The sequence below is a fragment of the Pleurodeles waltl genome, chromosome 8 (genome assembly GCF_031143425.1).
Source record: "Pleurodeles waltl isolate 20211129_DDA chromosome 8, aPleWal1.hap1.20221129, whole genome shotgun sequence".
Taxonomy (NCBI): domain Eukaryota; kingdom Metazoa; phylum Chordata; class Amphibia; order Caudata; family Salamandridae; genus Pleurodeles; species Pleurodeles waltl.
The window spans coordinates 408,430,500-408,502,588 of NC_090447.1; the positions used below are offsets into that span (position 1 = coordinate 408,430,500).

At 49.5% G+C, this 72,089-nt stretch overlaps 1 long non-coding RNA gene across 1 annotated transcript; it reads left to right on the forward strand.

Annotated features, from left to right (window-relative positions):
- The first annotated feature begins 4,497 nt into the window (after positions 1-4,497).
- LOC138249107 (uncharacterized) lies at positions 4,498-46,960 on the forward strand. The gene is made up of 3 exons (XR_011194721.1): positions 4,498-4,592; positions 4,679-4,780; positions 46,852-46,960. It is a non-coding gene; the product is annotated as an uncharacterized lncRNA (long non-coding RNA).
- The last annotated feature ends 25,129 nt before the right edge of the window (positions 46,961-72,089 follow it).

Genomic DNA, 72,089 nt, shown 5'->3' on the forward strand with positions numbered 1-72,089 from the left:
CCTGCCACTCTCTCTTCCGTGGATCCCCCCGCATCCTTAGCAAGCCCTTACCGACTATCCGTCTGGTGCCAAAGCACGACAATACACAGAAATACACGGAAAGGGGGACAAGGTATAATCATCGGACTTCATAACTGATACTAAACACCACCAATCAAGTGAGAATTTGACAAACATTTTCCCATCCCACCCAAAAAGAGTCCCTTTTACTAATAGGCCCAGCTTTGTCCAAATTGCACAATCGATCTACCGATCTTTGCCACTCCTGCGCTGTGGGAGGTGATGAGCATACCCATTTATAGCAGATTTGATGCCGGGCAATAAGCATCAACACAAACAGAAGATATTGCTGTGATTGGGCTTTCAAATCACAAACCCCAAATAGGACCAAAAGAGGATTCAATGTTATTCCTTCACCGAATATCTTGTTTAAAACTTTCTGAATGGCTTCCCAGAAATTTCCCAACCTGGAGAGGCTCCAAAACATATGGATATCATCCGCATTTGGATCATCACATCGTGGACAGTTTTTCTGAGTTTCCACGATTCCGTCCTCTTTTAAATGAAAAGAGAGGTTTTGGTATGCCGAATGAGTGTAGGATTTTCCAATTTTTATCTATAATAGACTTAATCTTGTTATGTAAAGGATTCTTGACAATCCTTTACATTTAACATTGAAACAATTTTGAGCAATCTTTTGCACTGCGTTTTCCAGTTCATTCAAAAATCCGCTGCTAAACCCTTTTCCCAGCTGAGCAGTCTTTGATAGAATCAAGCTCAGCTCCCCAATACTCTATAATCCAACCTTTTTTCAATAGAGGGGGACATAGAGGAAGGGGTGGTTTTCCCAGAGGGAGGGCCCAATTTCAAGACCAGGGCAGGGGTCATTTTTTAGAACAAGGAAACGAACGTACAGAAGATAGAACAAATGAGCAATCAAGCTAAGGATTTTATTCCTATTCATAATTTGTCTTATTACAAACTCGTAGACACTGAATGTTCAATATTAAATAAATGTCTCTGCAAAAACACAAGACCCTGTTGATTCAAAGACAGAACTTTTACAGTTCTTATGCAAAGTTAGATTAAAAGCTTTTTTCCACGAGGAGTTGGAGGATGCAGTGTCCACAATGGTAGAACAAAATGTGAGCGGTCTGCACTTAAAATCTACATTTTGTCCAGAATCCAACTACCTTCCAGCAGAAGTACAGGTTTTTGAAGATGTGGTCTTAAGGAAATTTGACATATTGAATGAGAATTTCTTTTTTTTCAAGCAGAATTGCACAAATGAGGAAAGGTTGGCTATTGAGAAAGTATTCCAAAATTAAAATATCATGACAAAACCTGCGGATAAGGGAGGCGGTATTGTAGTATGGGTTAAACAAAAATATGTGGAAGAGGTAATCTGACAACTGAGTAACAGAGAACACTATCGACAAATTATTGAAGCTCCCACTGAACGATTACAAAGTATGATAAGAGATCTAACAGATGAGGCACTGACAGACGGTGGATCTGTAAAAAGGAACATGATTTTTTAAATCAAAGTAACACATGGACACCTTGTATATATATTCTTCCAAAGATCCATACAGATTTAGAAAATCCACCAGGTAGACCGATAATTTCTGGCTGTGGATCAATTCCAGAGCCTTTAGCACAGTATGTAGATACCTTTGTTAAACCTATGGTGTGGGAGACCCAAGCATGTGTACGAGATTCAATGCATATGATAAATGCACTAGAAGGTAGAGCATTTGAAGAACAAACACAGATTCTCGTTACATTAGATATTGAGGCACTATACACAACTATCCCACAGGACAAAGCTTTGAAAGTAATGAGAATTTGCCTGGAAAATAGGAAGGTACCACCTAAAGTTCCACCGGTCTTCATCCTATCCCTGGCCAGATTATGCCTTAAAAATATTTTTTTCACCTTTGGGAAAGATATGTATCTACAAACTAAAGGCTTAGCTATGTGCTGTAATTTTGCCCTAGAAATTGCGAATTTAGTGATGGACAGTTTTGAAAGAAAATGGATTTACCATCGAAATAACCCCTTCCATACACAAGTAAAATGATGGTTAAGATACATCAATGATATTTTTATGATATGGGAAGGTGATGTAGAGTCTTTGTCCACCTTTTATGAATGGATTGATCACTGCACCCTAGATCTAAATTTCACGATGACATCAGACCCAAGGCAGATTAACTTTTTAGACCTATGGATTGAGTCAAAAGAGGGCCTAATTAGGATTATTCTATGTAAGAAACCCACAGATAGAAATATGTTATTACATTACTCTAGCTACCACCCACATCATCTTATAGAAAATTTACTGTACAGGCAGTTTCTTAGGATTCGCAGAAACTGCACTAATAAGGAAGATTATTTTTACAATGCAGACAACTTGGTTACTAGATTGCCCGGGAGAAGATTCCCCAGAAAAATAGTAAAAGGAGCGTGTAAGAGGACTTGGTATACCCCTAGAGAATGTCTACTCACCCCAAGAGAAAAGGAAAAGGGGGTACCATTGACCTGTGTCTTGACATATCATCCGTAAGCTAACAGGATTAAGTCTATTATAGAAAAAAATTGGAAAATCCTACACCATTAGGGATACCAAAACTTCTCTTTTCATTTAAAAGAGGACGGAATATATGGGATGTTTTGGTACATTCCTCGTCCCCTGTTGAAAAAAAGAGAAAAAAATGATCTAAGGGCCAGATGTACCATCACGGCCCATTGCGATTCAGTAATAGCGATTTTTAAGAAATCGCTATTACCGACTCGCAAAGGGCCATGTATCACATTTGCGAATCGGTAATAGCGATTTCTTAAAAATCGCAAATGCTATTACTGAATTGCAAATTGCGATACCGGCCCCATTCGCAGCTATGGGCCTGTTGGCCCATAGCTGCAAATATTTTGCATTTCCAAAATTGTGATTTCTGAACCAGAAATCACAATTTTGGAAATGCAAAAGGCCAGGGTGCTGGGGGCCTAAGGCCCCCTCTCCTGCACCCCAAAAACTTTTTTTTCAACATGTAAGGTACACACATGCCAAAAGGGCATGTGTGCTTTACATGTTTAATTTAAAAATGCAGTTTAACTGCATTTTTAAATTTTGCACCAGGTTACCACCTGGTTGCAAAGTATGGTATTTTGCAAGTGCAAAATGCCATTTTTGGAAAAATCGCAATTTGCGATTTTTTCCAGCATAGCCTTGCGACCTGGAAATTGCGAATCGCAAATTGCAACTCGCAATTTCCAGGTCGCAACGCAAGAAATCGCAATTTTAGCGATTTCTTATTTGTGGTCTGCGAATGCATTTCATGCATCGCAGACCACTGTTTTGCACTCGCAAACAGCCGAATTTACCAATTCGCACCGTTTGCGAGTGCAAAACTTTTTAATACATCTGGCCCTAAGAGACATGTTCGATTTACCACCATTGATTGGTCATTTCAAATGCAATAATTGTACTGCATGTAAATATACTGAGAATACCAAGAATACACAAGTGAATGGAAAAACACATTGACAACTTCGCTTTTCTAATTGTAATACAAGAAATGCAAGTTACTGTATTAACTGTCCGTGCACACTGACATACAACCTGTAAAAGCGAGGATTCTACAACATATGTCTATAATAAGATGTGAGGTACGAGGTGCCCCTATGGTGGAACACTATGTAGAAAAGGGTCACAAAGATGAAGACATATGGTGGTCAATATTGTATGTAGCGGAAACAACACAAACTACAAATAAGTGTATGTCTATTTTAGCCAGAATGGAGGCGAGATTCATTGAAAAATATGGCACAGCAAGATCAGTTTTAAATGACCTTAATGAAATGTGGGTCCTAATTGGGAAATAACAAGTTTTAATTGATTCAAGTTTTGTCCTTTGAAGTTAAGACAAGATTGTGCCTTCGAGTGTTTCTGAAGTGAGATATGAGGATAAAATGATGTTGGCTATGGATGCATGGCAAATAGTTCATTAATAAAAGGCGTTTGTTAGAATGATAGTATTTGCTTTCCCGATTGATAGCGAGTTATGTTAAGATGGCCGCCACATAACTGTATAATAAAGGAAAATACGATCAGAGTAGAGCAGCGTGTAGCACAGCTTCTGAGCTGACGCTCTAGCGAAAAATAGATACATCTAAGGAGTGTGCTAGACCGCCAAGTTACATGTGAGTAAGGAGATAATATTAAGTATCGGAGACAATGAGTTAAAAGATTTGGCCAGATGGGGAAGGTTGTCCGGGAAAGAAATATGTATTACGAATATCAGTTCTTATTTCTCCGAGAGGAGAACATGACGCACACACTATGAGATCTAAAACGCGATGGAGGTTTCAATTGTGAGCTCTGGTGATAGAAGGCACAGGCATCCAAAGATGGCCACCAAAAATAGAGTGGGTTTAGACATACAGGAAGGGAGGAGCTTTCCCCCCATAGTTAAGATAAGGAGATCACTTTCACGGAGGGCTAAATACAGACATGCCGGTGGCGAGGAAGAGAGTCCGCAGTATGAGACGGAAGTAAGCCAGTGAGGTAGCGCTCTTAAATACAAAATGTAAGCAAATATATAGCTAGAATTGCATGTTTCAAATGTACGTAAAGATACAGGGTATTTACAAAACCATGATGATATATTTTCAGTTACTGAACGATAACAGCGCTTATAACAGGCTGATTGAACAAGATTGTACTGGAGCTGCCAGCCTCTGTGAAATAAACGACGACCATTTTGACATGGATAAGGTAAGCTAAAAAGCATGCATATGGGTAAAATAAGGGGCTGACTAAAAAGATAGAAAAAATGGAGACAACACGATATAAGATTACACAAGAGTACTTGAAGCACTAATGCATGGTTGCACTGGGTGATTAGGTTAGTTATGAAAAGAGCGCCATTACAATAAATTGCAATTAAGCATATAGGTAATTAAGTGCACTTGGTATAGAGATTTGGGGGGATGCATGAGGCAGCAAGTTGGTTTTTAAGGTGGTTTGGAGATAATGGTGAACAGGGTTTGATAATGGTGGCATTGTCAGTCATGGTTTTTAGATAAATTATTATTGGAGTGTAATACTGTGTAATATTGTATATGTAGGCACCATTTTCGATGTCCTGAGGAGGCCATAAGTTGTAAGGCTGAAACATGTTGACCATATTTTTGAGGAGCATTGCGTAAATTGTTGAACACAGGAGAAGAATGTGAAAGTACCAGATATAATCACTGGGAAACAATATTCTACCAAAGTCGGTACTTAAATGGGATTACCTCATCCAAAAGACTGCTCAACTAGGAAAAGGGTTTAGCAGCGAATATTTGTATGAACTGGAAAATCCAATGCAAAAGATTGCTCAAAATTGTTTCGATGTTAAATGTAAAGGATTGTCAAGAATTTGATGATACAAAGTAGCATATAGAGCACAGACAGAGATGTTTACAGTTACATGTATAATTGTTTTCTAGATATGGTGTTTAAATAAGTTATATGTTTGTATGATTATATTGTATGTTAAGAGAGTAATACACAGAGAGACAAATATTAAGGAATGTTAATAAAAAGTAGGAAAATAAATAAAATCTTATCAATGACCAATTGGTTATTTTCATTGTCGATACATTAGTATTTATTTATCCCCTCTGTGTAAATTTATTGGTTGTATTGTCACTTGGCCCATATACATTGGGGTTATAAGGGCTCCCCTAGATGATATGGATCACTGTCACGTCCTGGCGGGTGGTTATTGTGGCCAATAAATACCAATGGGTGTCATGAATGTTTTATAAACTCCACGGGGGTTTTTAGAACTAATAGGCCAGACTCTTGCAATGTGTCATCCGAACATGAGAGTATAGTAACATCATACAGTGTAGGGAAACTATGCCAGCAATGGTTGAAAAGTTCCTCACTTGATGCTGTTAGAGAACACATCAGTCTCCTGTCTAATAACACTGACTCACAGGACTTCTTGTTAGGCCCCAGAAAACAAAGCAGAAAGAGATTTTTTATATGAAGAATATAATGAAATTTGGAAGCTTTCCCAACAAGAAGCTGTTGCCCGGTTATGGCAAATAGACTAGGAACATTTGCAGAAGGCATTAGCTGTTGTAGATAATACCCTGTCCAACCGCATATACACATTAAACAACATTGTTTATTCTACAATAGACATACTACAAACTGATATGTCTTCTTTACACCATGGACAGAGTCAACTAAGGTCCATTATGCAGTTGGGTTGGACCCTTCAAACACTGAAGGCAGGTCGCGTTCCCTGGCAACACGTTAGTGCAAGGGACGTATTTTCTACATTTAACTTAACGCGACAACAACAATTAATGGCTTTCAAAGAAGCGACTTATGACATGTCAAACATCGATAAATTAGAAGAGTTGCCTTTTACTCTGGCTGAAATGCCATCTGCTGAATGGTTAATACATGGGGTCATTAATCTGCCTATTTCAACACTTCAATTCACATCCTGTTTAAAACACATTCCAGTAGGGAGATATGAAAGGCTGGGAGATAGTTACATCCTTGAGGTGTGGGAGCTGCCCTTCTCGTACAAATGTCTCAGTGTCATGAAAGAGGTCTTTCTTAGCAGTAGTGCATGCAAGACATCTGTCAGCCATTTGATGGTTTGTAAACAGCTGTCCTTGCACGGTGGTGTAATGCTTCGGCAGCGAACCTGGATTGTTATCTGAAGAGAGTTCCTGTCCCCTTGATTAGACCTGCGTTCCAGGTGCTTTCAAATGGCAGCTATGTTCTCCTCAATAGTGAAGACTGTTGTGGGATGCAAGCCGGAATAGTTTATGTTGTTTCGGTCTCTAAGATTGTTACATGATGCAGGAACATACTTTTTCCTCCCACTAGACAAAAAGAGGTAGCTGACAGTTGGCCCTATATTGCTACTTCAAATATGAATTTTGACAAGTTGAGCAGACTCAAGGCTTTATTGTTCCAAAAAATTGTGGCACTCACATCTGCACACGAGACCTACGCACTTCAGGTGGCAAGGTCATCAGCTGAGATACAGTCCCTTTTAAGTACCAACTTTCCGAGACACTTTAGTGAATTCGCAGGACAAATATTTAATGCGGCAGCACTACTAGAATCGCAAATTTCTTTAAGGCTGTTGGTTCTGGTTTCGTTCACACCCTCTCCTCCATATTCGGTTTAATACCATCAGCCATCACTCAATATTCTCGGGGATTTCAATAACTTTGGCTATAATAGGTGGCATTTTGCTATTGCTACTTTTTCTGCACTTGCTTTCATTGGACGCTGATCTGTTGATGTTCTTGCTGAGGATTTATTACCAGACATGTTCGTTGAGGGTGCGTCTGCTACTGAAAGACGCTTATGAGTTGCCCTTCCTGGAGGATGCGGCTCTGAACTCATTACTGGGCACACCATGGAATGCTGCTGCCTTGGCAGAGGCTCAGGGTATGGAACACAAATGCTCCTTGGTCCTTCTTCATGATGCATTTCCAACTTTAACATCTGCCAAAGTGGAAGATTTCCTGTCTTCAGTCTTCAATTGTCCCAGATTCTATTGGCAACTTTCAAAATGACTCTGACTCTTGAAATTTGGCCTTTTTATGTCACAAGTTAACATTGTTAAATTTTCCATTTATAGATGCTCAAGTGTCCTTGTCATTATTGACATTGTTTTAATATATATCTTAGGTTGAGTTTTAGTACCTTTTATACATAAATAGGCTTTGAACCACCTTCAACCGGCAAGGGGAGGGTGTTGTGTAGCCATTTTAGTTATAGCTCCATGCACGTTATTTTAGCACAATAGGCCTGCCACTGTGCACTTTAACCTAGATATATTTTATTCAGCTTCGGTTATTATTTTAACAATATCCACATTTGCGGTCTTCTTTTATTTCTCTCTATATAGCTGTTCTTTGCCTAGGCCAGCACTGTGTTCTTAGACAAAACATTTCTTTCACTTTGTGCTTCTCTCAAGGCTACAGTAGGATAGGTTGCTGGTAGACGTGGTAAACATTCTGTCTCTGGTATTAATAGAAACACACACATCCTTATGTAGGGAAATAATCTCAGAACATCAGTTGTTTTATTATAAAAACACTTCCCTGTCCCATACATGTTAGAGGGAGATTCCAGCCAGATGACCACGACTGTATGCTTCACTACAGCTGCTTATGCAGACTTCAGTCCTTTGCTCAGGTATGGGGGATGATGACTTCCCAGGGGAACATGAAGGGCAGAACTACAGCTTAACATGCTGTGCTCTACTGTAGCCAAGGTAGGAATTAGTCTACTGACTCTAGTGACAATATGGTAGCGTTATTTCTATGCTTTACTCTCCTTGTCACAATTTTAAGGCTCAGTCTCGCACACCGCAGGTGATTCTGCCACTCAAATCCAGTAGTCTCATTAGAATAATGAGAGCCTACGTGACAACTTACATCCCCACAGGTACCCCAGCCAATGTCAGCAGAGAGGAGGTGCCACAACTATCCAGTCCCCCAACAGAAGATGCCCACAGTGATGATAGTAACTCTGGACTTTGGGATCTGGATGACCTACCTGGCCCACCAGGGACCACTGGACAGCTGGTCACCCAAGCCCACTCACGGTCCACCACAGAGCCTCCCCCATCACTATCCAACACTACAGCAACCTCCCAGCGTACCCACACCTCTGTCTCCAGGACACGTCAATCAGCAGTGTGCCCACCTGTACAGGGACCCCAGTCCACACTTCATACCCAAGACAGTCAGGGACCTGAGGTCAGTGGCAGTGGGCACACCATTCAGGGGACACATGCACAGGGCAACAGGAACACTGGGAGGTCTGCTGTGCACCAGGGCGAGGACAGGACCAGGAAACCGACTCTCCAGGAGGCACTCTCTGAGATCCTGGGAGCCTATCAACATTCCCATGACATGATGGGCCAGATCCTTGACAACGTGCAGGAGAACAGGCGGCTGCAGGAGGGACAGTATAAGGGAGGACTTGCTGCCTTTAACACAACCCTGATCTCCATAGCAGGAGTGCTAGCAGACATGGCCAACATCATGAGGGAGACAACAGCACACCAGTGGGCCCCTACCACTAGCCAGTCCATTGACCAGCACTCCACTTCCACTGCAGCTAGTGGGCTGGAAGCCCTGCCACAGGACCCACAGGCCACCAGCACCCATCCCCCTGCAGAAGGTGATCCACTCCACAAATTTTCCCTGTGATGCCCACAGAAGCCAGAGACTCTTGCCAAGACCACTGCCAGGAAATGAGACTCTCCTGATTGTCACGCACAAGGTAAATTCTCTCAACATGAAAATTAGGCCCAAGAACTCGAATGCCTTCGAAAACGGGATCGGGGGCTCAGCCCGACCTCCGTCATACCGCCCTGATCAAGGATCACCAATACAAGGAAGGGCAAGGCCTGGAAGATCAAAGTATTCCTCCGGAACAGGAGCTCAGGAAGCTGCTGCTGCTCTGCACTGGGACCTCTGAATAGTGAGCACGTGGAGCTGGGCTGGCTCCCTTATATAGAGTCTGGCCCAGCCCACAAACCACACCCAGAAATGCTGCAGAGAAAGCTTATAGAAGGCCCTGGAAAGGGACCACACCCTGACACACTCTGAAAAAAAGCAGCAATACATTGCAAATGAACAGTATTTATAAGCACCTTGAATATAAGTCTTCAGGATTAAACTCTGATATGCAAAAGGTTAAACAATAGCATATCAGCATAATGCATGAATTACGGTATCTCATAAGTGCTGGGTTTTTGCATTCCAGTCACCCGTAGAGCGCGCACCGCCCTGATGTTGACATGTTCCCTGTGTGTGACGGTGCTGTGAATGCCAACTGTGGTGTTGGTGCAGTCACTGACCCAGTGTTTCCTTCGCCTCTCTCCCCCCGTTTTTGTTCTGTCATCCTGTCCTTGTGTGCATTAGCCTCATCTGGCGGAGGAGCAGGGGCACCAGCGACAAAGGGAGCTTCATCCCACAGGACCCAGGAGGCAGAGTCCAGCGATGCCGAGGGAACCATTGGGATGGGGGGCGAGGGCAGTACCACGGCGGAGACAGGAGGAGGACAAGTGCTGGGTTTTTGCATTCCAGTCACCCGTAGAGCGCGCACTGCCCTGATGTTGACAGTACTCCCAGACACACTCTAGGGCCTGGCTTGCCTGGATTGAGACGATAAAAGTGCCTCACAAGTAGTGGAGTGTGAATATCATATGCAGAAACCCATGAGTTACTTTCGGGGCCATGACCTTTCCACGGGATTAAGTGCCATAGGTTACGCCCTCTCAGTTTGGAATCCAACACCTTCTTGACTTCATATTCCACTTCCCCCTGTACTAGAACTGGAGCTGAATGAGGGCGGACCTTCTGGACTGCCTTTTTCAGGAGGGAAGTGTGGAACACTGGATGAATACGTAATGACCTTGGTAATTGCAGTTTATAGGTCACAGGATTGATTTGCTGAAGGACAGTTTTGGGACCTATGAATTTGGGATTACACATGTGCTTTTTCATAAAGTCTATGGCCCTCATTACGACATTGGCGGTAAAAGCCGCTTACTGCCGTACAGAAGACCGCCAACACACCGCCGCGGCCACGGAAATCCGCCACAGCTATTATGACCCACAGCACGGAATCCGCCAAAATTCAGACACCCACACAAGTCCGCCACACCAAAGGTCAGTGATAAACTGGTGAAAACAAAACCTCCACCGTCACGCCAACAGAAATACGCCCACACTATCACGACACACGAATTCACACGGCGGTCTTTCAACCACGGTATTCCATTGGCGGTACACACCGCCGCGCTCAAAATACACACACATATACAAAACACAGCCACATTGGACAATTCAAAATGCACACACCTGATACACATACACACACCACTCCCACACAACCAAAACACTATAAAACACACACCCACATCACCCATAAACCCTTACGGCAAAAATACCGCAAGAAGGCCAGAGAGAGACACCACAAACTAGTACCAAGCATCCACAGGCACACCAGACCATCACCCACATAACTTCCACGCACCTCACACAACACACCACTACATATCAGCACACTTATCACCACACACACCACCCCATGGAATGGCAAAGACACCCCAGGTTCTCGGAGGAGGAGCTCAGGGTCATGGTGGAGGAAATCGTCCGGGTAGAGCCACAGCTTTTCGGAGCACAGGTGCAGCACACCTCCATAGCTAGGAAGATGGAGCTATGGCGAAGAATAGTGGACAGGGTCAACGCAGTGGGACAGCACCCAAGAAATCGGGATGACATCAGGAAGACGTGGAACGACCAACGGGGGAAGGTGCGTTCCGTGGTTTCAAGACCCCACCTTGCGGTTCGGCGGACTGGCGGCGGACCCCCACCTCCTCCCCCACAACTAACAACATGGGAGGAGCAGGTCTTGGCGATCCTGCATCCTGAGGGCCTCACAGGAGTAGCTGGAGGAATGGACTCTGGTAAGCCAAATCTCAACTATTACTTCCCCCACCCTACCTGCATGCCATCACATACCCCCACCCTCACCCTCACCCTCACCCCCATCACTCCAACTCCTCACAAATGTCCCAATTTCACAAACCACCCATCCCAACACCAAGCCCTGCATGCAACACCAAAGCATGGACACCCATCACCAAAGCATGCCCACTGCACATACCCATACACCCCCCTAAACCATCATCACACAAGGTCCCACACAGGAATGCAAGAACTGGGGTACAGGGTCACCCACCTATTGCACACCATGGCACACACAGATGTAATAAACATCCTTTATACCCCTGCAGGACTCCTACCCAACGTCACCGGACAGGAGGGTCCACACATGTCCACACCACCAACAGAAGAGGCCCACAGTGATGACAGCAGCTCTGTCCAACTGGATCTAGATGACCAGCCCGGCCCATCGGGGACCTCGGGACAGTCGGTTCCCATCACACAGTCACAGGCCACTACAGAGCTTCCACCCTCTGGAAACACCAGCACAGCACCCACCCAGCGGGCCCATACCTCTGTCCCCAGGACACATCAAGCAGCAGTATGTCCACCACTACAGGGAACCTAGGCTAACTCACCACCCCAACAACAACAGGGACCTGGGGGCAGTGGTAGTGGGTACACGGTCCAGGGGACGGAGGCCCAGGAACACAGGGGAACTGGGAGGGCTGCTGTGTGACAGGGGGCGGACAGGCCAAGGGAACCCACTCTCCACAAGGCCCTCTCCTCCATCATGGGAACATACCACCACTCCCAGGAGACGATGGCAACGGTACTGGCCATGTTTCAGGAAACCCAGCGGTTGCAGGAGGAACAGTATATGGGCTTCAGGGAGGAACTCAGAACCATCAGCTCCACCCTGGGCACCATCGTAGGGGTGCTGAAGGAAGTACTCAACACCAGGAGGGACACTGTGGCACAACAAGGGGCCCCTGACACTAGCCTGGACGATGAACTGCCCACCACCTCCGCCGGCGCTAGTGGACAAGACGCCCCGCCACAGGACCACCACACCAGCACCCCACCCCCTGCAGAGGGAGAACCACCCCGCAAACGGTCCCTGAGATCCAGGACAAAGACAGAAAACGATGCCAAGACCCCCGCCAAGAAATGAGACCACCCTGAATGTCATCTTTCTGTCCCACTTTGTCACCCTGTCCAATCTCAAACTGCCCCAGCTCCACTTCCTATGCCCATTTGGGCAATGCACCTGTGAGACTAATAGACTGGACTCTGCCATGGACATTCCTCCACCATCACCCCTCACCATTTCACAACCCCCTCCAATATTTAGCACTTAAATAAACAACCTTGAAGCACAAAACAATCTGGAGTCAGTCTATGATTTCGAAATAGTGTATTAGCAATTATGGTGACAAAAGGGTCTTACAATTGTAATGTCAACATACCTATGTCACACAGCTCTAGTCCATGAGGAAACAAAGCAGATGTCACACAGTGGGACCCACATCTGTGAAATCGTAAAGGGAAAGTGACAACTCAGTGACCATTCACTGGGTGAAAACGACAGACAGTAGAGAGGTAGTAGTGTTAAAGTACATGTAGTAGGCAGGTCTGTACCCTTACCTGTGTCTCACTGGAAATGTTGCAGGATCACTGAGTCCCTGTTGTCCATGTCCTCTTCTTCTGCTTCCTAGTCTTCTCTGTCCACAGGCTCCACAGCTGCAACAACACCGCCATCTGGCCCATCCTCCTGCAGAAAAGGCACCTGACGTCGCAAAGCTAAGTTCTGAAGCATACAGCAGGCCACGATGATCTGGCACACCTTCATTGGTGAGTAGAATAGGGATCCACCTGTCATATGGAGGCACCTGAACCTGGCCTTCAGCAGGCCGAAGGTCCGTTCAATAATCTGCCGAGTTCACCCATGGGCCTCATTGTAGCGTTCCTCTGCCCTTGTACTGGGATTCCTCACTTGGGTCAGTAGCCATGACAGGTTGGGGTAACCAGAGTCACCTGCAAATGGCGAGGGACAACTGTTAGACACACACTAACCTGTAGGGATATCCCCAGACCCAGGCAACCATTTCCACTGTCTTGCTTCCAGGTGCTCACCTAATAGCCACACACGGTGCCTCTGGAGTTGCCCCATCACATAAGTGAAGCTGCTATTCCGCAGGATGTAGGCATCATGCACTGAGCCAGGGAACATGGCATTCACATGGCAGATGTACTGGTCTGCCAAACACACCATCTGCACATTTATGGAATGGTAACTCTTCCGGTTTCTGTACACCTGTTCACTCCTGCAGGGGGGGGACCAGAGCCACATGTCCCATCAATGGCACCTATGATGTTGGGGATATGTCCCAGGGCATAGAAATTACCTTTCACTGTAGGCAAATCCTCCACCTGAGGGAAAACGATGTAGCTCCGCATGTGTTTCAGCAGGGCAGACAACACTCTGGACAACACGTTGGAAAACATAGGCTGGGACATCCCTGATGCTATGGCCACTGTTGTTTGAAATGACCCACTTGCAAGGAAATGGAGCACTGACAGCACCTGCACTTGAGGGGGGATTCCTGTGGGATGGCGGATAGCTGACATCAGGTCTGGCTCCAGCTGGGTACACAGTTCATGGATTGTGGCACGGTCAAGCCTATAGGTGATGATCACATGTCTGTCCTCCATTATCGACAGGTCCACCAGCGGTCTGTACACCGGAGGATGCCGCCATCTCCTCACATGTCCCAGCGGACGGTGCCTATGAAGGACAAAAGCGAGCACAGAGTCAACCAACTCAGAGGTACGTACCCACAGCTTACACAGAACACGGATCCTAATCCAAAAAGTGGCCTGTATGTGTTTTGAGTCTAGGCCTAGGTATGTGTGACGCAGTTAAAAATTAAGCCGTGTGGGCCCTTGAAATGGAGGCTGCCTGACCTCTAAAGTGGGACTATGGGATGTGAGTTAACTGCGCTGGCGTTGTACACCGTAGCGGTAGGCAGTCGAAGACCGCGGCGCAATGCTGCATTGGTTAACATTGGACCGTATGGGTCCCAGGAGCCAATGACAATGTACGCCGGCGGTGACGGTACGCACCGCCACGGACGTGACCGCCATTTTCTATCTGTTCAATCACTCGATACCTGATCTTTGACAGGAGAGGACCTACACTGCAGGTGCTGCTGTGACTTCGGTCTGGAAGAGACAATGGCTCGAGTGTCTGGGGAAAGGGCCCCTGCCTTCACATCGGAGGAGTTGGAGAAACTCGTGGATGGGGTCCTACCCCAGTAAACGCTACTCTACGGTCCTCCAGACAAACAGGTATGTACACTGGGAGCATGCTGTATGGGCTATGCCTGAGTGGAGTGGGGTGGATGAAAGATGGGGGGGGTGAGATTGAGGCCTGCATGAAACAACAATGAATGCATGTGCCACATGGCAAGGGTAGGGATGGGGGCCAATGACTGTGACGGTGCAGTTGGTAATAAAGTTTCTCTTCCCCCTGTACAATTCATGTAGGTCAGCGCCCACCAGAAAAAAGATACTTGGCGTGCCATCGCCAAGGACGTCCGGACCCTGGGGGTCTATCACAGACGGAGCACCTACTGCCGGAAAAGATGGAAGGACATTCGCCGCTGGAGCAAGAAGATGGCGGAGGCTCAGCTGGCGATGGCCTCCCAACGTGGGAGGGTGCCTGTCACACCATGACCCCCCTGATGTTCAGGATCCGGCGGGAGAGGGGGAAGACTCCAGCCACCAAAGCCGCTCCCAGGGGTCCCGGTGGGAGTGTGGAGTCAGCTGCGACACCTTCCAAGGTGGGTAAGGACCACAAGAAACCAGGCAAGTCAGGGAAGAGCAGCACGGCGGAGAAGACCGCCATCATCCCCGCTGCCCAGGAGGCCACCGCCAGCACCTGCCCTGCTGCCCAAGCGGCCACCGCCAGCACCTGCCCTGCTGCCCAGGAGGCCACCGCCATCATCCCCACTGCCCAGGAGGCCACCGCCACCGCCAGCACCTGCCCTGCTGCACAAGAGGCCACCACCATCATCCCCGCTGCCCAGGAGGCCACCGCCATCATCCCCGCTGCCCAGGAGGCCACCGCCAGCACAAAGCACCGCTGAACAGGGCACCGCCACTAGAAGCACCTCTGAACAGGGCACCGCCGCTACAAGCATCGCTGAACAGGGCACCGCCACTACAAGCACTGCTAAACAGGGCACCGCCGCCTGAAGCACCGCTGAACAGGGCACCGCCGCCACAAGCACCGCTAAACAGGGCACCGCCGCCTCAAGCACTGCTGAACAGGGCAACGCCGCCACAAGCACCGCTGAACAGGGCACCGCCGCCTCAAGCACTGCTGAACAGGGCACCGCCGCTACAAGCACCGCTGAACAGGGCACCGCCGCCACAAGCACCGCTGGCCAATGAGCGGCAAGGGCACTGATGCTACTGAGTCCGTCACAAGCAGGATGAAGCACTCTTGGCACAGAGCCCCCTCCAGAACCAGTGGAGACTGTCATCCACTACCTCTGTCCTTAGCAGGATGAAGTACTCTGAGCACCATGCCCCCTCCAGAACCAGTGGGGACTGTCATCCACTACCTCTGTCCTTAGCAGGATGAAGCACTCTGGGCACCATGCCCCCTCCAGAACCAGTGGAGACTGTCATCCACTACCTCTGTCCTTAGCAGGATGAAGCACTCTGGGCACCATGCCCCTACAGGACCAGTGGATACTGTCATCCACTTGAGAGACTGTGGCTTTGCACTCCCAGGATGGAACAGTGGGCAACCCACCCACTGTACAGACTAGAGAGACTGTGGCTTTGCACTCCCAAGGATTGAACAGTGGGCAACCCACCCACTGTATAGACTTGAGAGACTGTGGCTTTGCACTCCCCAGGATGAAACAGTGGGCAATCCACCCACTGTATAGACTTCAGAGACTGTGACTTTGCACTCCCCAGGATTGAACAGTAGGCAACCCACTCACTGTATAGAATTGAGAGACTGTGGCTTTGCACTCCCCAGGATGGAACAGTGGGCAACCCACCCACTGTATAGACTTGAGAGACTGTGGCTTTGCACTCCCCAGGATGGAACAGTGGGCAACCCACCCACTGTATAGACTTGAGAGACTGTGGCTTTGCACTCCCCAGGATTGAACAGTGGGCCTGTGGCCCTCTCGTGGATTTGGCGTTGTGCACTCAACTGGCTGAGGTGCCCCCCCTTTCCCTCACCCTGAGGTGCCTGTTTTCTTGCTCTCTGATGCCCCTGCAGTGTTCTCTCCGTCATGGTCGGGGATCTTGTGTGGGCCTCGCCCATACCGTGTGGGCCCAGTGTTCCACGGACTTCATTGGAGCACTACCTGGACTACTAAGCTTGGTGTATATTTTGTTTATGGTGTATATATATATTTTTGCGTACTTGATTTTAATATATTACAATGGTTACACTCATTTCCTTTTGCCTTTGCATTCTTCCGGGGGGTTGGGGGATGTAACTGTAATGTATCATGCTGTATTGGTGTGTGTGTGGTCGTGGGTGAGGGTGAGAGTGGGGGTGTTGCGTGTGTGTGTCCCTGTTTTTTCCCTCCCCCTCCCCTGTGTCGTAGGTGCAGTACTCGCTGTTGTCTTCGCCGCCGGCGTTCGTGCTCCTGGTAGAGGAGCAAGAAGATAAGGTCTGGCAGGATGTGCAGCTCTGGTTCCATGGCGTCTGGATTCCTCGTGGGGTGTATAGAGGTGTGCGTTTTCCCTTTAAGATCCTGTTTCCGCTGTGTTTTTGTCCGCGGTGAATCCGCCCCGGAAAAGGTGGCGGATTGGTAGGTTGTGATACTGTGGGCGGTACTTTGACTTCCGCCTGTCTGTTGGCGGTGACCGCCAAGCTGTTTGTCTGTACCGCCGTGGCGGTCAGAGTGTTAAAGTGGCTGTCTTTGTTGGCGGTTTCCGCCACGGTCGTAATTGCAAATTGTTTACCGCCGGCCTGTTCGCGGTCTTACCGCCGCTTTAACACCGTCCACCAGGGTTGTAATGACCACCTATATGTCTTGTAGAAAGCCACACTTTATCACCTGGTTGATACTGAGGTCCCTCACAATGTTTCTTGTTGTAATGCTTTTTGTATTTTTGTTCAAGGGTTTGGTGAAGGTGTTGAATGGTTTCTGACACAGGTGGTGTAAGAGAACTTTCTTGAGGGATTGTGTTGGGCAAGGTGTCAGGATGATAGCCAAACAAGCCAAAAAAGGGTGTAACACCAGTGGAAGAGTGAAATGAGTTATTGTAGGCTAACTCAGCTAACCAGAGCATTGATGTCCAAGAATGAAGTGCTTTCTCAGCATAAGCACTCAGGTATTGCTTCAAAGTCTGATTTAGTCTCTCAGTTTGACCATCTGTTTGAGGGTGATGGCTAGTAGATAGTGTGGACGTGACTTGAAGTGTTCTGCACCATGTTTTCCAGAAATTGGATACAAATTGCGACCCTCGATCGGAGAGAATCATTTTCGGCAGCCCGTGATAACGGACCACTCTATTCAATAAAATGGTTGCCAGTTCACTGGAGGTGGGCAATTTCTTACAGGCAATGAAATGTCCATATTTCATGAGACTATCTACTACCACAAGGATTACTGAATGTTGTTGAACCACTGGTAGTCCTGTTATGAAGTCTAAAGAGATGTGTTCCCAAGGTCAACATGGAGTTGTGAGTGGATGCAACAACCCTTTCAGTTTTGAATGACTTGATGCGCGCACAGACTTCGCAGTCGTTTACCATTGTTTTGACGTCTTTACCAGGACGGAAATTTACCACAAAATCAAATTCAGCAAAAAACAACATCCAGCGTAATTGCCGAGGAGTCAAAGTCTGGTCGAACTCATGAACTGGAGATTGCGATGATCATTGTATACTGTGACAGTGTACTTGGCACCCAACAAATGATGTCTCCATTCTTTAAAGGTGTCACAAATCTCCAGAAGCTCTTTTTCAGCAATGACATAGTTCTGTTCGTCTTTGCTCAGTTTTCGAGACATGTAAGCTACAGGATGAAGTTGGCCAGTGTCTTTGCTTCGTTGTGACAAGACTGCATTAATTGCCACATCTGAGGCATCGGCTTCCACTATGAAGGGACGATCCACATCAGGGTGAGTCAACACTAGGGCAGTGGAAAAAGCTTCTTTCAAAGTTGAAAAGGCTTGGTCAGCTTCTGGGGACCATACACATTTTTCTTTCTTTTTCAATAACTCAGTGATTGGGGCCACTGTTTGAGAGAAATGGTTTATAAATCTGCGGTAAAAGTTTGCAAACCCCAGGAAACATTGTACATCTCGAACTGTCTTTGGAGTGGACCAATCGGATACGGCTTGTACTTTCTTTTCTGCCATAACCATACCTTGAGGAGTAAGGATAACCCCTAAAAACTCAACTGTGGTAACATGAAACTCACATTTGGTTAGTTTGCAATATAAATGGTGCTTTCGAAGGGCTGCGAGAATTTTCTTGACATGTTGCACATGCTTGTTTTCATTGTCAGAGTAGATCAAAATGTCATTGATGTAGACTATTGCAAATATGTTGAGATACTCTCTAAGAACGTCATTCAGGAAAAATGTAAATGCTGCTAGAGCATTATACAGACCAAAAGGCCTGATGGTGTATTCAAAGAGGCCATATCTGGTCTTGAACGCTGTTTTCCATTTCTCATTCTGACTAAATGATAAGCACCTTGTAGATCGAGCTTAGTGTAGATTTTAGCTTTCTTTACCTGTTCCAGCAAGACCGGAATCAGAGGCAAGAGGTATTTATTCAATGTAATAATGTTCAAACCCCTATAGTCAATACAAGTTCAAAGATCTCCATTCACCTTAGGGACAAAAAACAAATGAGAGGCTGCAGGAGACTTAGAAGGGCGGATGAAACCATTCTCCAAGAATTGATCTAGATACTTTCGTAAATGTTGATTTTCATGTTCTGACAGGGCTTATACACGACAGCTGGGGAGTATCGCACCCGGGATTAGATCAATTTGACAGTCATAAGGTCTATGAGGAGGCAAGTTTTCTGCTCCTTTTTCATCGAATACCTCTTCATAGGATGAATACTGCTTGGGCAACTTAACTTCTTTCTCTGCTGAAGTGGCTATGTAAGAGTTGCATACTTTGGTTACTTGAGACTTTTGAAAGCATTTTTCTTTACATAGAGCTGATGAGAACAGGACCTTTCGTTCTGCCCAATTAATCTCAGGATTGTGATGAGTTAACCATGGTAAGCCAAGGATAATTCCATACTGAGGAGCATGGATCATGACAAGGATGAGTTTCTCTTTATGATTGTTTCTTTGGGTATTCCCCTCACAGATCACCGACAAGGGAACAGTCTGAAGATTTACTGGGCCTCCAGTCAAGAGTTTTCCATCTACTGCTTGTCTTATTTCTGGAGTCTTCTTCTTGATACATGGGATCCCCCATGTGCGGACCAATTGGGCGTCAACAAAGTTCCTGGTGGCCCTAGAATCTACGAGGGCCTTCTTGAAATAGTTCTTTTTCTTTACTTGAACTTTTATGCCCAGCTTGAGATGTCTAGATTGTGAAAGGTCCACGGTAACACCCAAGAGCAACCCTTCTTTACATCTCGGGTGATTTAGTTTTCCGGCTCGACTTGTGCATTGGCTGCAATTTTATGGACAGCGCCTCGTTTGCTCTTTGGTTTGTTTGGACATTCTTTGGCGAAATGAGCCTTGTGCCCACAATAAAGACATTGTCCATTCTTTCTACGTAGGTCCTTTTCGTCTTTGGTCAAAGGCCTCCTGATTGTTCCGATTTCCATAGGTTCTGGCGTTCTTTCTTTCTGAGTTCTTGATTCTCTATTATCGTGAACACACCAGGAATATTTCTCAGTCTTTTTGCATGTTCCCCTTCGTTCTGCTTAACGATGATCCAGTCTCAAAACGAGGTTTATCAGGTCTTGAGAATCTGTAGGCTGCGGGTCTATTTGAGCTAGAATATCTTTTAGCTCCTCCTTGAGTCCCTTGTAGAACAAGGCCGCTTGCTTTTCTTCAGGCCAGGATGTCTCGGCTACCAGCTGATTCACGTTAGCTAAATATGACACTAGATCCCGGTTACCTTGTCGCAAGTCTAATAATTCACGATCTGCCAACAATGTCACAGTTCTATGATCAAATACTCATTCAAACTCACAAACAACATTTCTCCAATTGTAAAGACTGTCTTTACGCACAAGAGGAATAGCCCAGGTAGCTGCATCCCCAGTCAGGTATGATAACAAAAAAGCCACTCTGGATTGGGCATCAGGGAAAGTGTGTGGTCGGCAGGTAAAATGTAATTCCACTTGAACCACGAAAGATTGTGCTTTCAAGGGATCGCCTGAGAAACGTTCTGGAGGAGCTAGGGGAATGGCCGAAGGAACGTTGAGGGAAATGTTCGTAGGAGGATTACCTCCAGAAGCCTGAGAAGAAGGACCAGTCCAAGACACACCTAAGGAATTCTGTTCCTTCTTCTCTACCTTTTCCTGTAGCTGACTCACTCTCTCAGCTAGGCTAGCTGCTATATCTTTTGATGACACTACCTCTGCTTGGAGCTGCGTGATAGCCTTGACTAGCTCGACCAATGTGGCCATGCTGAGAACACACGCAAACCAGGAGGATAATTAATTTGTGGGCTCACTATTCTGTCAGGGAGACCAGATCCTCGGGGTATGTGCACGTTTCCAACATGCCCACCACCAGACAGCTCTTAGACTCTGATAGAATAATCACAGAGACTGAGAGAGTCCAAGTGGGGGAAAAGGGGATTAGGATGGGAACAGCTGGGAAGGAGACCTGTAGGAAACAAAAGGTTAAACACACACAATATCAAGATTATATCACATTAATCTTTACTAGACTATGATTATATGCATTGTCATGCTGTAACCATGGACAACTTAAGCGTGGACTAAATAACTAGGCCTCAAAATGTCTGGTTACCTGGGAAGGAATCAAGAATGATAATACAACTTCTCAAATGAATCTCTTAATGAAAAGTTACACAGTGACTAGGAACATAAGAACCCTCTAGAATTATGTTTTCAAAATCAAACATGGTCTTTTTGCATGAGGACAAGAAAATAATCTGAACGTTTTCTGGAACACAATAGGAGTTGTATTAAGGGATTTATTATGCACATATAATGTAACATCCAGAATTTTAACTCTTAGTTTTAAATACAGAAACATGTATTGCGCACATTGCTGATTTCAACAAGAATATGCAAATGCCATGAAATGATCGCGCACACTATAAGAGATCTGAAACATCAAGTTTTTAATTGCAGGAATGAATCACGCGTCTTGCCGATTCGAATGCCACCCTGTAAATGCCAAGAAATGGTTGCGCACAATGATTATCAAGAATTAAACACAAGGAATGAATTGCGCGTCTTGCCGATTCGAATGCCACCATGTAAATGCCATGAAATGGTTGCACACAATGAGTATCAAGAGTTAAACACAAGGAATGAATTGCGCGTCTTGCCGATTCGAATGCTACCATGTAAATGTCATGAAATGGTTGCGCACAATGAGTATCAAGAGTTAAACACAAGGAATGAATTGCGCGTCTTGCCGATTCGAATGCCACCATGTAAATGCCATGAAATGGTTGTGCACAATGAGTATCAAGAGTTAAACACAAGGAATGAATTGCGTGTCTTGCCGATTCAAATGTCACCATGTAAATGCCAAGAAATGCTTGCGCACAATGAATATCAAGTGTTAAACATGAGAAATGAATCGCGCGTCTTGCCGATTCGAATGCCACCATGTAACTGCCAAGAAATGGTAGCGCACAATGAATATCAAGAGTTAAACATGAGAAATTAATCGCGCGTCTTGTCGATTCAAATGCCACCATATAACTGCCAATAAATGGTAGCGCACAATGAAAATCAAGAGTTAAACATGAGAAATTAATCGCGCGTCTTGCCGATTCGAATACCACCATTTAACTGCCAAGAAATGGTAGCACACGATGAATATCAAGAGTAAAACACGAGAAATGAATCACGCATCTTGCCGATTTGAATGCCACCATGTAACTGCCAAGAAATGGTAGCGCACAATGAATATCAATAGTTAAACACAAGAAATGAATTGCGCGTCTCGCCAATTCGAATGCAACCATGTAACTGCCAAGAAATGGTAGCGCACATTCACACGCACAAGGTAAATTCTCTCAACATGAAAATTAGGCCCAAGAACTCGAATGCCTTCGAAAACGGGATCGGGGGCTCAGCCCGACCTCCATCATACCGCCCTGATCAAGGATCACCAATACAAGGAAGGGCAAGGCCTGGAAGATCAAAGTAGGCCTCCGGAACAGGAGCTCAGGAAGTTGCTGCTGCTCTGCACCGGGTCCTCTGAATAGTGAGCACGTGGAGCTGGGCTGGCTCCCTTATATAGAGTCTGGCCCAGCCCACAAACCACACCCAGTCATGCTGCAGAGAAAGCTTCTAGAAGTCACTGGAAAGGGACCACACCCTGCCACACTCTGAAAACCTGCAGCAATACATTGCAAATTAACAGTATTTATAAGCACCTTGAATATAAGTCTTTAGGATTAAACTCTGCAATGCAAAAGGTTAAACAACAGCATATCAGCATAATGCATCAATTACGTTATGTCATAAGTGCTGGGTTTTTGCATTCCAGTCGCCCGTAGAGCGTGCACCGCCCTGATGTTGACATGTTCCCTGTGTGTGACGGTGCTGTGTATGCCAACTGTGGTGTTAGTGCAGTCACTGACCCAGTGTTTCCTTCGCCTCTCTCCCCCGTTTTTGTTCTGTCACCCTGTCCTTGTGTGCATTAGCCTCATCTGTCGGAGGAACAGGGGCACAGGCGACAGAGGGAGCTTCATCCCACAGGACCCAGGAGGCAGAGTCCAGAGGCGCCGAGGGAACCAGTGGGATGGAGGGCGAGGGCAGTACCACGGCGGAGACAGGAGGAGATGAAACTGATGCAGAAACCTCCTCCAATGGGAGCTCCCTGGTGGCAGCGGACAACTCTCTGACCACCCCAGTTGCAGGTACAGCTGCCATCCCCGTACCAGCACCGTCCTCCCTGGAGCCCCTCACTGAGTTGCCCGTGCCCCCTCACCCAAGAGGGTGGGCATCTCCTTCGCCACAGGCACCTCAGACCCTGTCCCAGTGAGCCCTGCTGCCCTGAGTGAGGAGGCTATTGACCTCCTGAGATCCATCTCTGAAGGGCAATCAACCATTGTGAATGCCATCCAGGGGCTGGCATCCCAGATGCAGCAATGCAATACATTCCTGGAGTGCATTCACAGTGGATTGGCGGCCCAGCAGAGATCGATTCAGTCTCTGGCCTTCTCTCTGGTGGCAGCCATTGTCCCTGTTTCTACCGTCCCCCCTCCAACTACCACTTCCCAGGCCCATTCTCCTCAATCCCCAATCCCTCCTAGGCACACATACTGACGAGCATGCACACAAGACAACACCCAAGAGTGGCACAGGAAAACACAAGCACCACACTTCATCCCACAAGCACTCACGCAAACACCAGACAGTTGCAGACACAACAACATCCACGGCCTCCACTGTCTCCCCATCCTCCTCCTCATCCACCTCCCTCCCAGTCACGTCCACACTCACACCTGCAAGCACTGCATCAACATCCACCACCGGATTCACCACACCAAGCACCATGCACACCTCACTAGCAGACACCTCACAACATCCATGCACACATCCCCTCTCCTAAAGGACACAACCGCAAGCTCTCACCCACCCAACAACCATCCACCTCACATCAGCATATTGCCCATGCACCTGCATCCAAATCCAGCAGACATACACCTCCTACAACCACTCCCTCAACCTCTACTCTACTCCCATCACTCCTCCCTCCTTCCACCCCACGTCCCTTAGAAGCTTTTCCTTGGCCAACTTGAACTCTTTCTTCCCCTCCCCCCATCCTGCCCGTAAGGACAGGGTCCCAAATGACCCAGCTCAGTACCTCAGCCAAACAGTCCGCAGGGACAGTGGTGGCACCCCCTAGCTCTGATGGGAAGGATACCACACCTCCAGCCAAGAAGGGGAAGGAGCCTACACCTCCAGCCAAGAAGGGAAAGAAGCCTGCAGCTCCAGCCAAGAAGGAGAAGGAGTCTGCACCTCCTGCTTTGAATGGGAAGAAGCCTTCGACTCCTGCCCGGAAGGCTAAGGACCACGTACAACCTGCCATGAAGGTGAAGAAACAATCAACTCCTGCCGGGAAGGATAAGGATTCCACGCCCCATGTCATGGAGAGGACAGAGCCCTCTACTCCAGCGGAGGCTGTCAGGGTGACACCTCCACCACTACCAGCGGTCATGGGGCTGCCACCGCCAGCTGAGGAAGTGCAGCCATCACCACCTGCAGAGGCTGCCCAGGAGGCACCTCTATCTGCCACCACACTGTAGCCATCACCACCTGCAGAGGCTACCAAGGTGGCACCTCCATCTGCCACCACACTGTAGCCACCACCACCTATAGAGGCTGCCCAGGAGGCACCTCCATCTGCCACCATAGTGCAGCCATCACCTGCAACAGAAGCCATGTAGGCCACCCTCCAGGGGCTGATGTATGAGGGACCCCCTCCACAACCAGTGTGAAAGTCACCCACTCCAGAGACTGTGGCCTTGCTCTTCTCAGGACAGAGTAATGGGCATGGAGCCCCCTCCAGAAGCATTGGAAAAGTCACCCACCTGAGAGACTGTGGCCTTGCACTCTCCAGGACAGAGTAATGGGCATGGAGCCCCCTCCAGAATCAGTGGGAAAGACAGCCACCTGAGAGACTGTGGCCTTGCACTCCCCAGCCAAGAGTAATGGGCCTGGAGCACCCTCCAGGACCAGTGGGAAAGTCACCCACTCCAGAGTCTGTGGCCTTGCACTCCCCAGGACAGAGTAATGGGCATGGAGCTCCCTCCAGAAGCAGTGGGAAAGTCACCCACCTGAGAGACTGTGACCTTGCACTCCCCAGGAGAGAGAAATGGGCATGGAGCCCCCTCCAAAACCAGTGGAAAAGTCACCCACCTGAGAAACTGTGGCCTTGCGCTCCTGGGGACAGAGAGATGGGCATGGAGCACCCTCCAGAACCAGTGGGAAAGTCATCCACTCTAGAGACTGTGGCCTTACACTCCCCAGCAGAGAGAAATGGCCATGGAGCCCCCTCCAGAACCAGTGGGTTTGTACCCGACTTTGGCTGAGGTGCCCCCTCATCCCCCTGAGGTGCCTACCCACTTACAAACTGATGCCCCTGCAGAGTTCTATCCGGATGAAGTCAGGATTTGAGTTGGGCCTTGGACTGTGCACTGTGGCCATGTGGGCCCTTTGAACATTGGAACGGGCAGTGTCCCTTTGTGTACACTTGTACATATCTGTTTCACGGACAATTGGTTTGTTTATTAGCCGTTGATATTAATACATTCACCTTGGTGCATTCCTGTTGTCCTTGCATTATCCTGCCGTGTATGGGGTGCAAATTGTTTTTCGTGTGCAGCTGGACGTGTGTATGGTTTGTGTGTGTCAGGTGTGTGTTGTGCATGTATGTGTCACTCTCTTTTTCCTCCCTCTCTCCCTTCGTGCTCGGTGGCTGTACTCACTATTATCGTCCTTGTCGGCGTTGGTGTTCCAAGTAGAGCATAACGTAGAAGATCATCGGGAAGACTTGCAGTTCGGGTTCCATGGCGGCGTTGTTCTTCCCTGTGTCTCCGATGGTGAGTCTTTTCTCTTCAGTGATGTGTTTCCACCAGGCTTTTGATGGCGTTGGTACCGCCCCAGAAAACGTGGTGGATTGTAGGGTCTTAATATGGTGGGCGGTACTTTGTCTCCCACCTAGCTGTTGATGGCGACTGCCAGCGTGCGTGGTGTTTCCGCCCTGGTGGATGGTGTGATACATTGGCTGTCTATGGGAGCTCTCATGGCCATAGTCATAATTTGACAGTAATTACCGCCACTTTATCACTCACCGCCAGGGTCATAATGAGGGCCATAATGTGTGAAATGTTTTGAAAATTTCCTAAGAGTAGGACTTTGCACTGGAACGGTACACTTCCACTATATAACCTACGCTAGACCTGAATGAATGAATGCTTTAATGAATGCATGAATAAATTAATGAATGAATGAAGAACATGTAAAGCATAAACATTCACCTAAAGAAGGCATCTTCGAGTTTAATTAAGTTCTAAAACAAGCAAACAGCATACCTGCACAATTAAGAATGCAGCAACAAAAGAGGAAAATTAGAAGCAGTGAACTCAAGGCTGATTGTTAGCCAGGTCTGTAGCTGAGGTTTACATATGACCAAAGATCTTTCACCCTTTTTATATTTGCTCACTCTAGATACCCAAAAAGAACATGGCATCTTCAGAACAAAGATTTCTCACAGGCTGTGGAAGACTTAAATGAAATTCTTATTCTCACAGGGAGGCTAACACAAGCTGGTGTAATTTGATCAGTTCTTTTCAAACCACACATAACTTTAACTGTGAAATTTTGACATGTGGAAGCTGATGAAGCAAGGACTCCAGAAGGGCTACATGGGGTGACTGTGTTACTCTATTCGAGGTAACACACAAAAAGCAACTACTTTCTATGAAGATTTGAAAAAACAGCAGATAGAAATAGTAAGCAACCACAGATTGTACATGTGATGACATAGAAAGCAGCAAGTCCAAAAGGAAGACCAACGATTTTACAGACTGGACCAGAAGAGGTGCTGATCCTATCTGTAGGCACCATAGACATTTAGGCCGTCATACGAGTCTGATGGTCCAGACTCACGGTGGAAGTCGGACCGTCGCCACTTTTTCCCCAGCCTAGGGCCTGGCAGTCTTAAACTGCCAGGGCAGCGATGTAAGCAGCACTGCCCTGGGGATTAAGACTCCTGTTGCAGCCCCATCGCACTTTTCACTGCGCACGACAGGTGCTGTCACACCCGACGCACTGCAACATTGCCGCTGGCTTGAAAACGAGCTGGCGTCAATGTTGTGGGTAGTTTCCTGCTGGGCTAGCAGGTGGAAATTCCTAATAGGGCCAGCTAGCAGAAGACCGAAGTGGCAGTCTTCCAACCTAAGGAGTTTTGCGGGCAGCCTCCGCTGCCCACCAAACTCATAATGAGGCCTTTAGACAGTCTTCCAGGATTTTTTCCTATCACCAAGTCAGTTTTATTAACGTTCATCTGCAAAATTTGTTGGACACCTAGGTGGTCATTACAACCCTGGCGGACGGTGTTAAAGCGGCGGTAAGACCGCCAACAGGCCGGCGGTAAAAAAATTGGAATTATGACCGTGGTGGAAACCGCCAACAAAGACAGCCACTTTAACACTCCGACCGCCACGGCGGTACAGACAAACTGCGCGGCGGTCACCGCCAACAGACAGGCGGGAGACAATGTACCGCCCACAGTATCACAACCTACCAATCCGCCACCTTTTCCGGGGCGGATTCACCACGGATAAAAACACGGCGGAAACAGGAATTTCGAAGGGAAAACGCTCACCTCTACACACTCCACGAGGAAGGAGGGCACCATGGAGCCGGAACTCCATATTCTCCCTGCGATAGTCTTCCTGCTCCTATACGAGGATCATCAATGCCGGCGGCGAAGACCACGGTGAGTACTGCACCTACGACATAGGGGAGGGGGAGGCAAAAACACAGGGACACACACAACCAACATCCCAACCCCCACCCTGACCCTCACCCACTACAACACACACATCAATACATATCTATACATTACAGTAACATCCCCCAACCCCCCCCAGAAGAATGCAAAGACAAAAGGAAATGAGTGGAACCATTGTAATATATAAAAATACAGTAAGCAAATATATACAGATATATATACACAATAAACAAAATATACACCACGATTAGTAGTGCATGTATTGCACCATTCATAGTCCGTGGACCACTGGGCCCAAAATGCATGGGCGAGGCCCACACAAGATACCCGATCAAAATGGAGAGAACACTGCAGGGGCATCAGATCGAAATACAACAAGCACCTCAGGGGGAAGGGAAGGGGGGCACCTCAGCCAGATGAGTGCACAACGCCAGGTGCAGGAGGGGGCTCCATGCCCATTGATGTATCCTGGGGAGTGCAAAGCCACAGTCTCTCAAGTCTCTACAGTGGGTGGCTTGCCCACTGGACCATCCTGGGGAGTGCAAAGCCACAGTCTCTCAAGTGGATAACAGTCTCCACTGGTTCTGGAGGGGGCTTTGTGTCCAGAGTGCTTCATCCTGCCAAGGACAGACGGAGTGGATGCTGTTCTCCACTGGTTCTGGAGGGGGACTGGTGCCCAGAGTGCTTCATCCTGTGCAGGACAGACGGAGTGGATGCCTTTCTCCACTGGTTCTGGAGGGGGACTGGTGCCCAGAGTGCTTCATCCTGCCAAGGACAGATGGAGTGGATGCTGTTCTCCACTGGTTCTGGAGGGGGACTGGTGCCCAGAGTGCTTCATCCTGTGCAGGACAGACGGAATGGATGCCTTTCTCCACTGGTTCTGGAGGGGGCTTTGTGCCCAGAGTGCTTCATCCTGCCAAGGACAGACGGAGTGGATGCTGTTCTCCACTGGTTCTGGAGGGGGACTGGTGCCCAGAGTGCAGCACACACCCGTGACGGTCCCAGTTGCGTCACTGCCCCTGCCGCAAATGGGCTAGCGGTGCATTCCATGGCGGTCTTTGCCCTGTTCAGCGGTCCTTGGCCTGTTCAGCGGTGCTTGAGTTGCCAGTGTCAGACCTGTTCAGCGGTGCATTCCATGGTGGTCTCTGCCCTGTTCAGCGGTCCCTGGCCTGTTCAGCGGTGCTTGAGTTGCCAGTGTCAGACCTGTTCAGCAGTGCATTCCATGGCGGTCTTTGCCCTGTTCAGCGGTCCCTGGCCTGTTCAGCGGTGCTTGAGTTGCCAGTGTCAGACCTGTTCAGCAGTGCATTCCATGGCGGTCTTTGCCCTGTTCAGCGGTCCTTTGCCTGTTCAGCGGTGATTGGCCTGTTCAGCGGTGCTTGCCAGGGCGGTTCTTCATTGCCCAGCAGGGCTGTGGCTGGCGGTCCTTCATGGGTCAGCTGGGCTGTGGCTAGCGGTGGCCTCCTGGCCAGTGACGATGGGGCCGGCCTCCTGGGCAGTGACTCTGGCGGTGGCCTCCTGGCCAGTGACGATGGGGCTGGCCTCCTGGGCAGTGACTCTGGCGGTGGCCTCCTGGCCAGTGACGATGGGGCTGTCCTCCTGGGCAGTGGCCTCCTGGCCAGTGACGATGGGGCTGGGGGTGGCCTCCTGGGCAGCGGGGATGATGGCGGTCTTCTCCGCCGTGCTGCTCCTCCCAGACTTTGGAGATTTCTTCTGGCCCTTCCCCACCTTGGGAGGAGTCACAGCTGAGTCGACACTCCCCCCGGGACCCTTGTGAGTGGCTTTGCTGGCTGGAGTCTTCCCCCTCTCCCGCCGGGCACTGTCCAACTTCTGGTGCTTCACAGGGGGGGACTGGCTGTGCTCTGGCTCCGTGCCACACTGGCTGGCCTGGTGGCCGGTGCACTCCACATACCTGTAACAACAGGCACTACTGGTCCCGGAAATTTCTTGGCTGAGGTGCTAGTACTATGAGTTGGGGGGGGTGGGAAATAGGTTAAGGGGGGGCAGGAAAAGTTGTTTGGACACACTTGGACGGGTAGCTGGAGGGGGTTTGGGAGTGGAGGAAGAGGTGGTGGTTGTAGGAGGTGTAACTTTTGTGGATTTGGGTGCAGGTGCATGGGCTGGAGGCTGTTGTGAGGTGGATGGCTGTTGGGTGTGTGTGTGCCTGCGTTTGTGTATCTTGGGAGGGGGTGTCACAGACACACTGGGAGAGGACACAGGGGACGTGGAAATGGTAGTGGGGGTGGTGACTGCACGTGAGCGGGGTGTGGTGGTGGGTGTGCTGGTGCGGGACGTAGTGGCTGTAGTGGTAGTGCATGCAGGTGTGAGTGTAGACGAGTCTGGGAGGGAGGAGGGAGACGACGAGGAGGGGGACACAGTGGAGGCAGTGGATGTTGGTGTGTCTGTATGTGTGTGATGCTTGCGTGAGTGCCTGTGGGATGTGTGGTGCTTATGTTTGCCTGAGCTTACCTTGTGTGGTGAGGTGTGTGCAGGCTGGTCTGATGGTGTGCTTGGGATAGGCTGGGGTACAGGGAATTGGGTCTGGGTGGAGGAAGTTGGAGGGGGGAGGCTAGACACAGGGACAATAGCTGCCATCAGTGCTGAGGCCAGAGTTTGCAGGGTTCGATGAAGGGCAGCCTGACCAGAATGAATGCCCTCCAGGAATGCATTTGTGTGTTGCAATTCCCTTTCTACACCCTGGATGGCATTCAAAATGGTAGACTGCCCAACAGTGAGGGACCTGAGGAGGTCAATGGCCTCCTCACTGAGGGCAGCAGAGGTGACAGGGGCAGGGGCTGAGGTGCCTGGGGCGAAGTTGATGCCCACCCTCCTGGGTGAGCGGGCACAGAGCAAAGGCTGAGGGGCTGCTGGGAGGGCGGTGCTGGTAGGGGGGGTGGCGGCTGGATCTGTAGAAGTGGGGGACACAGATTTTGCCGCCACCACAAGGGAGCTCCCATCGGAGGATGAGTCCGTGTCGCTGGTTGCAGATCCTGTGACCGCCGTGGTGCTCCCCTCGCCCTCCCTCCCACTGGTGTATTCTGAGTCCGTGGTGTGGCCCTCCATGGCCATGTAGGATGCAGCTCCCTCGTGCTCCGGTGCCACTGTACCTCTGCCTGATGATGCTGATGCACACAAGAACAGGGAGACCACAAAAAGGGGGGGGGACGACAGAAGAAAGACAGGTTGAGTGCATGGATTACCGCTACCATTGGCGGACAATACAGACACAGCAGCCCCCTGCACTACGTCGCGCTGTTGGGCTCTACAGATGCAATTCCTGGGAAATGGCCTACAAGACTATGGACGACATCTGCACACATAGATGACACAGGGGCATGAATACCTGTACTTGGCACTCTACAGAGGTGGGGTGGGGTGCCACATGGCCTGCATTACGGAGGGGCCTAGCCTACGGAACTTGCCCTGGCCTAGGGAAACCCACAGCCCTCCTCCCCCACCCAGACACCTTCACTGCACGCAAAGTCAGCTGAATGATGTTGTACTCACCCCCTTGTGTCTGCTGTGATGCCCTCAAGCGCCCATCCAACTCAGGGTAGGCCACCGCCAGGATCCGGAACATCACGGGGGTCATGTTTCGACGGGCACCCCTCCCACATTGGGAGGCCATCCCCAGCTGAGCCTCCGCCGTCTTCTTGCTCCAGCGGCGAATGTCCTCCCATCTTTTCCGGCAGTGGGTGCTCCGTCTGTGGTGGACCCCCAGGGTTTCCAGAGATTTATACTTCTGGAAAGAATATAGATATCAATGAGTCCTTGATCCTGTACTAAGGATGGTTGCTGTTCAGGCAGTACATTGTGAGCAAATGAGCTCGCTATGGCATCTTGCTGTGTGAGAGTTCTTTTGGCTATGTGTACAGCTTGAGAGTGTATACTTTGAAGGGCTCCAATATAAACCTCATAGTTTGCCCTCCCACACTAGGAGTCACAGGAAAGATTGTATGGGAGCTTGTCTAGTCACTCCTTCACAAAGGTTGTAACCTTTATGTGGACAATTACTGTACAGGAGTAGAGCTGTTCAGTGACCTCTCAAAGGTAGCACTGTGGCATGCAGTACAGTTTGTTGTCACCCCAAAGGATTCCCACAGGAGCTTGTTTGTAAGGAGCTCCAGAAATCACAAGAGCACTGTGATGCGTTCCAGTGCTCGCTGTCAAGGTTTCGGATAGGCATGATGTGTATGTGCTCACTACACTTCACTCTGAAAGCAGTCCCCCCTTCATGCTTTGGGGTCAGATGGCCGAAGTTTGCAATCCTGCCTGTATACTTGATTGCAACAAGTACATGGGTGGAGTGGATAAGAAGAACCAGGTTCTTCAACTATACAATGCATGTTGTAAACTCGCACTTAGAACAAGAAACTATTTACCTACCTGATCCAGACTGCAACATACAATGCGTATATTGTTTATTGTCAGACAACCAAGGACGACTCATGTCTTTCCATGAATTTCAGTTGTCCGTCATTGAAAGTCTCACTGCTGCAGAAGCAGCAGTCTCCACTTCATATGTTCTGGAGGACGTGGCAAGGCTTCAGGAGCGACAATTTGTTGATTCCAATCCCGAAGCACCTAAAAAGGCTTGACCATGTCATCATTGTAAAGTCTCCTCTAAGCATGGAAAGAGGCAAGAGAGTCGTGTTTACTGTTTTTTCTGCCCTTCTCAGCCCACCCTCTGTTTTCCTACTTGCTTTATGTTGTATAATACAAAAGTGAGGCATTGGGAAATTGACTGAGGTGCAGCTGCCGTTAGGTAAACCTTTCAATGGCTGCGCATGGAGAGATTATCTTTTTTGATGCAATCACAGGCAGCATTCTGGAAACACGGATCTCACACATGATGCAGTAGCAGCAATGCTAGCCACCCCACGCTAGGTTACGAAACCGTGCAAGCTTTGTAGTCTTCTGCAGAGTCCAATAAAGCCTGTTGATGGTAAAAAAATGGTTTCTCTTCTGGTTGGGAGGCTTAACTGTGGAGTACAGTTTTCACAGTGAAGTTCACTATAACTGGGAGCTCAGATTCCTGCTGAATTCCTTCCCAGACCAGTCCTGGCACAGCTAATGCTTTATCCACTGAATCCAGAAATTTCCAGTTCCATAACAAAACGTCTTTGTTAATTGTACATGGTCTCTGCAACAGTGATTCCACATCCCAATCCCCACAGAATTTTTGCCTAGCACTAACTTACCAACAGGAGAGTTGCAGGTAGTTGAATATAGATAAAAGCCCCTCGTGTTTTTCCTTCAACTCTTCCCACGGTATCAACCCTTGCTGCATAGTCAGGACCCCCCTGCTTGATAACCAGACCCTCCTCAGGGGGAAGTTCAGGAGTGCCTGTGGAATCCCACACAGGCACATAGCTAGAATTGTAGCATATACCCATTACCTTCCTACTCTGTTCCATAGTCTAAGAGCTGTATTCAGGACCTACAGACAGACTTTTTGAAGAACTTTGGTGCCCCAAATTTACTTAGGAATACTGATTCTCCCACCCCAGCAGTATTTTCTGAGAGGATCTCTCCCCACGTTGAGTCATTTAGGGGGTCCCCAAGAGTACCCCCTGTTCTTAAACTAGAAAGCCTCACAGTAAAGGTTTAAGTCCAAGACAGCCAATCCCCTCCCGGAAGTCTGCTTCTCAGCTTTTTCCATGAGAGCCTTGCCCTATATCTGACCCACAGAAAACTCATAATCTTCTCTTGTATCTTGGCAATATCTTTCCTAGGACATTCAAGGGGAATACAATTAAAAAGATACATCAGCTTAGGGAAGATTGTCATTTTAATTAAGTTTACTCTGCCGTAAATCACCAATGGCAAATTCCTCCCCATGCATAGAAGCTGGTCTACATCATTTCCCCTATTTCTAGATTAAGTGCCGGGACTGCCCTAAGGGACAGGACAACTTTGATACCCAAAAATTTAAATTCTGGGACTACTCTTTCTCAATCATCAAGGTTCCAACACATTATTTCCGATTTTGCAGTGTTCACTGAATACCATACAGTGCACCAAACTCCCCTGCTATTTCTTCTCCCTGGGGGATACTCCGAACAGAGTCAGATGGATTAGTAATCAGATCATCGGCACAAAGTGTAACTTTAACCATCAATTGGTTTACAGTAAGGAGGATTACTTGTTGGTCCCTTCTAAGGAAATAGGTGAATGGTTCAATATTTACGTCAAACAGGAGGAGAGAAAGGGGAACCCCTGCCTCGTAACACAAGAGATTGAAAAACTCTCTGTTAATTCACCATTAAACAAGATTCTAGCTGTGGAGCTGGCATATAGATTCTGTAGAGTGGCAATAAAACATTGGTTAAAATCTAATACTGTCTACACCTCCCACAGGAAAACCCAACAGACTCTGTCAAAGGCCTTGGCAGCATCGATGGTAGGAACTGCTGCATGACCTCATGAATTTGGCACTTAAAGACAAACCCCTTCCGATCCCGAGCTGGGGTGCTATTTTGGCCAGTCTGCCAGCTAAAGTGCTAGCAATGACCTTATAATCTGCATTTAAAAGGGAGATTGGTCAGCAGGAGTGTGTCTTTCTAGGACCCTTAGCCAGTTTCAATAACAAAACTAACGTAGCTTCCTTCCACAACCGCAGGATTCAGTCATTGTCAAGATATATACTATTAAACAGTTTGGCCCACGTGGGTACATTCACCTCTTCTAGCCTCTTATAAAGCTTTGAGGGAACAGTATTTGGGCCCATAGCCTTTCCATTATCATCATAGATCAGATGTTCCCAAATTTCAGTATTTTTGATCTGCACCCCAATTGCCTCTCTTCCAGACTCAGTAAGACCAGGGAGATCCCTGTTCCTTAATCAGTTACTGATATCTTCCGTGGCCCGAAGGGCCTCCTCAGTATATATTGCTGTGAACATGGCTACTAGGTGCTCCTGCATTTCCTCTGATTTCTTAGAGTTATCCCCCTGCAGGTTAATAATTAGCTCCTTGATAATATTGCTATATCTCTCTGATTTCACTTTCCAGGCCAGGAGTGCCCCTGCTCTCTCCCCATATTTAAATAGATTAGAGCTCTTGGCCAGCCGTCTCTCCCTGCACTTTTTTCCAGCATGAGTTTGAAATTCAGCTGAGCCTCATCTAGGACCAGATGTATAATTTTTTTACAATAGCGATTACCTAATTGCGCTTTTTTGCGTATCGCAATGAGGTAATCGCTATTGGAATGTATGAAACTCCAGGAGTTTCATACTGCGATTTGCAAGGGCTCGCAAATCGACCTACCTCATTAATATTCTGGAGGTAGGTCGCAATTTGCAAGCCATTGCGAATGGCTACAATCACAGGGATGGTGGCCTGCTAGGCTCAACAGACCACCATGTCTGTGATTGCTTTTCAATAAAGCAATATATTTTTTTTAAATGTAGCCCGTTTTGCTAAAAGGAAAACGGAATGCGGTTACAAATGAAAAATGAAAAGTTTTTTTAAATTTTTTAACAGTAGGCAGTGGTCCGTGGGACCACTGCCTGCTCTTAAAAACATTTTTGCATGCATTAAAAAATGAGAAGGGATCCCTTGGGACCCCTTTCCCTTTGCAAATGGGTTACCACCTACTTGAAGTAGGTGGGAACTGCGATTGTTTTGAGACCACATTCACGGTCACAAAACAATCATACATACCTCTGCGATTCGGTATTAGGAAGGGACGCCCTTGACATGCCTCTTCCGAATACCGAATCGGTATGTAGTCGCAAACTGGACTTGTTCCATACCAAAACGCATTTTTGCGATCGCAAATGGTCCAACGGGCCGTTTGCGATCGCAAAAATGTTTGATACATCTGGCCCCTAGTTTCTTATCACTTCTTTATTCTGGGAAGGGTTTTGCCCTTGCCCAGCCTCAGACACTACCTTTTCAGGATCACTTCCAGTGCCCTGATTTCTTGTTCCATGGCTACCCAGGCTGCCTTTTCTCATCTATTCTTCCTACAAACCATACTGTGTATCTCCCCACACAAAAAGACTTTGAAAGTATCCCATACTACTGCAGGAGAGGCAGACCCTCTAATGTCCTTAAGAAAATCCCTACTAGCCTTCTCCAGCTTTAAAACATTTTTTTCATCTTGCCAAATTGCACGGTTGACTGTCCATCTAACATTTTTCCTTCAAACCAGACATACAACAGTAATGCACAAAGCTGCATGGTCAGAAATATGCCCAGTTAGATGAGAAATCCCTTGAATCCTATCTATTACATTATTGTTGACAAAGACCACAACACCCACAGCCAGGAAGAGGACATAGCACACAACAACTACAGCCAGGAAGGGGAAGGATTCCACAACAAAGAAATAGTACAGCCTGGAAAAGTGCCCATATTTCTTATTTGTAACGTGTATCCCTTAGTCTGGCCCAACATATGCCACCAAATGTCAACCAGCCCAAAATCCTACAACATGCTCTTTAGTGCTTGCCTAATTCTGGGGGTATTGACACAATGTCTCCATGTGGATCTATCCAGGATGGGAACCATTAAAATATTGAAGTCGCCCGCAAGCATCACTGGACTGGGGACTGGAGCCAGGATGGGGAAGGAGACCACACCTCCTGCCATGAAGGGAATGAAGCCCTCAACTGGGAGAGTGAAACCACCAACACCACCACATGTGGTCACAGAGCCCTCACTACCAGCAGAGGCAGCCAAGGAGGCACCATCACCTGTTGCCATAGAGCAGCACTCCACACCAGCTGAGGCATTCCAGCTATCACTGCCAGCAGAGGCAGCCCAGGAGGCACCATCACCTGTTGCCACAGAGAAGCACTCCACACCAGCTGAGACAGTGCAGCTATCACCTCCAGCAGAGGCAGGCCAGGAGGCACCATCACCTGTTGTCACAGAGCAGCACTCCACACCAGCTGAGGCAGTGCAGCTATCACCACCAGCAGAGGACATGTAGACCACCGGCCAGGGACTGCTGCACAAGGGGCCTCCTCCAGAAGCAGTTGGCATGTTCCCCACCTGAGAGACTGTATCTTTGCACTTCCCAGCAAAGGGAAATGGGCATGGAGCCCCCTCCAGAACCAGTGGGCATGTTCCCCAGCTCAGAGACTGTAACCTTGCACTCCCCAGCAAAAAGGAATGGGCATGGAGCCCCTTCCAGAACCAGTGGGAAAGTCACCCACTCCAGAGACTGTGGCCTTGCACTCCCCAGCAAAGAGGAACGGGCATAAAGCCCCCTCCAGAACTAGTGGGGAAGTTCCCGTATTCGTCTGAGGTGCCCCCCCCTTTCCCCTTAAGGTGCCTGCCCACTTGCAAAATGATGCCCCTGCAGTGTTCTCTCCAGATGTGTCAGGATACAAGTTGAGCCTGGGACTGTGCCCTGTGGCCTTGTGTGCCCTTATGACTTTGGAGTGGGCATTGGCCTTTTATGAACATTTGCATATATTTGGTTTGTGTAGTGGGTTTTGCTATGCTAATACATTGTCTGTACTTCCGAAATCTGGTCCTTGTTTTCTTTTGCCGTGTGCCATTGGTTTACGTATGCAGCTGGTTGTGTGTAGGGTGTGTGTGTGAATGGTGTGTGTTGTGCGTGTGTGTGTCGCTGTTGTTTTCCTCCCTTCCTCCCTCCCTTGTGTGATAGGCGGCTGTACTCACTGTCATCGTCTTTGTCAAGGTTGGTGTTCCAGGTGGAGCATAACGTAAAAAATCATCGGGGACACTTGCAGTTCAGGTTCCATGGCGGCGTAGTTCTTCCCTGTGTCTCCAATGGTGAGTTCTTTCACTTCTGGGCTCTGTTTCCGCCAGGCTTTTGTTGGCATTGGTACTGCCCCGGAAAAGGTGGCAGTTTGCAGTGTCTTAATATGGTGGGCGGTACTTTGCCTTCCACCTGGCTGTTGGTGGCTACCGCTGTGATGAGTGTGGTTTCCGCCCTGGCATTTGGTGTGGTACATTGGCTGTCTATGGGAGTTATCTCCACCATGGTCATAATTTGGCAGAACTTACCGCCAGCCTGTTGGCGGTATTACCACCACTTTATCACTCACTGCCAGGGTCGTAATGAGGGCCTAAGTCTTTTGTTTAACGTTTTATTGGGACACAGTCCTGAAAGAGAGGCCCAGTATGAATTTAGAACAAGCGATCCAGAGAATACAGAGGGATCCCTTCAAAAGGAATCTCAATCACACTAAACCCCGGACGATCTTAGTAAACCTTCTTTCTTATGTGGTCAGAGAAGTCATCCTCGGAGCTGCTTTAAAGAACGGCCCCTATATGTTTAAAGGGTATTCTTTCTCCATAAGGTTCGATGTTTCCAAAGCTACCAAACCAGAGGCAGTGGGATGGATGAACTACATAAACTTAGTGCAAAGGCACAATTAAAATTCCCGGCAATGCTACACATCATGTGAAATAATCAGATGTAAAATTATCAGGCACCAGAGGACGTGGATGCGTTGATCGGTTCAATTAAGAAGCATGCTAACTCTTGAGGCCCTCCTTTCAATTTTTAATTATTCGTAGCACTCAAGTAGGCATCCTGGGTGGCAAGGGTGGTGGATAACAGCGGATGGGGAGTCCACAGTAGGGTGTAGAGGCGAGTATAGCGTAAGTAAGTCCCTCTTGGGGAGTGGCGCAATGACATTGGATATGCTAACAAGTAGAGGGAGAGTTTCTCACGGAGGGGGGGTTGGGAAGGAGTACTGGTCGGAGAGAAAAGGGGAAAAAAATAAACAAATTGTCCTCATGAACTCCAAGCTGTTATCATTGTCCCTGATGTTGTTAGCTGTGTATCCTTTATACACTCTTACAAGTTGTGGGTGGGTTAAAAACATGATACTATCATATGGCAGGCAAAGAGATAAGTTTTCTTTCATGGATCCTCAATGGCTTAAGGTTAAAAAAGAGGGAAATGATAATGCTGTGTAATACTTGAGGAGAGTTAGGCTCAGTTTATGATTTTGCAGGAGTCCCATTTAACCCTGTTGGAGGGCAGAAGTGTCTTCTTGAAGTGAATATAGATTGAGAGCTACATAGTCTCGGTTCAGGTGGAATTTTGAAAGGGGGTTGCTATTTTGGTGAGGAAAGGAGCGAATGTGGACATTTTGATTTTGAAATGTGCTGGGGTTTATTGTCCGAAAGCCGTCAAACCCTCTAACTCTCTATTCTGGAGTGGAATTTGATAGAGTCCCCAGTTCCAATGATACTTGCGGGCGACTTTAATATTTTGATGGTTCCCATCCTGGATAGATCCACGAGGAGGCAAAGTGTCAATACCCCCAGAATTTGGCAAGCACTAAAGAGCTTGTTGTAGGATTTTGGGCTGGTTGACATGTGGCAGCATAGGTTGAGCCAGACTACGAGATACATGTTACAAATAAGAAATATGGCCACTTTTCCAGGCTATACTATTTCTTTGTTGTGGACTCCTTTCCTTCCTGGCTGTGGGTGTTGTGGGCTCCTTTCCCTTCCTGGCTGTGGGTGTTGTGGGCTCCTTCTCCTTCCTGGCTGTGGGTGTTGTGGGCTCCATTCCCTTCCTGGCTGTAGGTGTTGTGGGCTCTTTTCCCTTCTTGGCTGTAGGTGTTGTGGGCTCCTTCCCCTTTCCGGCTGTTGGAGTGGAATCCATCACAGTCCTGACTCCATGACTAGGAGGTGCCTCCACTGTCCCCCTGGACTGTTTGGCTGAGGTGCTGGCCTGGCTGGTTGGCACCTTGGTTCTATGGGCAGGACGTGAGGGAGTGGGAGGGAAGAGGTCAAGTTGGGGAAGGAAAAGCTTTTTAGGGACCGTAGGGTGGGAGGAGGAAGGAGGGATGGGAGTGGAGAGGAGGTTAAGGGAGTGGTTGTTGGAGATGTATGTCTGCTGGACTTTGGTGCAGGGGCATGGGCAGTGTGCATGTGTGAGGTGGATGGATGTTGGGTGTCGTTTGTGTCCTTTAGGAGGAGGAATAGACACAGTGGGATAGGACACAGGGGACAAGAGGATGGATGTTGTGGAGGTGTCTGTTAGTGAGGTGTGTGTGCTACTTGATGTGGTGATACTGGTGGTGGATCTTGAGGCAGTGCATGCAGGTGTGAGTGTGGATGTGACTGGGAGGGAAGTGGAGTAGGAGGAGGAGGGGGAGACAGTGGAGGTAGTGGATGCGGTTGTGTCTGCAACTGTATGGTGTTAGTGCTCGTGGGATGAAATGTAGTGCTTGTGTCTCCCTGTGCCACTCTTGGGTGTTGTCTTGTGTGCATGCTTGTCTGTATGTGTGCCTGGGATGGGTTGGGGTTGAGGAGAAGGGGACTGGGAAATGGTAGTTGGAGGGAGACGGTAGAAATAGGGACAATGGCTGCCATCAGAGAGGAGGCCAAAGCCTGAATCGATCTCTGTTGGGCCGCCTATCCACCGTGAATGCCCTCGAGGAATGCATTGCATTGCTGCATCTGGGATGCCAGCCCCTGGATGGCATTCACAGTGGTTGATTACCCTACATAGATAGATCTCAGGAGGTCAATAGCTGCCTCACTCAGGGCAGCAGGGCTCACTGGGACAGGGCCTGAGGTGCCTGGGGCAAAGCAGATGCCCACCCTCCTGGGTGAGCGGGCACGGGCCACTCGCTGAGGGGCTACTGGGAGGGCGTTGCTGGTACATGGGGTGGCGTCTGTACCTGTAGCTGGGGTGGTCACAGAGGTGTCCGCCACCACCAGGGAGCTCCCATCGGAGGAGGTATCTGAGTCTGTGTTGTCTCCTCCAGTCTCTGCCATAGTGCTCCCCTTGCTCTCCATCCCACTGGTTCCTTCGGCGTCAGTGGACTCTACCTCCAGGGTCCTGTGGGATGCAGCTCCCACTGTCGCTGGTGCCCCTGCTCATCCACCAGATGATGCTAATGCACACAAGGACAGGATGACAAAACAAGAAAGAGGGAGAGACAAAGGATACACTTGGTCAATGACTGCACCAACACCACTATTGGCATGCACATCACCGTCACACACAGGGAACATGCTTAAGCAGTATGCATTGCACTACCAGTGATATGGCTAGTCACTAAGGCAAAGTGATGACCACACACCACCAACTGCAGCACACATTGCCCTGCCAGAAATGGACTGTTAACAAGCTAGGTTACCTATATTTGCCATACAGCCATTACCCTTCAGTTGACCCACACTGCAATGTCTGGCCCGGCCTTAGGGGAACCCATTAACACACATCCACCACCCAGATATCACCCCACCAGCCAAAATATGTAACAATACCCACTGTACTCACCACCTTGTGGCTGCTGTGATTCCCTCAAGCACCCATCCAGCTCAGGGTAGGCCACCGCCAGTATGCAACCCATCAGGGGGGTCAGGGTCTGACATACACCACTTCCTCATTTGGAGGCCATCCCAGCTGGGCCTCCGCGGTCTTCTGTGCCCAGCGTCTCAAGTCCTCCCACCATTTCCAACAGTGAGTGCTCCGCCTGCCAAAGACCCCCAGGGTCTGCACATCTTTTGCGATGGCACGCCATAATCCCTTCTTTTGATGGGTGTTGACCTGCAGTGGCAAGACAGACAGGAGAACACCATTAAACAAACAGTCCAGCCTGTCACACAAATGGCTCACCATACCCGATTCCATCACCATTGGCACATCCATAGGCCAGCGCACAACATGTACTGCCAACAGACAATTCCCCCGACCCACCCTTACACGATGCTTTCACACACATCTCCATGCATCCTTGCCACATGCATTGTGGCCAAAGTGTACTCACCTGTTGGTCTGGAGGCCCATAAAGCTGTCCCCATCCACCAGTTGCTCCAACTCCTCTGAATTAAATACTGGGACCTTTTGCCGTTCACACGGGCCATGGTAGGTCCCAGACACAGGTCACCGCAGCACACGCAGTGCAGGTGTTCTCCTTATGAAGATCAGGAAACAAGTGAAGAATCAGATAGGAAATGGCGGTCACGTCCGCTGCGGTGTACACCATCACCGCTAGTGCAGATCCCCATTGGCCACTGTACGCCCAACGTCAGCAGAATTACCTCACTTCACTACAACCCACGCACTGCACCTACACATATGACTAACCCCAATGCCAAATCCTACATGCTATACCAATGCCTGGACACCCCTCCCAGCCCTGCATGGACACCTATCACCAAAGCATGCACAGCATAGGGAAACTAACAATCCCACAAAACATCACCATACACAAACAAAAGGTGGCAGGGCAAAAACAACCATAGAGGGCAGGATAGGGATGTACAATATGTCATACACATTAAGCATAATACATCACTTACATCCCCACAGGTATCCCAGCCAAATTCAGCGGAGAGGAGGTGCCACGACTATCCAGTCCCCCAACAGAAGATGCCTCCAATGATGACAGTTACTCTGGACTTTTGGATCTGGATGACCTACCTTGCCCATCAGGGACCACTCGACAGCCGGTCACCCAAGCCCACTCACAGACCACCACAGAGCCTCCCCCATTGGGATCCCATTCCACAGCACCCACCCAGCGTACCCACACCTCTGTCCCCAGGACACGGTAATCAGCAGTGTGCCCACCTGTACAGCGACCCCAGGCCACACCTCACCCCCAAGACAATCAGGGACCTGAGGTCAGTGGCAGTGGGCACATAGTTCAGGGGACAGAGGCACAGGCCAACAGGGACAGTGGGTGGATTATTGTGCACCAGGGGGAGGACAGGAGCAGGGAACGGACTCTCCAGGAGGCACTCTCCGAGATCCTGGGGCCCTACCATAATTCCCAGGACACAATGGACCAGATTCTAGACAACGTGCAGGAGAACAGGCGGCTGCAGGAGGGACAGTATCAGGGGATTAGGGAGGACTTGCAGGCCATCAACACCACCCTGATCTCCATAGCAGGGGTGCTGGCAGACATGGCCAAAATCATGAGGGAGGCAACAGCACAGCAGTGGGCCCTTACCACTAGACATTCCATTTACCAGTCCTCCACTTCCACTACAGCTAGTGGGCAGGAGGCCCCACCACAGGACCCACAGGCCACCAGCATCCCTCCCCCTGCAGAAGGTGAACCACCCCGTAAATGCTCCCTGTGGCCCAGACAGAAGCCAGGGACACTTGCCAAGACCACCACCAGGAAATTAGACTCTCCTGATTGTACCCCCTGTGTCCCACACTGTCACCTTGTCCACTTTGAACTGCCTTTGCTCTTCTTCCTATGGCCACTTGGACACTGCACCTGTGCTACAAACAGACTGGAACAATACCCTGGACTTTCCTCCATCAATACCCCATTCCATTGTACTTTTCCCTCGATTTTTAGTACTACAATCATGAAACAGGGGGAGAATTATATTTGCGGTGGGGCAGTCCATAGCCAGTTGATCGGAAAAGTCCTGGCATCCGACCCCTCATCACCCTCGGGGAAGCCCACTAAGTGAAGGTTGTTCCCCCAGGCACAATTCTCTGCGTCTTCCACCCTTCAGTACAAGTCTTTGGTCAATGTCTGAAGTTTTGAGACCTCTTGGCAGAGACAAACTGAGGAGTCTTCTATTTCTGATGTCCTTCCTTCGGTTGCAGTGACTGTCTCTGAGACCTTACGTAAGTCCAAGCAGAGCAGGGACACCTCTGATCCCAACTGTCCTATTCTGCCAACTAGTGCCTCCCTAGAGACAAGTATTGCCTGAAGCAATGCCACGTTGTTCAGCATGATAGGGCCCGATGATGAGGCAGAGACAGTCGCATATTTTTCTATTTTGCCCTGTTTGGGGTGCTTTGGTTCTTTGCCTTTGGCTGTATTGCAGTGTATTGGAATTGACAGTCCTTAAGCAAAGGAGTTGCCGGCCCGTGTCACCCTCTGCAAGAGTGGCAGGTATGGCGATCAGTCTTTCAGAGATGGGCTGTGTGTCCCACGTCCCCTCTCTGTGACACTATCATATGTGGTTCCCTGGCCTAGCTTCTTGCTGTATGGCCCAGGCAAGGACCCCTGCATCACTGCCTGTCTGTGTCTCTCCCAGAGCCGATAGTTACAGGGGCACAAGTGACCTGCTCATCTGCACGTTGTCCTAGGCACAAGTTCTCACCGGGTCCCACCGGTGGCATCCTCCCTCAATCTCTCCCTCCACAGACAGGAAAACAACCCTTTGGGGGTTCAGATGAAGCAGGGGGAGCCCCTGCCAGGATGCTCTCCCCCTCCTTCTGCTGCCTCTTTCTCTACAGGCCCGGGTCAGTCTACCCCCTTGTTGCAAAGGCGCTGGGGACCCTTGCCACGTCTTGACCCACCTGCCCACCGTGCAGTCTCATCTGTCTCTGGCGGCCTCCATGGCCTGTGTGTTCCTGGGGCTGACACATCTCACTGGCCCCCTATCCTGTCACATGTTGGGCCACCATCAGCTTGTGACCTCCACCGGTTCAAGGCCAGCACTGAGAGGCAGTCTCGGTAGGGTTGCTCACCCTCGCGCCTCTCCATCTGACACAGCCCTCTTGGCCTCCTGCGGCTCCAGCTCATTCCATGGCAGGCCCTTCCCTCATGCCATCAGCCGTGGATCCTCCCAGCATATGGAACAGCGTCCCCACCTCACCCCGTTAGGAGGGGTATAGCCCGGGCATGGTTCACCCAAAGAAAGGCTGATGCAGGCAGATCATGTCAGATTTACGGGAATCTTGGTGCAGCTCGATTAAGACGCGTCCTCCATGTCGGCTGTCATAACTACGCCCCAAAATACTGCTTTTTTGAATGATAAGGCCTAGTCATGCAGAGCCTATATGTGCTTTGTCAGAGGCCACTAAAATTGGCCTGCATAAGTGCTTTGTGAAGTGTCAAACACACGTTTTAGTGCAAATGTCTTCTCTGTTGCATGCTGTAGGCATGCCATCAAGCATGCTGCAAAGTGCTTAACTGATTAAAAGACATTCTTTTTAGCTCTGCAGACTTACTCATTCCCTTTCAGATCTCTAAGCCAAGCACTTTGTAGAGTATACTACTCAACAGGAAAGTAATATTCATGTTTGCAAAAAATAGATACTGTGTCTAACCCACTCAGAGAGGAACAGAGTCCTATATACTTTCACATACTGAGAAAGTACTGATATATGCAGTGCTATCAAAGGTAAATGCAGATACTTTCACATTCCCTTGTATTCCCTAAAACAGATACTGAGGTATTTGTTCAGCCACTTATGTACACATTTAAAGAGTCAAAAAGGCATTAAAACAGTCACATACTAGCACATGTACTAAAACTACTCATGGCGCTACTACAGGTGGACTCATACATTCACTCAATTTTATAGGCAACTAGTGACAAAATATTCTCATGTGTCCAGATAAAAAGTGTTTTAAATATGAGTGCATACCCTGTATATAGAGTTTAACTTCCCACTGTCTGTTGTCTCTAAAACCCCGTTGTCAAGTACTAAACCCACGTTTTACTAAAATAACTCACCCCTAAAATATGCTGTAGGTATGCCATCAACCATGGTGTTTTGTTGTTAATGGATTGACAGATACCTTTTTCAGTTTTAGAAAGTTACTGATATACTTGCAGACCCCGAAACCAAGCACTATATAGGATATACAAGTCAGCAAGGAACTGACATAGACATTTATGAAGAATAGATCCTCTATCTCACCCAGTCAGAGACAGAAACAGAGACTTCTACATTCATTCACATATTCGGAAAGTACTTATGTATGTAGCTCCAGCAAAGGCAATTACAGACTCTCTTGCATACCTCTGTATACCTAATTCAGGCACTGATGTGAGGCAGTGTGCTCCCAACCCGCCTTCCTGTTAAAAGGCTCCCTTGAGCCATTGAGCTGACGAGCTCTGGAGACGCACCTGTGAGCCTGTGAGTGGTACTAGACCTGAGACGATTTTGGCAGCATTTCCAGCAACCCCAGATATTTTTTTATGCTTTCTACTCTCTACTGATGAGGGGCAACTACCCTGAAACACGAGTATAGAGATGAACAGCAACGACTGCACTAACTTTAGTGAAAAACTTCGGACACTTTCAAGTAAGCGTTAAATTTGAACTGCATTTACCAGGATGCAAAGGGGCGAACTCGACTGGGATGTGAGGCAGTGTGCTCCCAACCCGCCTTCCTAGAAACACATTTATAGTGCCACAGAGGTACTGGCACTAGATGACATGGCTATAGGTGGACACCTGCATTCAGTCACATATGTAGGGAAATAGTGACATAATCTTGTCATATATCCAGAAAAGAACTGCTTTAATGATGGGTGAGGTCCAATAGTGCAGGGCCTGTGAGGTATTTGTTCCCTCATTTATATACACATATAGAGAGCAGTGCAGAAAGAAAAAGGGACAGTAACATACTGGGAGATGTACTAAAACATGTCATGCTAGTATTAAAGGTGGACATCTACATACACTCACATAAACATGCAACTAGTGACATGTATGTAGAATACTTCTGCTTTAATGATGGATAAGACCTTCTATTTGTGAATATGTGTATATTTTGTCACTGGCTACTTATATAGGTGTACAAGATGACTTTCTAAAAGTTGAAAGCTATGTTTTACAAGAAATAAATCAGCTCTGTAATATGCTATATATATAGATTATGAACAATAACAACACAATTCTTTTTATTGTACTTCACTATTTAAAATGTTTAATATACAAGTAAATAATTAGAAAATAAATGTACCTTTTTTATTAGTTTTCAGGTGGAAGAATCAACTTTGCTATATAGAGTTCCAACGCCATCAAAAAGTGAGTAAAAAAAGAAAGAAAAAAAATACTACCTCCTTAGAACTGAGAAACAAAACAGAGGCAAAATGCTGAAACAGTGGTGACAGAAAAATTAGCTGTTGGTAAGATAACAAAGACATTTGTTAAAATAGTATGTGGTCAACTTGAAAGACAGCAAAGTAAGGTGCATGAAAGAGAAAGCTTGACATCAACTAAGAAAGGAATAAAAGTACATGTTATCACAAGTAAAAAATCCTATGAAGAAGGACAGAGTTTAGCTAGAAGACAGCACCAATTTACGGAAATAAGAGTTAGAATGTTCTGTTGCGGAGAAATCCAGAATCTGATGAGATGTGTGAAGAAGTATAGAAGAAGGAGGGAAGTTGTTAGACAAAAAGAACGGGTATAGTTGATAAGGCCTTTGCTCTGATGAAGAAGCTATCTATTTTGATTGTTAACCTGATGAAAACACTAAATCAAATAGTATTCATTATGAAAACAAAGGCCAGAGGAAAAGACCTATAAACAGAACTAACTTTAAAAAGTTTTTTATTGGTGAATGAAGACATACTTCTTGTACTGAGCCTTTCTTCAATGGAGAGAACTACTAGCAAGAGAACAGACTATCACATGCAGTTGATGAATCAGGTCATTTTTATGAGATGAAAGATTGTTCTCCTATTGAGAAAGAGGTCATTGCACCTAGAAATGTAGAGGAAGTCATAGCCAAAAAGGTACAGGGAAGGCGTACACAAGCCCCTGTATATAAGAAGAAGTGTAGCAGTATTTGTAGTATTTGTCAGCAATCAATTGACTTAGTGAGAAATGTTCTAGGTGTCTTTCACTGCAAAAGTCATAAACAGAAGATTGCCATTTTGCAAGGATTAGTTCTGTGCAAGGTAAGAAAATATATAAATCTACAGGGACATTCTCTAGCATGTTTATTAAATAAAGAAAGCATGCCAAAGCACCTTTCATCATTTTAGAATGTTGGCTGTGTACCACTCACAAATGCAACTTTAGTTAGGAGGCTTTATCATGTGAAGAGTCCTGCACCTTGTTTACTAGAAATGAACAGAGCACTTTTTCATGGAACAATGGTAGAGGTACAAAAGGTTTGTGAAGATATGCAATTTCATTTCTTTGGACCTGAAGACAAGGGCAAAGAAAAAGAACACTTAGAAAGTGCAGGTGTACCAGAACATGTAAAAGATTTCTGTTGATAACTTAAAAAAGTTTAACACAGTCTCTTCAGAGAAACCAGAGTTCATTTGCATTTCTTGTCGACACACTCGCTACAAGAGTCAAACTCGTAATGTTATAGTCTCTTCAAAAATGGAAGAAGATAGTAGAGATAAGTGGCAAGATTTTGCAGCTTATGTATTTGTAAAGGAAAACTTAGTTTCACTATACAGGTTATTTGAAAGTATTGTTTTAATGAATTAGAGAATAATAAAATACCACCTAGAGCAGTGTATAACAAGTTAGACCTAGTTTGTATTCCACAAGAACTTCAGGATTTGAATGTTTAGGAATTTATACCGACACAAACTATACATCCATTTCATGCTATGGTTAGTATGGAGCCAAAGACAGGAAAGTTACCTCCAATATAGCCCCAGAGACGTCTAAAAGGTAGAGTTGTGTATTTACCTTTATATTTTAAGCAGAATGTTGAAACTATAGGTGTGAAAAGAGATTTGGAAGAAGGACTTGTAATTCTAGTCAATAGTGTGCCGACCAAGAGTAAAAAGATAGGGCGAGAGTTAGTAGATGTTAGTAAAGTAAAAAGTGCAACATTATTTCTGATTCAAAATAACATTTACTATAGAAATGCAGATGTCCTTCAAGATTTTACCCATATGGAGGATGATTCAGTACCATCGAGAGGTCAGATTGAAAGGTGGATCGATCAAGAACAGAAGAAATTTACAAACCCTTACATTCTAAAGAGATTTCTGGAGATGCCATTGATGCCATTGATCTATTTCAAATGAAAGAAACAAAAGGAGCTCCTTTAAGTGTCTGAAAGAAAAGCTTAGAAGCTCATTGTTTTCCACCACTGTTTCTTACTGGAGTAGGTGGTAAGTATGATACCAGTAGCTGAATACAGATCAACTAGACTATAGTCAAAGGACCCTAGATTTTGCCAGTGTATTCCTTATATATTTCACCTACTATTTGAGAGTGACTTGTCTGGCTTATCGTATGCAGTAAATCGCATTCTTAAACAGGAGTAAATCTGCAGAATTTGTAGGCAAGAGAATTTGTTGACGAAGTTCATGGAAAAGATGAAGACCTGGAATACAACTTGATTAATTTGATGGCCTGTCAACATGGAACCATCAAGTATTGGTAATGTCGTCATGGTGAGTTGAAATGCATGTTGAGATACGCAGGATCAGCTACTTTGTTTCTCACACTGAATTGTTCTGAGTATGCATGAGATGACCTGCTTGAATTTTTGCGAGAAGCAAATTCAACATAACAGACATCAATCTAAAGACACCATGAGAACTCTGTTTGTTGGGCCCTGCAAATGTTTGCAGATATTTTAATCACAGATTTCAAGCAATGATAGTTTTCATCTCATCTACAATACACCTAATCTACCTCTTGGCGAAGTGACTAATTATTTTTTGTACAAACAGTATCAGGCTGGTGGTGCTCCACAAATTCACGTGCAGGTATGGGTAAAAGATGCCCCAAAGTTTGGAACAGACAGTGATGAGTCTGTCTTGTCGTTTATAGAACACTATGACATGCACCATCCCAAAAGAGACAAGGGATTGAGACAAGAAATTCTTAGATTTCAAACTTACAGGTATGGCAAATACTGCCATCAAAGATATAAATCAAAGGCAACATTTTACACAGAATATAGTTTTGTATTTCCACGTCCTGTTATCTCAGAAGGAAGAGAAAATAGCTTTTTGTCTGCGGTGAGACACACCTTGACACAGGTAAAATATGTACAACATCAGAAGAATAGAAGATTCGAAATATGTAAACGAGTACAACCCTGTTATTCCTAAGGTGTGGAATGCAAATATGGATATGCAATTTGTTGCAGGTATTTCTATTGCCGTAGCTCCCTACTTATATTCTTATATAAGAAAGGCAGAGGTGAAAGATATATGGGAAGAGATTTCAGCAGAAAAGAGTTTCACCCAAAAATTGGACAGTTCTCGCTTGAAAATGTTTTCACACAAATTGGATCTTATGAATGCACAATAGGTTGAGCTCTGCAGGTTTGTTCTCCAAGTCTAGAGGAATTGTGTGGGTAAGCTGAGGCCTTGCAAACAGTCATAATAGAGTATTAAAGTCTTTCCCAGAAATAGAGTATCTTGCAGAATTGATCCCGAAAGTAGAGACATTCTAAAGACTAACATGTTGGATACATACTACCCAAGAAGAAGTCCCCTTCTTGAAAATATGTGCCTCTATGAAGTACTTCAGCATTACACATATAGAATTAATGTCACAGAAAAGAGTTTTTCTACTTGGCACTTTTGCAACTGTTCAAACCATTGCCAGAAGATTCACATCTTCTTGGACACTATGGCCCTCATTATGACATTGGCAGTAAGTACCGCTTACCGCCATGCTGACTGCCGCCAACATACTGCTGCCGCAGCGGATTACCGCTACCCATATTATGGCACACACATAGCAATCCGTCACTATACAGACACACACACAAGTCCGCCACCCAAAGGTCAGTGATAAACTGGCGGTAGCAAAACCCACACCGTTACGCCAACAGAACTACGCCCACAACATTATGACCCACGAATCACCGCAGAGGACATTCAATGGCAGTAAACCATTGGCGCTACATACCGCTGCGCTCAAAATACACACACATACAAAACAACACTACACTGGACAATTCAAATAGCACACACCGGACACCCATACACACACCAGACCCACACCACTAAAAAACACACACCCACGCTAACCACAACTCTTTACGAATACAAACAAGTGCCACAAGAGAGATAGCAAGACCACAGACAAGACCACAGCCACACACAACCATCACCTATACATCACCCACGCACCTTATATCACACACCCCGTCACATCACCCCACAAACCCTCACCCACACCACTCATACTACACCCATGGCATGACAACGACACCCCAGGTTCTCAGAGGAGGAGATAAGGGTCATGGTGGAGGAAATCATCCGGGTCGAGCCACAGCTATTCGGATCACAGGTGCAGCAGGCATCCATTGCTAGGAAGATGGAGCTATGGCGGAGAAACGTGGACAGGGTCAATGCCGTGGGACAGCACCCCATCAGGAAGAGGTAGAATGACCTACGGGAGAAGGTGCGGTTCATGGCAGCAAGACACCAAATAGCTGTACAGAGTACAGGTGGTGGACCCCCAACTCCTCCCCCACAACTAACAGTATGGGAGGAGCAAGTCTTGGCAATCATGCATCCTGAGGGCCTGGCAGGAGTAGGAGGAGGACTGGACTCTGGTAAGTCAAATCTCTATTACTATCACCCCCCACCTGCATGCCATCACATACCCCCACCCTTACCCTCACTCCCATCACTCCAACATCTCCCACACACCCCACCATCACAATACACCCCTCCCAATACCAGGCCCTGCATGCTCTACCAATATATGGACCCCCATCACAGACCTGCATAGACACCCATCACTAAAGCATGCACACCAGAGGGAAACAGCAAGCCCACCAAATAACTACTCACAAAAGGCAAAGCTGCCAGGGCAATAACAACCATAGAGGGCAACACACCCATGCACAAGATGTCACACACAGAAACAATAACACTTACATCCCCACAGGTCCACCAGGCAACTTCACCGTAGAGGAGATGCCAGCAACATCTAGTCCCACCCCAGAAGAGGCCCACAGTGATGACAGCAGCTCTGGATGCCTGGATCTGGATGACCAAACTGGCCCATCAGAGATCTCCAGACAGTCGGTTACCCAAGCACAGTCCCATACCACCACAGAGCCTCCGCCCTCAGGAAACACCAGCACAGTACCGACCCAGCAGGCCCATACCTCTGTCCCCAGGACACATCAATCAGCAGTGTGTCTACAACTACAGGGACCCCAGGCCACCCCACAAACACAGGACGATCAGGGACCTGGGGTCAGTGCCAGTGGGCACACAGTTCAGGGGACAGAGGCACAGGACAACAGGGAAGCTGGGAGGACTGCTGTGCGACAGGGGGAGGACAGGCCCAGGGAACCAACTCTCCACGAGGCACTCACCAAGATCCTGGGAGCATACCACCATTCCCAGGAGACGATGGGCCAGATACTGGACAAGATGCAGGAGAACCAGCGGCTGCAGGAGGGACGGTACCTGGGGATCAGGGACGACTTGAAGTCCATTAACACCACCCTGGTCTCCATTGCAGGGGTGCTGGCAGATATGGTCAACAGTATGAGGGAAGCAGTGGCACACCACCGGGCCCCTACCACTAGCCAAACCGATGAACAGCCCTCCACCTCCACTGCCACTAGTGGACAGGAGGCACCGCCACAGGACCAACAGGCCACCAGCACCGCACCCTCTGCAGAAGGAGAACCACCCCACAAACAGTCCCTGCAATTCAGGCAGAAGCCAGAGACTATTGCCAAGACCTTGCCAGGAAATAAGGCCCTCCTGATTGTCACCCTTGTGTCCCACCCTGTCACCCTGTCCACCTTGAACTGCTACTGCTACTTATTAGCACTTAAATAAACACCATTTGAAAAAATACAAGTATGGAGTCTGTCAAATGATTGAACTATGTATTTGTTTAACAGGCTTTAAACACTGCAATACAACTGTACAGTAATGTATACAAATGAATGACCTGTAGTTGGCTGCCGTCAACAAACCAGGGGCGATAGTGGGGCACAATTATCTGCAAATAGAGATGCCAAAGGGTACAGTAAGTTGCCATAGAAGTGGGAAAATCAGCCTGCCAATGACAATGTCAAACACAAAGCTGCCAATTAAAAGTGAAGTTACACCTTCTTACCTGTGTGTCATTGGAAGTACTGATGAATTATTGCACTTTTGCTGTACTCATCCTCATCCTCTGCCTCCTCATCTTCACTGTCCACAGAGTCCACTGCTGCCACATGCCCATCTCCAGCCTCATCCTCCTGCAGAAAAGGCACCTGGTGACATAAGGCAAGGTTGTGCAACATACAGCATGCCACGATAATCTGGCAGACCTTCTTGGGTGAGTAGCACAGGGAACCACCTTTCAGATGGAGGCAATGAAACCTAGCCTTCAGGAGGCCGAATGTCCTCTCAATGATTCTTCTTGTTCACCCATGTGCCTCATTGTAACGTTCCTCTGCCCTTGTCCTGGGATTCCGCACAGGGGTCAGTAGCCATGAGAGGTTGGGATAACCAGAGTCACATGCAAATATCCAGGGACAACTATTAGACACACACTAACCATTAGGGCCCACACCATACCCATACACCAACATCCACTGGGTGGGAACCAGGGCTCACCTATTAGCCACACCCGGTACCTCTGGAGTTGAGCCATCACATATGGGATGCTGCTATTCCTCAGGATAAAGGCATCATGCACAGACCCAGGATACTTTGCATTGCCATGGCAGATGTACTGGTCCTCCAGGCACACTATCTGCACATTCATTGAGTGAAAGCTCTTTCGATTTCTGAACACCTGTTGATTTCTCTGGGGGGGGGCAAATGCAATATGTGTACCATCAATAGCCCCAATAATGTTGGGGATATGTCCCGTTGCATAGAAATCAGCTTTCACTGTGGCCAAATCCTCCACTTGGGGGAAAATGATGTAGCTGCGCATGTGTTTAATCAGGGCAGACAACACTCTTGTCAGCACTATTGAGAACACTGGCTGTGGGATTCCTGTTGCCATGCCCACTGTCACTTGGAAGGAACCAGTTGCCAGGAAATGGAGCACTGATAGCACTTGCACAAGAGGGGGGATCCCGGTGGGGTGACGGATAGCAGGTATCAGGTCAGGCTCCAATTGGGCACACAGCTCTGTGATTGTGGCCCTGTCCAGTCTATAGGTGAGGATAATGTGCCTGTCCTCCATTGTTGCCAGGTCCACCGGGGATGTCTCCATCTCCTATTCATCCGCAGCAGTTGCAATCTAGGGGGCAAAACAGTGAGCAGCTGGTCAGTATCCCATATTTCCAAACACTATGGGGGTCATTACGACCTCGGCGGTCTTGCAAAAAGACCGCCGAGGCCGCGGTAGACAGAATACCACCATTGCCGGCGGTATTCCTGGCTCCCTATTATGACATTTCCGCTGGGCCAGTGTTACCGTCCGCTGGCCCAGTGGAAATGTCACATCAACATTGCTGCCGGCTCGTAATAGAGCCGGCGGCAATGCTGATGTGCAGCGGGTGCAGTAGCACCCGTCGCGCATTTCACTGCCCGAAATTCGGGCTCGGGCAGTGAAATGCGCGACGGGGCTATGCCTGGGGGCCCCTGCACTGCCCATGCCAAGTGCATGGCCAGTGCAGGGGCCCCCAGGGGCACCCCAAGTCCCCTTACCGCCAGCCTTTCAATGGCTATGTTTACCGCCATGGACAGGCTGGCGGTCGGGGACTCATAATCCCCAGGGCAGCGGTGCTTGCACCGCTGCCCTGGGGATTATGACCACCAGGCGGAATCCTGGCGGGATATTGGAGGGGCCGGCGGTATGGCCGTGGCAATTCCGCCACGGTCATAATTGCTGACGGAACACCGCCAGCCTGTTGGCGGTGTTACCGCCACCTTACCGCCGGCCGCCAGGGTCGTAATGACCCCCTATATGTTGTGACCTTAACAGTATATTGTTGGATAGTCCCAAATGGTGCTTATGTGTACTGTGACGCAGTTAGGTGCCATGGCCTGCCCCCCCCAGAAATGGCGTCCACCAGTCCTGCTAGGAGGGACATGTGGAAATGAGGTAATTCTGCAGACATTGTGCGCCGTTGCAGGAGGCGGTAGAAAACCGCATTGCAACTCCTCATTGGTTACCATTGGGCTCTATGGGTTACAGTGGCCAATGGCGATGTATGCCGGCGGTGATGGTATGCACCACTGCGGACGTGACCACCGTTTTCTATCTGTTCACTCACTTGCTACCTGACCTTCAACAGGAGAGGACCTACACTGCATGTGCTGCTGTGACCTGTGTCTGGAACCGACCATGGCTCGTGTCACTGGGGAAAGGGCCCCTGCCTTCACCACAGTGGAGTTGGAGAGACTGGTGGATGGGGTCCTACCCCAGTACGGAATGCTGTATGGGCCTCCAGACCAGCAGGTGGGTACCCTGTGAGCACGATGCATTGGGCATGAATACATGGAGTGGTGTGTGTGAAGGCCTCGTGTAGGGGGGGTTGGTGGAAGGGCCTTGGGCAGTGTGCTGCATGTATGGTGGGCCATGTCTGTGCATAAGGGCATGTGAGGGCTATGGTGCGTCATGAGTGTAACAGGCAGGACGGTCTGACTGATACCTTTTCCTATGTGTATTTCCCTGCAGGTCAGCGCCCATCAGAAAAAGGGAATATGGCATGCCATCACCAAGGATGTGCGGACCCTGGTGGTCTACGGCAGGCAGAGCACCCACTGTCGGAAATGGTAGGAGGACCTGAGATGTTGGGCACAGAAGACCGCAGAGGCCCAGCTGGGGATGGCCTCCCACCGAAGAAGGGGTGCCTGTCGAACCCTGACCCCCATGATGGCCCGCATACTGACGGTGGCCTATCCGGAGCTGGATTGGCCCTTGGGGGCATCACAGCAGGCACAAAGGGGGGAGTACAGTGCCCAAATATACTACTTGTGCCTGGTGGGGTGGTATCTGGGTGGGGGATGTGGGCCTGTGGGTGCCCCTAGGCGAGGCTGGACATTGCGGGGTAGGTCCCATGTTCATTAGGGTCTGATGTAAACTTCCTCCAACCAAGCTAGTAGGCATCCACTACTGAGCAGGGGTCTGTGGGTCTCTGGTATTCTGCAATTGGCATTAGGTGTCCCTGTCCATGGGCCGGGGACTAGCTTTGTGGCTGTTAGTGCATTGCCTAGTGTGTAGGGCTGTTCCCTGTGTGTGTGTGTGTTGTGTACACCAACGGTGGTGCTGTTGTCACCATTGACCAAGTGTATCCTTTGTTTCTCCCCCCCTTTTTGTTTTGTCACCCTGTCCTTATATGCATTAGCATCATCTGGCGGAGGAGCAGAGGCACTGGCAACGGAGAGAGCTGCATCCCACAGGGCCCAGGAGGCCAAATCCACTGACGGTTAGGGCAACAGTGAGACAGAGGGTGAGGGGAGCACCACGGCAGAGACTGGAGGGGACAGTGATACCTCCTCCGATGGAAGCTCCCTGGTGGTGGCGGACACCTCTGTGCCCACCCCAACTACAGGAACAGTCACGTCTCACCGTACCAGCATCGCCCTCTCAGCAGCCCCTCAGCATGTTTCCCGTGCCCGCTGACCCAGGAGGGTGGGCATCTCCTTCGCCCCAGGCACCTCAGGCCTTGCCCCAGTTAGCCCTGCTGCCCTGAGTGAGGAGGCTATTGACCTCCTGCGATCCATTTCTGTTGGGCAGTCAACCATTGTGAATGCCATCCAGTGGCTGGCAGCTCATTTGCAACAGACAAATGCATTACTGGAGGGCATTCACTCTGGCATGGCGGCCCAACAGAAATCAATCCAGGCTCAGGCCTCCTCCCTGATGGCAGCCATTGTCCCTGTTTCTAGCCTCCCCCCTCCAACTTATTCTACCGAATCCCATTCCCCTCAACCCCAACCTATCCCAAGCACACAGACAGACCAGCATGCACACAGGACAACACACAGGAGTGGTTCAGGCAAACACAAGCACCACACATCATCCCACATGAACTCACACAAACACCATCCAGGTGCAGACATACCAACATCCACTGCCTCCACTGAGTCCCCCTCCTCCTACTCGTCCACCTCCCTCCCAGTAGCATCTACACTCACACCTGCATGCACTACTTCCTCATCCACTACCACCATCATGCCTATCACTACACGCCCCTCACTGGCAGTCACCACCCCCACAACCATGCACACATCCCCTGTGTCCTCTCCCAAAGTGTCTGTGCCCCTCCTCCCAGAGTACACAAAGCCAAGCACTCAGACACCCAACAGCCATCAGCCTCATAACAGCATCCAGCCCATGCACCTGCACCCAAAATCAGCAGACAGACACCTCCTACAACCACTTCCTCTTCCTCCACTCCCAAACCTTCACCCTCTTCCTGCCCCAATGTCCCTAAGAAGCTTTTCCTCTCCACCGTTGACCTCTTCCCCTACCAGTCCCCCTGTCCTTCATGTTGGGCCATGGTGGTCAGAACCCAGGCGAGCACCTCAGCCTCCCAGTCCACGGCCACAGTAGTGTTGACAGCTACTGCAGGTGTGAGAGGATCCCGGGCACCAGGCAGCCACACTGAAAGGGAGCCTGCACCAGCTGCGTCTAGGAAGGGCAAGGAGGCACCATCAGCTGTGGCATGGAGGCACCACCAGCTGCGTCTTGGAAGGGGAAGGAGGCACACCCAGCTGCTACAGGGAAGGGCAAGGAGGCACCACCAGCTGCGTCTAGGAAGGGCAAGGAGGCACCCCGGGCTGCTGACAGGAAGGGCAAGGGGCCTGCACCAACAGGCAGGAAGGACAGGAGGCATGGTGCTGGGACTCATTCTGAGCCCCCACCACCAACCATGGTGGTTCAGCCATCCGAGGCTGCAAGGGAAGGGCTGGAGCCTCCCCCCACCACTGTCACTACTGCCACCAGCACCGCCACCAGCAGCAGCAGCCCCAGTGGGCAGCCGTCCGAGGCTGCAGGGGAATGGCTGGATCCTCTCCCCACCACTGGCAGAACCGCCACCAGCAGCAGCAACCCCAGTGGGCAGTCATCCGAGGCTGCAGGGGAAGGGCTGGAGCCTCCCCCCATCACTGCCAGCACCACCACCATCACCAACACCAGCAACAGCAGCCCCAGTGGGCAGCTGTCCGAGAATGCAGGGGAAGGGCTGGAGCCTCCCCCACCACTGCCAGCACCGACAACTGCACACGCCACTGCCACCACTGAGCAGCCGTCACTGCCGGCAGGCAGTGTGTAGTCCATGGGCTGTTGTGCGGCCTGGGCCCTGCACATCCAGTGGGTCTGACACCCAGGTGAGAGACTGTGACCTTGCACTCCCCAAGATCTGCATCACAGGGCACAATTCCCCCTCCAGAACCGGTGGAAAAAGCCATCCACTCACCCCATCCATCCCAGGATGAAGCACATTGGGCACAATGCCCCCTCCAGAACCAGTGGAAGCAGCCATCCACTCACCCCATCCTTTCCAGGTTGAAGCACACTGGGCACAATGCCCCCTCCAGAACCAGTGGAAGTAGCCACCCACTTAAGAGACTGTGGCCTGCACTCCCCAGAACCAAGCAGTGGGCAAACCACCCATTTGAGAGACTGTGGCCATGCAATCCCCAGAGCCAAGCAGTGGGCAAACCACCCACTTGAGAGACTGTGGCCTTGCACTCACCAGGACCAAGCAGTGGGCAAACGACCCACTTGAGAGATTGTGGTCTTGCACTCCCCAGGACCAAGTACAGGGCATGTTGCCCCCTCCAGAGCATGTGGGCATACCACCCACCTGAGAGACTGTGGACTTGCACTCCCCAGGACCATGCAGTGGGCAAACCACCCACTTCAGAGACTGTAGCCTTGCACTCCCCAGGACCAAGCAGTGGGCAAACCACCCACTTGAATGACTGTGGCCTTGCACTCCCCAGGACCAGGCAGTGGGCATGTAGCCCCAACCAGGACCAGTGGCGTTGTACCATCTTCTGGCTGAGGTGTGCCCCCATTCCTCATCCCCCTGAGGTGCCTGTCTATTTTGGACCTGATGCCCCTGCAGTGTTCTCTCTGTGTTGTTGCAGGAGTGAAGTAGGGCCTTGGCCTATGTGATGTGGCCCTGTGGCCCACGGACATTGAGGACTGGGCAGTGTCCCTACATTTCTAAATATGTATATTTCTTTGGATTTTGATGCACTTATTCATTATATTTTTTCATATTACACTCACTTTCTTCAAATCATTTTGTCCTTGCATTATACCTGAGGGGTATGGGGTGAATATGCAATGTTGCTGCATCTGCTTGTGTGTATGGTGTTGGGAGTGGGGGTGTTGCGTGTTGCGTGTCACTCTCTTTTGCCTCCCCCCTCCGTTGTGTGCTAGGCGGCAGTACTCACCGTCGTCGTCTTCGCCAGCGTTGATGTTCATAATGTAGCAGAAGGTAGACGAGCATGGGGAATATGTGCAGCTTGGGCTCCATGGCATCTTGGTTGTTCCCTGAGTCTCCACAGGTGAGTCCTTTGACTTCTGAGATCTGTTTTCGCCAGGCTTTTGATGTTGGTACCACCCGGGAAAAGGTGGCAGATAGGCCGGTCATAATTGTGTGGGCGGTACATTGTCTTCTGCCTAGCTGTTGGTGGTTACTGCCGTGGTGCTTGTTGATTCCGCAGTGGCGGTCGGTGTGTTAAAGTGGCTGTTTGTCTGAGCGGTTTCCGCTGTGGTCATAATTCCATTTTTGTTACCACCGGCCTGTTGGCGGTATTACTGCCGCTTTATCCCCCACCGCCAGGGTTGGAATGAGGGCCTATGACTGTTATGAAGATTCATTCAATGCTGCAAAAGACACTATTTAGTGTTCTGTCTTTCCAACATACTTAAAGATGTTGAAAGATGAGGCTCAACAAGAAGAAACTATTAGGGCTGAAATAGCCAGGGAGATTTCACAGAGCAGCCAAAGTTCTGCTCCAGCAAGTCAAGATCCAGTAGCTCAAAATGAAGCAACTATAGCAATGAACAAAGTGAAGATTGCCGGGCACCTGACAACGGAGAAAACTATGGATTTGGACCAGTTAGTGGAACAACTGAACAAGGAACAGAGAGAAATTTACAATGAAGTTAAAACTAAAATAGGACACGGATTTCTCTACGACAAAAACCTATGTGAATTTTCTACAAATATTCTACATATAACCAACATTATTATACATTAGAGGATATGCTGGTACTCCTATACCTACATAGGCCCTCATTATGACATTGGAGGTAAATCCTGCTTATTGCCACGCTGACGGCCACCAACATACCGCTGCGGTGGCAGATATCCATTTGCTATTGTGAGAAAACAGGGCTGATTGCAGAGGCCCCCTAACGTTTTGCCCCCATTTTCTCTTTTTGCTGGTGTTTTCCTGACTCTGATGGTGCCCTGGGTACTGCTAACCAGTCCCAGGGCCTGTGCTCTGTGTAAACTCAGTATGCAAATTAGGCTAATTATAATTGGCTAAGTCAACCTACCTATAAGTCCCTAGTATATGGTAGGGCATGTAGGTTTAGGGACCCCAGCATAGGTACTGCACCCATAGGTGCACTGCTGAGGTGCTCAGTGTCATTTTAAAGGCAGGCCTGCCTTGCAGGCTGCTTTTAAATTAAAGTTATATACAAATTCGACTTTGGAATTAAAAGTAGTTCCAAAGTCTTAAGCTATCTTATTTTTACACATAAGTCACCCCTAAGGTGTACCCTATGTGCCCCTAGGGCTGGGTGCCATGTAACTATAAGCAGGGACCTTGTAAAAATAGTTTTATAAGCCCTGGTGAGGTAAAAACAGCCAAATGTGTGTTTCCCTCATTGTAGTAAGTTGCCTTCATAGGCTAGAATGGGGAGACTTTATTTTAGTTTTAAAAGTCCCCTTAAGTAATGGATACCAAGAGTTTGGTATCAAATTAATTGTTGTAATAAATCACGCAACTTCCAGTTGTTGGATTTAATATAACTTGTTCAGGTAAAGAGTTTTAAACTTTACCTGAAAAGTTGCCAATTTCAGCCCTGCATTGTTTTTACTGCTGTGCTCTGATTGGCCAGCCTCTGGCAGCCTGGCCAGGCTGAATTGATGAGGTGTGAAGTGGCCTGGCTTCACACAAAGAGATGTGCCTGTGGGAGGGAATTTCCCCTCAGCAGATGGTGAGGAAGGAAGGGGGAGGGCTGCCAAACTGGTCTTCAAAGGCAGAGAAGGACATTTGGAGCACCCCAGCAACACCTCCACATCCTGCAACCCCAGACAACTAGGTGCCCCCTTGATTAGATTAGGAGAGGGCAGGAGAGGGGTGTGTTTATGATTTTTAGCCACACCAGTGGGTGGGCTCAGCCAGATGTAACCTCCAAAAATCATTTTCAGCCATGATGGATTTTTGAGGAATGTTGCCTCCTGAGATTGATTTTTGCCACACTTCCCAGGAAGTGGTCATCACAGGGGGAAGAACCCTGCACCCGATTGGAGAACCAGGACCCCCCTGCTTTTCACCCAGGAGCAAGGATAAAACTGGCTGACCTGCACCCACACCTCAGTTCCCTACCACATCCCTACCAGGAAGAAATACAGAAGAAGAAGGAATGCCCTGCTGGACCCCTGGTCTGCACCTGGAACCTGCACTCAGAAGGACTGCACCAGCTGCACACTTGGGCTTCACCAGAAGAAGGACTTTGCCTGGCTTCAATTGTTCCAAGGAGGGACTCCCTGTTTGCTACAGGTGAAAAGTTGCTAACCAGAGTCCCCTGCACCAACTCCTGAAGAAACCGACCAGCAGACCACTGTCCAGTGGCCAAAAAGGAGTTTGTGCCAGGAGCATTCTGGGAGTTGTAGTCCGCACCCCCAAGGATCATCTCAGAACTTCTGGACCCTTGTAGTGAGCTGTCAACCCCAAAAGAACCTTAAAAGAACATCTGGGAGAGGCCCCAGAAGTTTGGAGTACTTTTGAAAAAAAGCTCCATAGAGGGACCGAACCGCCGCGGCACTCTAGCCGGCTTGCCTCAACCGCAACCCGGCCTGATTTGCAGGTTCGTCACAGTGAAGTAAATCTCCAAAAAAGAGACTAAGGGGGTCATTACAACCCTGGCGGACGGTGTTAAAGCGGCGGTAAGACCGCCAACAGGCCGGCAGTAAAAAATTTGGAATTACGGCCTTGGCGGAAACCGCCAACAAAGACAGCCACTTTAACACTCCGACCGCCACGGCGGTACAAACAAACAGCTCGGCGGACACTGCCAACAGACAGGCGGAGGACAATGTACCGCCCACACTATTATGACAGGCCAAACCGCCACCTTTTCCGGGGCGGATACACCGCGGATAAAAACACGGCGGAAACAGGAATTTCGAAGGGAAAACGCTCACCTCTACACACTCCAAAAGGAAGCAGGACACCATGGAGCCGGAACTCCATATTCTCCCTGCAACAGTCTTCTTGCTCCTGTACCAGGAGCACCAACGCCGGCGGCGAAGACCACAGTGAGTACTGCACCTACGACACAGGGGAGGGGGGAGGCAAAAAACAGGGACACACACACGCAACACCCCACCCCCACCCCCACCCTCACCCACTACAACACACACACCAATGCATATCTATACATTACATTCACACCCCCCAACCCCCCTGGAAGAATGCAAAGACAAAAGGAAATGAGTGTAACCATTGTAATATATCAAAAATCAGTAGGCAAATATATACATATATACACTATTAACAAAATATACACCAAGATTAGTAGTCCAGGTATCACACCATTTATAGTCCGTGGACCACTGGGCCCAAAATGCATGGGCGAGGCCCACACACGATACCAGATCAAAACAGAGAGAACACTGCAGGGGCATCAGATAGAAATACAACAGGCACCTCAGGGGGAAGGGGGGGCACCTCAGCCAGATGAGTGCACAACGCCAGATCCACAAGGGGGCTCCATGCCCATTGATGTATCCTGGGGAGTGCAAAGCCACAGTCTCTCAAGTCTTTACAGTGGGTGGTTTGCCCACTGTTCAATCCTGGGGAGTGCAAAGCCACAGTCTCTCAAGTCTCCCAAGTAGGTGGTTTGCCCACTGCTGCATCCTGGGGAGTGCAAAGCCACAGTCTCTCAAGTCTTTACAGTGGGTGGTTTGCCCACTGTTCAATCCTGGGGAGTGCAAAGCCACAGTCTCTCAAGTCTCTACAGTGGGTGGTTTGCCCACTGTTCAATCCTGGGGAGTGCAAAGCCACAGTCTCTCAAGTCTACAGTGGGTGGTTTGTCCACTGTTCAAACCTGGGGAGTGCAAAGCCACAGTCTCTCAAGTCTCTATAGTGGGTTTGTTTGCCCACTGGTCAATCCTGGGGAGTGCAAAGCCACAGTCTCTCAAGTCTCCCAAGTGGGTGGGTTGCCCACTGTTCAATCCTGGGGAGTGCAAAGCCACAGTCTCTCAAGTCTCCCAAGTGAGTGGGTTGCCCACTGTTCAATCCTGGGGAGTGCAAAGCCATAGTCTCTCAAGTCTCCCAAGTGGGTGGGTTGCCCACTGTTCAATCCTGGGGAGTGCAAAGCCACAGTCTCTCAAGTCTCCCAAGTGGGTGGGTTGCCCACTGTTCAATCCTGGGGAGTGCAAAGCCACAGTCTCTCAAGTCTCCCAAGTGGGTGGTTTGCCCACTGCTGAATCCAGGAGAGTGCAAAGCCACAGTCTCTCAAGTGGATGCCTGTCTCCACTGGTTCTGGAGAGGGCTTGGTGCCCACAGTGCTTCATCCTGCCAAGGACAGAGGTAGTGGATGTCTTTCTCCACTGGTTCTGAAGGGGGACAGGTGGCCAGAGTGCTTCATCCTGCCAAGGACAGAGCTAGTGGATGTCTTTCTCCACTGGTTCAGGAGGGGGACTGGTGCCCAGAGTGTTTCATCCTGCCAAGGACAGACATAGTGGATGCATGTCTCCACTGGTTCTGGAGGGGGACTGGTGCCCAGAGTGCTTCATCCTGCCAAGGACAGACGTAGTGGATGTCTTTCTCCACTGGTTCTGGAGGGGGACTGGTGCCCAGAGGGCTTCATCCTGCCAAGGACAGAGGTAGTGGATGTCTTTCTCCACTGGTTCTGGAGGGGGACTGCTGCCCAGAGTGCTTCATCCTGCCAAGGACAGAGGTAGTGGATGTCTTTCTCCACTGGTTCTGGAGTGGGACTGGTGCCCAGAGTGCTTCATCCTGCCAAGGACAGACGTAGTGGATGCAGTTCTCCACTGGTTCTGAAGGGGGACTGGTGCCCAGAGAGCTTCATCCTGCCATGGACAGACATAGTAGATGCATGTCTCCACTGGTTCTGGAGGGGGACTGGTGCCCAGAGTGCTTCATCCTGCCAAGGACAGACGTAGTGGATGCATGTCTCCACTGGTTCTGGAGGGGTCTTGGTGCCCAGAGTGCTTCATCCTGGCAAGGACAGAGGTAGTGGATGTCTTTCTCCACTGGTTCTGGAGGGGGACTGGTGCCCAGAGTGCATCACTCACCCCGTGACGGTCCCTGTTGCGTCAGTGCCCCTGGCGCTCATGGGCTAGCGGTGCATGAGTTGGCGGTCCTTGCCCTGTTCAGCGGTGCTTGCCCTGTTCAGCGGTGCTTGAGTTGGCGGTCCTTGTCCTGTTCAGCAGTGCTTGCCATGTTCAGCGGTGCTTGACTTTGCGGTCCTTGCCCTGTTCAGCGGTGCTTGACTTGGCGGTCCTTGCCCTGTTCAGTGGTCCTTGCCCTGTTCAGCGGTGCTCGACTTGGCGGTCCTTGCCCTGTTCAGCGGTGCTTGCCCTGTTCAGCGGTGCTCGACTTGGCGGTCCTTGCCCTGTTCAGCAGTGCTTGCCCTGTTCAGCGGTGCTTGACTTGGTGGTCCTTGCCCTGTTCAGCGGTGCTTGCCCTGTTCAGCGGTGCTTGACTTAGCGGTCCTTGCCCTGTTCAGCGGTGCTTGCCCTGTTCAGCGGTGCTTGACTTGGCGTTCCTTCATTGCCCAGCTGGGCTGGGGCTGGCGGTCCTTCATTGGGCAGCTGGGCTGTGGCTGGCGGGGCCCTCCTGGGCAGCTGAGCTGTGGCTGGTGGGGCCCTCCTGGCCAGCTGGGCTGTGGCTGGCGGGACCCTCCTGGGCAGCTGGGCTGTGGCTGGTGGGACCCTCCTGGGCAGCTGGGCTGTGGCTGGCGGTGCCCTCCTGGCCAGCTCGGCTGTGGCTGACGGGGCCCTCCTGGACAGCTGGGCTGTGGCTGGCGCGACCCTCCTGGGCAGCGACGATGGGGCTGGCGGCGGCCTCCTGGGCAGCGACGATGGGGCTGGCGGGGCCCTCCTGGCCAGCGGGGATGATGGCGGTCTTCTCCGCCGTGCTGCTCCTACCAGACTTGCCGGGTTTCTTCTGGCCCTTTCCCACCTTGGGAGGAGTCACAGCTGAGTCCACACTCCCACCGGGACCCCTGGGAGCGGCTTGGGTGGCTGGAGTCTTCCCCCTCTCCCGCCGGGCACTGGCCAACTTCTGGTGCTTCACTGGGGGGACTGGCTGTGCTGTGGCTCCGTGACACACTGGCTGTCCTGGTGGCCGGTACACTCCACATACCTGTGACAACAGGCACCACTGGTCCCGGAGATTTTGTGGATGAGGTGCTAGTTCGGGACCTATGATTTGGACGGGGGGTGGTGGGAAATAGGTTAAGGCTGGACAGGAAAAGTTGTTTGGAGACACTGGTACGGGTAGCTGGAGGGGGTTTGGGAGTGGAGGAAGAGGTGGTGGTTGTAGGAGGTGTACGTTTTGTGGCTTTGGGAGCAGGTGCATGCGCTGGAGGCTGTTGTGACGTGTATGTATGCTGGGTGGGTGTGTGCCTGCGTTTGTGAATCTTGGGAGGGGGCGTCACAGACACACTGGGAGAGGACACAGGGGACGTGTGAATGGTAGTGGAGGTGGTGACTGCACGTGAGCGGGGTGTCGTGGTGGGTGTGCTGGTGCAGGACGTAGTGGCTGTAGAGGTAGTGCATGCAGGTGTGAGTGTAGATGAGACTGGGAGGGAGGAGGGAGACGACGAGGAGGGGGACACAGTGGAGGCAGTGGATGTTGGTGTGTCTGTATGTGTGTGATGCTTGCGTGAGTGCCTGTGGGATGTGTGGTGCTTATGTTTTCCTGAGCTTCCCTTGTGTGGTGAGGTGTGTGCATGCTGGTCTGTAGGTGTGTTTGGAATAGGCAGAGGTACAGGGGATTGGGTCTGGGTGGAGGGAGCTGAAGGGGGAGGCTAGACACAGGGACAATGGCTGCCATCAGTGCTGAGGCCAGAGTTTGAAAGGTTCGGTGAAGGGCCGCCTGACCAGAATGAATGCCCTCCAGGAATGACCTACATGAAATGTACAGGGGAAGAAGAGAAGTCATTACCAACTGCGCCATCAAAGGTAGTGGCCCCCATCCCTACCCTTGCCATGTGGCATATGCACCCACCGTCTTTCATGCACGCAGAACTCTGCCCCATTTCTTCTTACAACCAGCCCTCTCCACACAGGCATAGCCCATACAACATGCTCCCTGTGTACTTACCTGTTGGTCTGGAGGACCGTAGAGGAGCGTGTACTGGGGGAGGACCCCATCGACGAGCTTCTCCAACTCCTCCGATGTGAAGGCAGGGGCCCTTTCCCCAGACGCACGAACCATTGTCTCTTCCAGAGCGAGGTCACAGCAGCACTTGCAGTGTAGGTCCTCTCCTGTCGAAGATCAGGTATCGATTGATTCAACAGATAGACAATGGCGGTCACGTCCGCGGCGGACACATCTGCGGCGGTGCGTACCGTCACCGCCGGCGTACATCGTCATTGGCTCCTGGGACCCATAGGGTCCAATGTTAACCAATGCAGCATTGCGCCGCGGTCTTCGACCGCCTACCGCGACGGTGTACAACGCCAGCGCAGTTACCTCACATCCCATTGTCCCACTTTACAGGTCAGGCAGCCGCCATTTCAGGGGCCCACATGGCCTAATTACCAACTGCGTCACACATACCTAGGCCTAGTCTCAACACACATACAGGCCACATTTTGTGTATGAATGGTGTTCTGTGTAGGCTGTGGGTACATACCTCTGAGTTGTTTGACTCTGTGCTCGCTGTTGTCCTTCATAGGCACTGTCCGCTGGGACATGTGAGGAGATGGCGGAATCCTCCGGTGTACCGACCGCTGGTGGACCTGTCAACAATGGAGGAAAGAAATTTGATTATCACCTACAGGTTTGACCGTGCCACAATCCAGGAACTGTGTACACAGTTGGAGCCTGACCTGATGTCAGCAATCCGCCATCCCACAGGAATCCCCCCTCAAGTGCAGGTGCTATCAGTGCTCCATTTTCTTGCAAGTGGGTCTTTTCAAACAACTGTGGCCATGACATCAGTGATGTCCCAGCCTATGTTTTCCAATGTATTGTCCAGAGTGTTGTCTGCCCTGCTGAAAAACATGTGGAGCTACATTGTTTTCCCTCAGGTGGAGGATTTGCCTACAGTGAAAGGTGACTTCTATGCCCTGGGACATATCCCCAACATCATAGGTGCCATTGATGGGACCCATGTGGCTTTGGTCCCCCCCCCACAGGAGTGAACAGGTGTACAGGAACTGGAAGAGTTATCATTCCATGAATGTACAGATGGTATGTTTGGCAGACCAGTACATCTCCCATGTGAATGCCATGTTCCCTGGCTCAGTGCATGATGCCTACATCATGCGAAATAGCAGCATCCCTTATGTGATGGGTCAACTCCAGAGGCACCGTGTGTGGCTATTAGGTGACTCTGGTTACCCCAACCTGTCATGGCTACTGACCCCAGTGAGGAATCCCAGGACCAGGGCAGAGGAACGCTACAATGAGGCCCATGGGCGAACTAGGAGGGTGATCGAGCGGACCTTCGGCCTCCTGAAAGCCAGGTTCAGGTGCCTCCATATGACAGGTGGATCCCTATTCTACTCACCAAAGAAGTTGTGCCATATCATCGTGGCCTGCTGTATGCTTCACAACTTGGCTTTGCGACAACAGGTGCCTTTTCTGCAGGAGGATGGTCCAGATGGCGGTGTTGTGGCAGCTGTGGAGCTTGTGGACAGTGATGAGGAGGAAGCAGAGGAAGAAGACATGCAGAACAGGGACTCAGTGATCCAGCAATATTTCCAGTGAAACACATGTGAGAATACATTCCTGCCTACTACATGTACTTTTACACTTCTACCTCTATCCTGTCTGTCGATTTCACCCAGTGTATGGTCACTGAGCTGTCACTTTCCCTTACGGTTTCACAGGTGTGGGTCCCAATGTGTGTCATCTGCTTAGATTCCTCATGGACTAGAGCTGTGTGACATAGGTATGTTGACATTACTATTTCATGAACATTTTGTCACTGTAATTGCAAATACACTATTTCGAAATCACAGACAGACTCCAGATCTTTTGGTGCTTTAGGTGTGTTTATTTAAATACAAAATATTGGGGGGGAATTTAAATGGTGAGGGGTGATGGCGAAGGAGTGTCCAGTCTATTAGTCTCACAGGTGCATTGCCCATATGAGCATAGGAAGTGGAGCTGGGGCAGTTTCAATATGGACAGGGTGACAAAGTGGGACAGTGGGATGACAATCAGGGTGATCTCATTTCTTGGCGGGGTCTTGGCATCGTGCTCTAGTCTTGTTCCTGGATCTCAGGGACCGTTTGCGGGGTGGTTCTCCGTCTGCAGGGGGTGGGGTGCTGGTGTGGTGTTCCTGTGGTGGTGCCTCCTGTCCACTAGCGCCGGCCGAGGTGGTGGGCAGTTCATCGTCCATGCTAGTGTCAGGGGACCCTTGTAGTGCCTCAGTGTCCCTCCTGGTGTTCAGTACTTCCTTCAGCACCCCTACGATGGTGCCCAGGGCGGAGCTGATGGTTCTGAGTTCCTCCCTGAACCCCAAATACTGTTCCTCCTGCATGCGCTGGGTCTCCTGAAACTTGGCCAGTACCGTTGCCATCGTCTCCTGGGAGTGGTGGTATGCTCCCATGATGGAGGAGAGGGCCTCGTGGAGAGTGGGTTCCCTTGACCTGTCCGCCCCCTGTCGCACAGCAGCCCTCCCAGTTCCCCTGTGTTCCTGGGCCTCCGTCCCCTGGACCATGTGCCCACTGCCACTGCCCCCAGGTCCCTGTTGTTGTTTGGGTTGTGGGTTATCCTGGGTTCCCTGTAGTGGTGGACACACAGCTGATTGACGTGTCCTGGGGACGGAGGTATGGGCCCGCTGGGTGGGTGCTGTGCTGGTGTTTCCAGAGGGGGGAAGGTCTGTGCTGGCCTGTGCCTGTGTGAGGGGAACCAACTGTCCCGAGGCCCACGATGGTCCGGGCTGGTCATCTAGATTCAGGTGGACAGAGCTGCTGTCATCACTGTGGGCCTCTTCTGTTGGTGGACTGGAGATGTCTGGACCCTCCTGTGTGGTGACGTTGGGTAGTGGTCCTGCAGGGGTGTAAAGGCATGATTATTGCATCTGTGTGTGTCATGGTGTGCAATGGGTGGGTGACCGTGTACCCCAGTGCTGACATTCCTGTGTGGGGGCTTGTGTGATGATGGTTTAGGGGGGTGTATGGGTATGTGCAGTCGGCATGCTTTAGTGATGGGTGTCCATGCGTTGGTGTTGCATGCAGGGCTTGGTGTTGGGATGTGTGGTTTGTGATATTGGTACATTTGTGAGGAGTTGGAGTGATAGAGGTGGGGGCGAGGGTCGGGGTATGTGATAGGATGCAGGTAGGGTGGGGGATATTGTAGTTAAAGGTTTGACTTACCAGAGCCCATTCCTCCACCGACTCCTGCGAGGCCCTCAGGATGCAGAATCGCAAAGACCTGCTCCTCCCATGTTGTTAGTTGTGGGGGAGGAGGTGGGGGTCCGCCGCCAGTCCGCTGAACCGCCTGGTGGTGTCTTGAGACCACGGGACGCACCATCCCCCGTAGGTCGTTCCACCTCTTCCTGATGTCCTCCCGATTTCTTGGGTTTTGTCCCACTGCGTTGACCCTGTCGACTACTCTTCACCATAGCTCCATCTTCCTTGCAATTGAGGTGTGCTGCACCTGTGCTCCAAATAGCTGTGGCTCTACCCGGACGATTTCCTCCACCATGACCCTGAGCTCCTCCTCTGAAAACCTGGGGTGTCTGTGCCGTGCCATGGGGTGGTGTAGGTGATGTGTGGGGTGGTGTGTGTGGTGATAAGTGTGGTGATATGTAGTGGTGTGTGGTGTTTTGTGCGTGGAAGTTGTGTAGGTGATGGTGTTGTGTGCCTGTGGATGATAGTTTGTGGATGGTGGTGTCTCTCTCTGGACTTCTCTCTGTAGTAGTGGTCGTAGGGGTTTGGGGGTGATGTGGGTGTGTGTTTTATATTGTATTGGGTGTGTGGGAGTGGTGTGTGTGTGTGTATCAGGTGTGTGTATTTGGAATTGTCCAGTGTGGCTGTGTTTTGTAAGAGTGTGTGTATTTTGAGCGCAGCAGTGTGTCCTGCCAATGGAATACCGCGGTTGAAAGACCGCTGCGTGGATTCGTGTGTCGTGATAGTGTGGGCGTATTTCTGATGGTGTGACGGTGGAGGATTTGTTTTCGCCAGTTTATCACTGACCTTTGGTGTGGCGGACTTGTGTGGGTGTCTGAATTTTGTCAGATTCCGAGATGTGGGTCATACTAGCTGTGGCGGAATTCCGCGGCTGCGGCGGTGTGTTGGCGGTCTTCTGCACGGCGGTAAGCGGCTTTTACCGCCAATGTTGTAATGACTCACTAAGTCCAAAGGTAAAAAGTTGATCGGGACCTCCCAGCCAGCGTATCCGGGGAGGGCTCCAGGGACGTCGGATCGAGATCTAGGTTTGCCCCAGTTGAAGGATTTTCACCTCGAAAAAACGACTACGTTCGAAGGTAAAAATCTCCACCGAGGGCTCCCGCAACGAATATCCAGAGAAGAGTTCCAGGAGGTCGTATTTGACTGGGAGGTTCGTCCAGCTGAAGAAAATCTTCAGAAAAGAGACTAAGAGGGTCATTCCAACTTCGGCGGTAAAATGCGCTTACCGCCAGACAGAAGACCGCCAAAACACCGCCGCGGTCGCGGTAAACCGCCACGGTCATTCTGACCCACAACAGGCAAACCGCCAAAATACCGACATCCACAAAAGTCCACCACACCAAAGGTCAGCAATAAACTGGCGATGACCAAACCTCCACCGTCATGCCAACAGAAATACGCCCATGCCATTACGACCCACGAATCCACGCGGCGGTCTTTCAACCGCGGTATTCTATTGGCGGTACACACCGCCGCAGTCGAAATACACATATTCGTACAAAACAGTACCACATTGGCAAATTCGAAATACACACACCTGATACACATACACACACCACTCCCACACACCCAATACAATATAAAATACACACCCACATCACCCACAAACTTCCACTCCTAGAGATTCGTGAACACGCACCGAGAAAAGACATCCGAGCACCCAGACGCCCAATTCACTGTCACCCTGCAATATTAGCACGCACTTCACACAACACAACAATACACATCACTACACTTAGCACCACACAATCCACCCCACACATCACCCACACCACCCCATGGCACCTCAAAGACACCCCAGGTTCTCAGATGATGAACTCAGGGTCATGGTGGAGGAAATTGTACGAGTAGAGCCCCAGCTGTTCGGGACACAGGTGCAGCACACCACCATTGGCAGGAAGATGGAGCTATGGAGCAGAATAGTCGACAGGGTCAATGCTGTGGGACAGCACCCAAGAAATAGGGACGACATCAGGAAGAGGTGGAACGACCTACGGGGGAAGGTGCGTTCCATGGTATCAAGGCACAACATCGCGGTACAGCGGACTGGCGGCGGACCTCCACCTCCTCCCCCAGAATTTACAACATGGGAGGAGCAAGTCTTGAACATCCTGCATCCTGAGGGCCTCGCAGGAGTCGGTGGAGGAATGGACTCTGGTAAGTGTCATCTTCACTACTTCATCCCCCCACCCCACCTGCATGCCAACTCATACCCCCACCCTCACCCCCACCCCCATCACAACTACCCCTTGCAAATGTCTCACCATCACAACCCACCCATCCCAAAACTTAGCCCTGCATGCGGCCCCAAAGCATGGACACCCATCACCAAAGCATGCCCAATGCACATACCCATCACCCCCCCCAAAACACCGTCACAACAGCCCCCACAAAGGAATGCCAGCATTGGGGTACACGGGCACCCACCCATTGCACGCCATTGGCACACACAGAAGCAATAACCATACTTTTATACCCCTGCAGGACCCGAACGCCACGTCACCGCGCAGGAGGGTCCACAAATGTCC